Raw genomic sequence first — 60,306 nt, forward strand, 5'->3', positions numbered from 1 at the left:
CAGACAGAACACACACAGGGCCGAGACAGCAGCAGCCGCTACCACCCGTCGGTCGGTCGGTCCGTCGGACGGACGGACCAACGCAAGGAATAGAGGGCGCATGCGCCGCTGCTGCCGACGCCTAACAGAACGCTCCTGATCCCGCCGCTATTGTGGTTCCCTTCCTTCTCTTCCATCCTGCCGCCTCGGGCTTTGTCGACGTGTTAGGGCGCAAAGGAACGTGGCGCGCATCACCAGTCGGAGCTCGTCGGCGATCCACTGGGCACGGAACTTTAATAACGAATCCGGAAGATTCAGAAAGCGAGTTATGTGACGGCGGGGGCTCGACGGTGATCCGGCGGACCCGGGGCGCGGCGGGGGCGGCGAGCCCCGAGACCGTTCCCGACAACAAGCGTGGAACAGCAGCTGGCGACGACACACGGTGCGGTTCCGATTAGACGACAACCTCGAATCCATCCGTCCCCGCAGTGGCCCACTCGGCCGCCATTACGCTCGCCTGCTGTCTTGCCAGCTGGTAGATCCCATCCCGGTGAATACCGCAGCCCCAGCCGAGGGAAGAACTACAGGTGGTTGCCGCCTGTCCTCGTCGTAATTCTAGGACGCATTCGCTGGAGGCTCGCTTTCAATTCACTTTTCCGTTTCTGGAATGTCATTGTTCCGCAGCGCGCATGAGCGCTCGAGGGTGCGGCAGCGATTCTACGGGGTGGAATTTTTCCGTATGCTTAATTACTTGTCGGATGCCCCGCTCTCGACGCATAGGCTCCCTGCTCACTCATTCGCTTCCGGGACCACTCATGTGATGCCGGAGCCGGCGAACATCTCTCCGAACTTTTGACTTCGTCCAGCGCGGCGCGAGCCGTCTGCCAAAGGAAGCGATCTCGCAGGAATTCGCATGAAAGAGATGCGCGGAACTCGTGACCGTGAGTTTGAACGGGGGACTTACCTCTGGAATATCCTACGGAGGCTGGCTGGGAATTCCACGTGGACCCCACTCGGGAGAGTCCCAAGTCGCTTCGTCCCTCTCAATATTGAGTTGTTTCCTCCACATCGTAAAAATGATTGGTTCGAGCTCGCGATCGCGGATAGGCAGGAAAGATAGGAGGGAGTAGCATGCGATAATGATTATTATTCTGAGAATCATCGTCGGTTCATGAAATGTGGGGATCCGGGAAGAGTTTATATGAAAGAGAAGAAAGACGATTTTGGTCACACATCATGAGCGAGCCCCGCGGGAATCTCGTCCTGTTTGTAAATCGAAAAAGAGAATGGCTCTTGAGTGTTTTTATTATCATCATTGCGTTCATTCATATTCAAGTTTTCCCCTCGACATCGCCGCTCGCAGCGGCAATGATCCTCCCGATGGATGATGAATTTACAGTACGCCGTGCTCGTGATGTTCGAGCTCTTGACGATCGTCGTACACAGCAGCATGACGAGTTATCGCTGATTTATTCAAGTGCCGTTGTCGAAGTCGGCTGGATCTGAACTGGCTTCGGAATATGATGCTTCTTCTTATGAGCGGACAGCTTCCGTCGGCAGTGTGGCATTTGCGAAGACCAAAGTCCGTTGTCCATGCAAGTTAGCTTAGGGGCCTGCAATGCGAGACAAGATGGTCATTAAAGGCTCGTTAGAGTCTCGCTGTTTGCCACCGCCGGCCGCCTTCACCACCCTCAATGGCGGCGTCGGCGTACGCACCGTGCATCACTGCGTGCCTCACCGCTAACCGGCTCACGTTGGTATTCTAGAGGCGCATTCTCGCGTGCGCTCAACTCTGCCTAAAGTTTTCACCAACGAGTCGCTATGACGCCGCCTCGAATTGCGTTAATCATCGGTGGCAAAATGGCTGGTGCGGGTTTCCTTTTTTTGCGGTGAGCGCGCCCAAACAAAGCGAGTATGCTTCGACAAGGCTCCTGACGGAAACGCCTGACTTACCTTCAACACCCGATAGCCCTGATTACAGTGAACCTGCACATTTTCGCCGACGTCGTAGTGGAATTTTCGGGGTAACAGACGGCCGTGAGAGGGCTTTCCCGGGAACTCGCACGACGGCTTACATCGCGGCGGCCCGCGCGACCACGTACCGTTGTGGAGACACATTGTCTGCAATAGCGACTCCTCATCATGAGTACGAAGGAGCTTCCTCGAGGCCCTCAGACCCGTCATAGATCAGAGCCCCGCAATGAACTTCGGTCATTACTGAGTGCTGCTACGACTACCGCTACTGCGCATCCCCGTCTTTCCATTTTGCACAAGAACTACAGCTACACGAAAATCCTGGTCGTACGGAGTGACCAGAACTCAGCATCGAGATTCGGCCTGCCTCGGCTCTCGAGAGGCTTGCAAGAGGTGGGAGATTTCGATGCAGCATCGAAGGGGGAAGAAAAAATACTCGGAAGTACTCCGCAGGTCCCCAGCCGTACTTGTGTGAATCTCCCGAAAATGAGGTTTCTAGCTCCTCGGATCTCTTCAGCCGAGCCTCCATGAAAAGTAAGAGCTTCTTGCTGATAACGTCTGAGCCCCATAACGTTCCGCGCCCCCTACAATTCGAAGTTCGGGCATGGATGAATCGATTCTAACAGCGAGTACCAGCATCAGAAGCCTACTCGATCTAGCTCACAGGGAATATATCGGCCTATACACGGACCCAGCGGCCGCAGATCGCTTGTCGATCAGGCCGGGCGGCAGTCAGAAACTCAGCCCGATGATGACTACAACCGCAACTACACTCCAGAGGCCGTAATGGCGGGGGCGGTAAATACAGCAGCATCATCTGCAACAGCAAACTGAGAGGGGGCAACAAATAGGAGACTCTGACAACGAGCCCCCCTCCGACCGAACGACAGAAGGCAGGGCAGACAAACAGCCTACCAAAATCCCGGCCCGAGTTGGCCACGAAATTGCAGCAGGGGCGGTGGCATCACACAAAAAAGTTTGTTGAGAAATGTTCTCCCCTGTCATTTTCCAGTCTGTCACAAAGTTTGTGACAGACCCCATAGTGAAATAGACCCTTAATTGTTGTTTGGATGATGATTTCGTTTCGGGGGGAAAACGAGTCAATCCCATGCAAAAGCGATCCAAACTAGAGTTGTTATTGACTTCCCCGTCGGTCGCGCATGTTATCTTCTGCAAGCGCTGATGCATCTAGCTGATCTGAACCTCAGCTCATTCAGCTATTCCCGTGCTCAGAAAGCGAGAGCACCCAGCAGACGAACCGGGAGACACCCGGGAGCCTCCTTCAGATAATTTTGAACAGAACCCTGGGAGGGCTTCCTGAGCGTAGCGATTTCGGTGGTCTGACCGGGAGGGATAGATGGAACTAGCAAAGGAGCGGTTGATGTTTCTACGCTTTTCGGCTGTCAGCTTAGTCGGCTGCTCTATCTCGTTACCTGCGAATGTCCAATGAGAACGTGTCCGGCGTTACAAATGTAAGTTACGATCTCCCCTGCGGGCAGGAATTTACCCGAGTAGACCACCCGGCCGTTTGGAGGAGGCAATGGCGCTTCGCAACGAACCACTGGAAAAGAAGAACAACAGGTTTTGACCGGAGTACGTAGATGGGGTGCTCTGAGGAAAAACTCTCATCAGCGAGCCGCCTATTTGGAACGCATTGGGAGAGCTCGGCTCTCGCTCATTGTAGGTGAGTTCTCAGCCCTCCGTGGCGGGCTCGGGCCTGCCCCAACAGCAATGCCCATAGAGACCTCGCGTAGAACGAACAAAGCGTGAACTTCGCTGCGAGTCATTCGGGAAGCACCGAATTAGACTTTTAGACGCACGTATCATGTTTCACGGCATCCGGCGTATCGTAGTTTTCGTTCGTTGTTCCTGAAGCTATACAGTGGAGCGCTCTGCAACCAAGTACACACGCTCGCACTCCGCGAGCTCGATGCTTCACCGTCAGGAACAGAGGCGATGAAGGAGCATGCATCGCTCGACCTAAGTGTCCTGAATAGAAGCAGAAAACATATTTGGAGCGTTTCTGAGGAAGGCATAAATCTCTCGTTCTCCTTGTGCTCTCCTTCATTCCGCTCCCTCTTCCGCTGACGCGGCGGGTCCAATCCATAACGTATTCCTTGAAGGATGTTGCTGCTGGAACGTCGCATCGCATTCGAATGAGACTCAACGACCTCGTCGGCCTCTCGGACTGAGGACCGAACACCTACGGACGAGCAGGCAGACAAGCGAACGGGGCGTGTCTTTGTGGTGCCTTTATCCCTGTTTCTCCTCGTCGACGAAAAATATTTCCCGGCTCCTGAGACTGACCCGGGCTGGTATTCTCATACTACCGGGAGCTGCGTGGTTCCGCTGATATTGTTTGCACCTCCTCCACATAGTCCATCGACGATGAGTGATCCGGCCCGTAGACCCTCCCTTCGATTTGACCGGAGGTACTTTGAGAAGCTCTACCGTATTCCGGTCACGTTTCGAAATTCTGGCAGGAGCCGATAGGCGAGTGGAACAGTTACCGACAACACCGAACGAGTGATGATTTGCAATCAGGCGAGCTCTGCAGCACAGCTCGGGGACTCAAGCTTACCTTCACAGTTCGGTGGCATATCTGACCAGGTTTCATTACGGAGGCACGTGATTGACTCGGCTCCCACAATCCTTTGTCCTCCGGGGCAACTGAAGCTCACCCGGCTCCCGAAGGTCCGTTCCTGCGAGCTCATTTCTACATAATTCCTCGGCACAATCGGTGGACACAGAATTCCTAGAAAGCAATGACGCGAGTGTTTGAGATTTCATCGACCCTAGAAGTGACGAGTTTCCATCACAGCTCCCGAAACGATCATTCGCCGAGGATTTTGTCTCCGTGGATTGGTCTCGATCACGGACCTCGGCCCTGGAAGGTTGGAAGGTTTCGGAGAATTCGAAATTCTGGGAGATTAAACGGCATAGGCTTCGAGAGAAGGAAAGTACCTATCTCCAACCGAGCTCGAGTCTAATATTTTCGGATTTTCCCTCTACTTCATGTGGCTCGAGGGAGATTAGATTAGCAAGAGTCGCGATGAGAATATCCTCATCGCAGAGGGAGCTCATTCAACCGCGTGTTGGAAGAATGTACAGCTCCGCAGTGACATCGGGAGAAAGAGGACGGCGGCCCCGTCTCCGTCAGCGGCGCTCTTCGGAGCCGAAGGATGAGACAAAAGTGGGATAAATGAAGAGAAAAAGCGAGAGTAAGAAAAGGACTTTAATGGCCCTGCGCCACCCAGACGTCGACGGTGCCGCAGCCATTGACCCTGTCGCGGAGAATAGCGGGGCAATGCTCCATAGCTGAAGTCAAAGTCTCATATTCAAGTCGAGGGAAATTCGGCGCTGCGCCGTCTCATTGAAAAAATAAAGCTGTGCCGGTAACTCATGGAGTGACGCCGACCGTAGTACATACGCCTTAGGAAATGAGCTCGCGGTGCAAGAAACGAACTCTTGAAGGGGAACCGATATATCGGGATCGCAAGTTCCGTTAGGTCAAAGATCCGGTCCCCGGCAGAGTTTTCGCTCCAAGGAGAGAACGTTTATCTCACCGTGAGCCCGGAGACGGATCGTAGAAGGCGGCAGGTCATTCCGAGGACTGACTCCCGTTGTGGATCGAATGTGCGAGAGTCTGGAGTCATTCACTGCTTTACGCTGTACGGAGCTCGATCCCGTGAAGGGGTTGATATTCTACCCCAACTTGAATCAACATGGCTTTATCCCCTCATTCGGGATTAGCTCCCAAATGAGGGAGTCCTGCAAGTCTCTAATTGAATGTCTCGATTCTTACTATCCTGGTAGTCTCGTATTGGCCGTTCCTAGTTATCTGTCCGCAGCGACATTGAACACGCGTCTGTGAAGGTAAATCCAACAACACGTGACATGGTATTTATACGCGCCGTTAATTGATGAAACCGGAAAGCGGATCCCAGATAAATGCGGGACACTGATCGAGCAACCACTACCGCCGCTGCCTTTCCGCGAACACGTGCAGGATCACGGTGCGCTCAAAGGTAATAAAACCCGCACCAAACAATCACCGTAAAATCGGGAAACGAAGTTTGTTCCGGTGGCGCGGGGGCGACGCTATCCGTATCAGGTCATTAGTACCACCTAGACAGTGACAGACACCGGGGACTCCAATCGGACAGCAAGCAGATCAACTGGAGGAAAATTCAGAGCGTGACTTCGCAACACGTATCAAATGGATCGAGAACACTCACGGGCCTGAAACGTCCGGCTCTGTTGGAACATTCAAACTTCCTCCCGCCCAGTCGGGAATTGAGAATTCTATGACTATCCAAGAACTCGAGAAACCTCAGATGGATAATTTCCCGTCTCGCATCCATGCCCGCTGTATCTTCGAGAGCTGGTCGAGCTTGGCCGCTGGGATACAGGGGGCCGAGAGACCGGACGAGTTCGTAGCGGAGCCACGTGAGAGCTGAGAGGGCCCAGATTCCGTTGCCGTACATAAAAGCCAGCAGAGACGACTTTGAATATGGAAGCGTCGAGACGACAGATCAGTTACCACGAGCTGGATGCCCTCCGGGCGACGAGATGATTCATCGACACCGGTCAAGTGCGACGGGTTGGTGAGTTAGGTTGCCGGAAAGTTGGCGAGGAATAGGATTCGGTCATGTCGTCGAGCTGCTGTCGCGCAGGAGGCGGCGGTGTAGATTCCTGCGATCTCGGAACTGGAGCGAGAACTTTCTACGACGCCACCCAGCACCTGTTCAGGACTCATTAGTGGGATACCCACGCGAACTTTGTTTTTTGCACATTTTCCACATCGTAGAGGAGGTCGTTTAGAACTTTAGACATGCCTCCGACGTCATCGGATAGAACGGACCCGTTCAAACTTCCACGAAAGCAGAGGGCACCAGAATAGACGCTCGCGGCGCAGCAAAATTCGGTGAAACTCCGGGGATCTTCGCGAGCGCGGAAAACCTCTCCGGTGTTGGATCGATGAGCCTGATGTCGGGAACAGCATTCCGCTTCATCGACTCATCTTCTGATCAACAGCGGATCGGCAGCCTCTGAGTTGAATCTGACTTCTTTCGCGATGGAACATCATGAGCTATTCTGGTCTCTTCTCAGTTGTGAGACCTAGTCCCTCGGACAATTAATGAAGTGTGCCCACAGATGAAGCACGTGGGACCTGGTGCCGGACGATGACGCTCAACATGGAATCCTTCGAACAGTTATCGGGCGACTAACTAGAGCGTCAGCTGACGATCTCCGCTCTTGGCAAGATCCGGTTGAACCAGCGGCCGTCGGAGAGACGAGGAAATAGGAGTATAATGCGCTATCGCGATAGGCCTGCGAGCTGAGATGCTCAACGTTCGACTTCGCGGGTGAAGGGGAGCAAACACGAATAGAGCACGGGATGTGGAGGACATGTGGCTGAAGCGACAACAACAGCAAAGACAACAATGTTGATAATGTGATATACCTTTCGCTCAACACTGTGTATAGGACAAGATGGACAGTGAAGAGATTGTCAATGCCGACATGCCTATCCGGTGTTGAATGAAACACGGAGGGTCAACATCATCCGAAATGTAGATGCGTCAGTCCTCCCTCCTAAATCCTTGGGCGTTGGCGTCGGAATCGCTGAGAGCGATTCTATCATGAGAGTGAGAATGATAAGTCAGAAGTCGGAGTCCCAAAAATATATCCCGGAAAATACTGATCGCCCTCGCGGTCCGAAAGTCGTCGCAGTTAGGAATATCTGCTCGATGACACGGACACTGGAAAATCAACCAACACCCTCCTTCTCACTCTTCTGAGGTTCAAATATCCAGTCGGAGTCGAATCTGTCCGCTGTGTCCGGTATCCTTCGATAGGCCATCAACTCATGTGCTCAATGCTGTCTTTTACATCATCGGTGACACAGGGCGAGCGAGGAACAGTTGACCGAGAAGACCTTAGCGCGTCGTAGGGACTAGCCATGAGAGTGCGCTACTTACGTTTGCAGGAAGGAGCTCTGTCGGACCATTTACCCGAAGCGAGGCAGACTATTTCTTCCGATCCGACGACCATGTAGCCCTCCATACAGGCGAATTTGGCGCGAGAATGAAGTCGGTTCTGATATTCCGACGTCACTCTGTTGTCGTCGTGTTCACCTTCGATTTTCCCGCACGTTACCTCTGAAAAACGTATAGGCGAAGATGAAACCATCCGCAGCGGATATCTAGCGGGATCCACCGACTTTGGACTCAGAGGAAGCCGTACCGTCTCGGCTCTAATCTTCCATTCGATGAAAGGAGCTCGGAAGCTTTACGAGGGAATCGAGGCATTTTTCGCTTTTCTACCTAGTCCAAAAATCGGACCAGCCTCTGGTATGTATCGTCGGCGACGCAGCTTCTCCCCGCTGCCGATGACCAGAGATTATAGGCAGCGTTCCAATCCTCGTTCCCTCTCGCCAAAGTGCTCCCCCTACTTGAGATCGATTATCTCACTCCTTAATCCAAAACTGTCCGAATATTGATCCAATTTCGACTAAATATGACCCGAGACAGGCTGGGCAGTTGAAGCACGCGGAGCGGCGCGTCAGAAATCGAGCGGAACGACCGATTGACTTGGACTAATCCGCTACCATCAACACGATTGGAATTCAGCGGAGGCCTAAAGGTCATCAGTGTTCCTACCCGACATTGTGCGAGAGGTCAATCGAAGCGCCGGAAAATCATTCGGAAGAAGCAAGATTATGGTCGAATTCCTTGAGTCCCTAGTTCTCTAATCAGTCGTGAAGGAGAGGACCACGGAGTTTCTCTTCACCTCAGCGTTCACGACGAGATCACGCCTGGCGCGAGGTCTCCGCATTTTTCTACTCTGATGAAGCGTCCGGGTTTCATCCTCACATGGGAGCTCCAATAGGGCATTGAGACGGGTGCCCTCTATCAATGTTTCCCGTCTTCGAGCGAGCAAGCCCAGAAAAAATGAGGAAGTATAGCAGCCCCAGCCATCAATACGAAGAACGCAATAGCTCAGAAATCTATGATATCCCGATTCTCACTGTCGTCTCGCAGAGACCCAAGGAATATTCGTAATCTGTTGCTCTCCTTAAGGGAAAGATTTTGTTAAGCGTCGAGACCTCGAAAGAAAACAGTAATTGCTGACGCCGTTTAGACGTCTAGATCTGAAGCCTAATTTTTAGCGAGAAGATATTTCGGGAGCTCTCACGTGCTCCAATGATGTCGATATTGTGACTTTCACTGTCCTACTGTCGCCCTAATTTCAGCGAGCAACAAACACCTGAGCGCTCTAAATTCATCGCACCTTTGACCTTTACAGTGATGGAATTCTTCTTCTCCCGTGGAGTAGTGCAAGAGAATTCGCCAGAATCCTCGTCCCGAGCGCCGTACATCATGAGCTCATATCTGCAGAGGAAGGAGCGACTGTTATGAGCATATGGAGAGAAAATTCGGACTGAATGCAAGCCTAAGCAATTTAGGTACTCGCTCCTATCGGAGGATCCATCCTTCCGATGCGGATAGTCATGGAAGCCACAGCGCGGAGGGCATCGAATAGCCTAAGCAGTTTCGGTTGATATCGGCCGTGGAGCGAGATCTCGCGACCGACAGTTCCCTTAGCATAATGACCAAAGGGTTGAAGATCGGAAAAACGGCGTTCCCCGAGAAAATCGGAGGCGAATCGTTTCCACCACTTCTGCCACGACCGTCGTCGAGAACGGCGGCACCTAACGCTGCTCCCCATTCCTTTAACGTCTTTCTTCTCTCGTCTCTTCTGCAACGTTCCTCTCCATCGCTGTTCTCAAGGACCCCGGCAGAGGAGCAGCTGAGTACTTATCTAACAATGGATCAAAAGCATTCAGACGGAGGAACCAGCTAACCACATTGACGGGCCAACGAGGCGGCGGAAAGGGAGAGGAGAGACGCTGAAGGAGAGTTTTTTTTCTGGATGTTTGGAAAAAACGCCCTCACCGCAATCCTGTAGAGGTCACGTGAGCGAACGTTTTTCACCTGATTTCCTCGGAAAGCTTTGGGACAGGTTCAGTCGATCTCGCCCGGGATCTCGAGGACGGGACCTCTGTTGAGCACTGATCATTTGCCAACTCGGATGACGACGCAATACTTATTGCTGCAGTTTCGGTTTCGTCTGCGAGTCTCGCCGGTATTCGTGTTCGCCGGCAAGCGGAGCGTAGGGTCTCGAGATCGACATGAGTTATATGTGATTCCTGAGTCCTCGATAAGGCAGAAGACCATGGTCTGGGGAAATGTGCTCACAGAGAAACGCCAGGAGCGTCGTGCTAGCTCTCACGCAGAGCCCTCGATCTCCCTCATTCCCTTCGAAAGCCATTCTCGAAACTTTTCCGAATGGGCTCAGGCCATTTCTCCCCCGCTGATTTATGGACGACGTATCTCCTGAGGCTACAAGGTGACTGAAGGGCTGTAGAGCACGGGTGGGAATGCCGTCTCAGCGCTCCCGCGTTCGAACTCGTCTCCTGACTTAGTCGGTCCCGCATGTTTGGCCGAGACGAGCAAGAAGTCGTGAATCAGCTCCTCATCTCAGGCGGACTGAAACCCATCCGTTATACGACGGAATTACAGGGCACGTTCAGCGGGCTGATCTCATAGAGGACAGAGGGAGCCTCGAGAGGCGATGTCATAGTCGGGAACGATTTCTAATTTTCGAATAATCCTGCGTCTCCGGCGCGGACGAGAACCCCCTCCAGAATGTGCGAGAGTCGCTGGGAGTCGGGAGCCCTCATTGACCCCAAGGCCGCCTGCAGCCCCTCAGTTATTGAAATGCACCAGCTTCGTGATTAATGGGCTTTTCGTTGCGCGCCTGACAAAATGATCGTGAGAGTACGCCAGCTAGGAACGCACGAGCGAGTCGACCAGCCCGCGGAGACGGGGGTACGAACAGCCTCGAGGGGAGTCATATCAGCCGAGTCGGCCGCTGTCGGGCTCGAGAAGCTCTGCTCTTCTTCTCCGTCCCGAAGACTGGGTGAGAGAGAGGGAAATATGCTCCATACAAAGGAGCAGTAGGCTCGTTCGATTTTTTCGCGACTGCTCTGAAGACTCTCTTCGCCTAAGCTGTTCTCTCACTGAAACGGAACGAAGACGAACTAATTAACGATTGAAACTTCGCAGATTACAATCGAGACGCGCCGCGCACATGGACGGAATCAAAGAGAGGAAACTCTGGAGGAAAGCCCGACGGAGACGACGGAGTTCCTCGTAGGGGATCGCCGAGCTTGAGCTCATTTCGGGCGGGAACCCGGCTCCTGAGACGAGGACGGAGAATTCCTACTCGTCAAAAGCGCGGTATTTGTTCGCTCCTTCACAGGAGACGGGACAACCCGAGTCGGAGGAATTTATTCAGAACCTCTGGTGCACGTATTGTCCGGCCGGTTGTTTAGAAGTATCAGTTCATACACGAGACAGGGGCCGTCGACGCTGGCGGTGACTGTGGCTTTGCTTAAATCCTCCGCTGTCCTAGCGTTGAGCTCTTACCTCCACTCGTTATCTTTGAGCACCCATACGCGGCCGTAGTCGCGCTCTGCTGTCCAAGACCAGGAGGGGTTTCCAACGTGTCGCTCAAATAAGCAGTACAGATAAAGATTCGAGCCGGGCGAGATGACTAGCTCGCCAGTTTCCGAGATCCCGAATTCACCTTTCTCTACGAGAAAGTCCAAAGTCGGCGGGTACTCCAACTGCTCCTCTGAAAACGAATGGGAGAAGAGATTCGGATCGAACGTTAATACATATGCATTTGATTCTCATTCGACAGGGTGGAATTCGAAATTTCGTGAGTCGCATTCGCTTCGGAGATTGGGAATCTTGTCTCTCTCTTTCAGCCCGCGCCATTACCCTCCGCTGTTCTACAAGTTCTATGCATCGGATGGTCAGAGCCGATTGGATTTAGTTCAAGGGAAGGCTTGGGACTCGTTCGCTTCAAAACATTTCTCTTTCGGATTTCGATCGGGACCCTCCAGGGGAAAAACGACAGGAAGAGAACGGCAGAGGTTCACAGCCGCGTGCCCGATTCCGACGTGGGAGTTGCAGGCGTTCCGTTGAAAACACCGTAGGTAGCGCGGTTGGAAGTCTTGCCGCTTCTTCGAAAGCAAACATTGAGCGTTTGTCAAGACGTCATGAAGTGAAACGACCAAAAGTTTGCTCCCAGTGCACGCGTTATTATCAAGCTCCACCGAAATCAGAAAGAGCATATTGGAAGAGGAGAAGCGCCCATGGCACCAAGACGTTACGCGAGCCAGCTCGACGCCCGTATTCAGGAATTCCAGTTTGCTTCCCTCCCACGTCCTTTCCGCCCCGCCCGAATATTCAGAGCACACAACTTCGCTTTCGCAGATATTGGCGCGGGGATATGATTCGCGATCGACGGAGAGGCTCATTCCCGTCGAGGACGCAGCAAATTTATCCGAAAGCGACGCTATTCCGGAGGAGGAATATCAGGGTAGGTCGTAGGTATAGGGGTCTGCCCGTCAATCACGACTACCATCGAGAGCTCCTTCCCGAGCTTGTGAGCTGCTCTACATCGTCCTCACCGACAGGGGAACACAGGCAAGCCTCCGAAATCAGGGCACTTCCCCCGCCAGAATGAAATGTCGAGGTAAGTAGGAAAGGAGCAGAGGTTGGCAGCCTCGAAAGCACTCATCAGACTCCATGAATCGGCTGCATATGACTTCGGATCGTTCTTCGCGTGGGAAGCATGTGTGATGAGCCGTAGGATGAAGCCACGAATAGACGGAAATTCGAAGCCTCTGGGATATCGAGCGCAGATTTGTGCGAGATTCCGTGGTACCGAATCCTATATCGGGCTCATTCAGACGGGAATTTCCGAAGTTCTCTCCGGAAACCACGGGGAGGGGGCGTCCGGGGATGAAAATTCACGTCAGACCGATTCCGCAGATGTTTCAGCCGATTGCGACGCAGATTTGTGAGGACCGCGGCGATCAGGTCGATGAGGGCCCGGACGAGAAGAGACGTGGACTCTTCTCAAGCTGCCAGTCTCCTCAGATCTGAGGAATATCATTTCAACTCCACTTGAACTCGTTCCACGAGCTCCCAGTTCGGGACGATATATTCCCTAGGGACCGGTGACCACTTCATCCCGAGGTCATAGCACATTTACGGAGCGTCCATCCAGCGCTCGATCGCACGGCCGCCGGAGCGCCACTCGATCTCGGCTCAAGACGACCATTTCCGTTCGGTCCGCACGAGTTTCCGTCCTGGCGAGAGGTGTGAGCAACATGGCAGCGATTGCGCGTGTGGAGTCCGCGAGCATTCACGGATGCCTTTCAACGCCTGCGATTGGATCATCTGTCTTCCTGGGCCTCGAGCACGAGAGCGAAGCAACTCGACAGAGGCGGCTGCGGTCAAGGAGTCGAGGCCGATCTCGGCCGGTTTCCGGGCGGGAGGATATAACAGAGAGAGTGCGTCGACGATGGCGACTTCGGTCGCCCACCGGGGCAGCGTAGAACAAAGGCTTCTGGCTATCGTCGAGTCGGTAGCTGGAGGGCAGCGAGGTCTATTGTTTGATCCGACCATCGTGCTAAGGACAACGCGCCGTGGTCCTCAGTATAACGACCGTCCATGAGTCCTAGATGAGCAACTTTGCTGGTGAGCTCGTTCGAGGTTAAAAGCCTAACAATAACCGCTGCGGAAAGCTCCGGAGTGGCATGACCGTCGGTCGAACGAACGGTAGGTCGGCCGGCCCTGAGCGAGGCGGACGGCTTTGGGTGTCTACTCGAAGAAGAGCGGAGACGAGTAGGAGTATGGCGAGACTTCCAAAAGATGATCGCAGTTACGCGAGCAGCCGCGCGAGGATATGGACCCCCTCGCCCGACCGGGCGAGACGCGGTCAAGTTTCAACTCACATCCTCTTTATAAGTCTAGCCATCGATCTCTCGATATACTTACGAGTTGAGTTGGCGTTCGAAATTCCAGCTGTGGGAAGGCACTCAGGCATGTCCTCGGTCCACTCACCGTCGACGCATTTGGTGATCGTGACGCCTTCGAGTTTGAATTTCCGAATATCGCTACATCTGCAAAACAGGAGCGCATCGATCTTGAATCCACGGTGATGATCATGAGCAGGCAATCGGGATCGATGCTTTCATGGGGAACCGGAGCTGCATGGCATCAACGAATGCGAGTCGAGAGAAGGAGAAGACGGCGGCGAGTAGCGGAGCTTCGTTTAATATCATTGCCCTCATAAAAGCGATACGACGATGCCTCTCGAGAAAGTGAAAGTCTCCTAGAGACAGGGACAAGGAATCCGGGAGCTCGGAGCTTCCACTGGAGCTAAGCTGGAGAGAAATTCAGAAGCAAGCCTTCCCGGAGGATCTGAGACCTATCCCTCCTCTCTCCCCCATCTCCGAGTATTTTATGATTTCGAGTCGCTTCTCGGTTTTCTGTTGTTTTTATCGCTCCTGAATTTACATTCTGTCAGCTCCAAGCGAACGCTTTCGATTTCAAGCCTTCGGGGGCATGATCGCTTGAGACCCGTACAGCATATCTCGAAATCGCTGGACTGGCCGCCGCGATGGCCGTCTCACCCTGACAGCCGCAATATTTTCTCGGAGCCGGTGCTGGGCATGAGCTCCCATCGGGGGTTTCGTGAGGAGGCTCATGCGGTATTTCCGTGAAGAATGAGCTTATTTTTCCCGTATTCGAGCCGGTGCATCAATTTTTCCCGGTCTCGATCTGAACTCCGCCTTATCGATCCGTGGGTCTTGCGGCACACTAGGGAAACTAGGACTCACCGGAAATTCAAAATTGTCCCGTGTTCTACCTGGATGTAGTCGATTCCATTGTCGAATGAGAGTGGTCGCACTTCGTCGACGAATATCGTGAGGTTCTGTCGCGTCTCATCATACTTGAGTTCCTGTTCGTTGATGATGCACGAACGCAACATTGGAGCAGGTTGAGTATTGAAGGTGCCTTGAAGAGCATTGAATAAACTCCTGATTAGACCAAGAGCAACATTTTCGGTCCAGAGAGCTAGCTGCCCGACTCGCTCGTCTTCCGAAACTGCGAGAATATTAGGTTAGTGATTTCGTTGCTGCTACCGACTTTGCGCGGCCGTCACCGCTGCCGCCGCCTTCTCGACAACTGAAGGCGACGGCTGTGATGGCGGAGGTGATGCTCGTGGCGGTGATGATGCCTCGAAGCGATAGCTTTCACAAGAGAAGAAGTTTCGACGGCAACTGTATTTGGTTTCCGTTTGTTCGCCTTGCCTCCACTGTTATGTTTGCTTGCTCGCCTCTCCGACGAATTCTGAGCTTCTCACTTCGGAGGATGATGCAGCAGAAAAGATTCGGGAAATGAAAAAGTGACGTCATCGACTCCGAGAACGACTGGTGTTCAGATAAGTTCATGATGCTGCGTCTGAACTGGTTCGACCGTCGGGTTTGCACTCGAAATCCTTTGTCAACAAGATCCATATACTCGAGGGAGGTTTTGACCCGCGATAATGCAGTCAGGATGTGTGCGGTGGATTCAGTCACTGGTTGGTGTGGACCGAGACCCGTTACAAACGAACTCGCATACAATAGAGTTCCGGAGGCCGAGGCTTACATGTGGCGCAGGGCGGAAGATCTTCGCTTGCTTCTCCGGTCTACTTGCTCGGGTCCTGTGTGAACGAGTGATGCAAACATTATCACACGCACATCATACGGAAGCCGGGGAGCGGAAAGGCCGAGAATGGACGGACGGAAGACACCAGGAAGCTGCGAGAGAAGGAGCACGAGCTTCAGTGGGATGAAGGTCTCCTTTATCCTTTTGTTCTGAGCTTCCGACCCCTGATCGCCTTCTCCCTCGTGTTGCGAAGCCGCGGACATTGGGATCGGCGAAACCCGCAGTTGAGCCCTCGATTGTCTCCATTTCTCGACGTCAAGAATGTGAGCACAGCTCCGGCTCCCTTGACGACTCGGCGCAGCTCTCGAATCGCATGAGGCGCCAGCAGATCAGTCCGATCGATCTCGATCTACGGTCGAATCGATAGGGCGAGACGTGCGCCCAGTGCTGGTTTTTACCATGAATAGGTCGAACCTACAGATTGGGACCCTCCTTGGTTGAGTTGTCACGCGCCGTCTGCTCGCTCTTGTCACGAACTTTTGACGAACTTCAGCTTGCCCCTATCCGCGGTCGGCATGCTCGACGTTTTCGGAGCAAAAGATTGAGCAGGAGGGGATATTATACGATCCTATTAGCTGGTCGAGTTGTTTCGCAAGCCGACGCTCAGGAAGCCGTCTAGAGAAACTAGCCGCTCGTCAGAGCACATCGAAGTAATTCGGGAGCACCGCTGAGGACTCCCGCACCGGTGATCCCGTTTCCACGACGTTTTTCCCCTTCGTCCTGTCCTGTTGCTCCCGCGATAATCTTGGCCGATCATTCTCTACGGAGCCTTCTGTTCGCCGAATCGTTCGCTCTCACAGGACTCCCTAGAGGAGCCTACCGAGAGTATCGATTCCTTCCCCGGACATGGGTTCTGTCCCCGGACTCAAGCCAGGCGCGGCGAGAACTTCACATGCGAAGCTGCATATGTATGTCTAGAGTCGATCGAAGGTCTCCGGGAAATTTCTCTGGAGGGGGCTCTCGGTATTTTTTTTTTGTTTTATCGTTGCAGCGGTGAGAGCATAGCATGTATGGGACGGAGTTTTTGTACGGTAAAACGAAAACTGGAGCCAATCACAGCTTTGTCAGAGGCTGACCTCAGCGCCCACCAATCAGAGTGAAACCCTGAGCAAGAAGCGCTCCGATTCGGACCGTTCCCATGGATGCCGACTCATGAAGCCGTATCTCTATCCTGGGAATGGAAACTACGAAGGTGCCCGTTTTCCCTGGTTCGTAAAATGGCAGACCTCTAGCCTTGGCTTTACAAACCCCGGACGAACGGAAGTCAAGGGAAGATCGGCAGCCCCACAATGAGTGGAGGACGAACACACGTGCCGAGGGTGATTATAGCACTTTTTCCCCGCAGCGGCTATTGCAGTGCTCACAGTGGTGATGGCGTCATGATGCACTGCGACAGAAGGCCTAGGCAAGACCTCGTCGTATCTGGCGAGAGCATATGCGCATTCCATGAGTATTGCCTCGGAAGAATAGCCTTCCAACCGTGAGACACACGGCCGACTGACTGTGTCCTGACAGACCAGGCCCAGACAGACCGCAGGCCTCCATCAGGTGCGCAGGTGGTGAAACGTACTGTCAGAGAGGCGCGAAGAGGGTCGGTGAAAAGCTGTGGCACGCGTAGGGCTATTCTGACGGCAGCGAAGACGAACACGAACTGCCTCCGAGCGGTCGGTGTGCCCCCTCCTTCTGGACAGGTGAACCGACTCGAAGACGCATCGACGGTGGGTGGCGGCTGCCAAAGGAGAACGCGTGGACAGGCAGACAGACAGAAGCAAGAACAAGGTCCGTGATCCCCTGACAGTGTTAAGGCGAGTTTCTATTTTGTTGGGAGGTCATCAATTTCTGTTCGAGTATGTTTTGCCAAAGGGTCGACGACGTTGTCGTCGCCATAGTGATCATGGCTGCCGAGGCCGTGTTCTCTAGCTATTTCCCACTCTCTCTTAGCCCTCCCTCGGTAGGTTACCCCAATCAGTGCTGAGTACCCCATCATCCGCTCTCTCGAGTGCAAGACTGCTTTTGATTAAACCCCTTTCCGTCTCTCCCACCTTTCCTACGCAGGGTACGCTAGTGCTGTTCCGATTTAAGAACTTCTTGAGCGAATCCTTCAAAGTTCCGAAAGAGCCGTTCGAAAGAGGTCGGGGCTTGTCCACGAGTTCGGCCGAACAGTCACTCGGAGTTTCCAAATCCGACTTGAGCACATTCTCTTGATTGTGCCGGTCATTTTCATCCGCCAGTTCCCAGGTGGGGAAATCTCCCGACTCTTCTCTGGCGGACCCTGAACGCGGATGTCGAGTTTCTCCCAACTGCGAGGGCTTCCGTTTTCTCGAAAGGGTCGCTAATCTTCAAATGCTCGCCCAACGTGAATCCTTCAGGAATATATTTTCCGGAGCATTTGAGGAACGATTGGTCGGACGGCAGCTGAGAACCGAATTCTTCCCTCCCCACCCCTCTGTTCGTCTACGGTTATCCGCAATGTCAGCTTCCCTCGTTAGGGCGAGCGTTTGTGTTCGCGAGAGGCGACCAGTTCCCGCCTGTTGCGAATGCAAACTCCCGACCGCGTTCTCGGCCGTCACGAAACGGAACAAGCGAGTGTCGGATCTCGAAAACTTCCTTTTCGCAGCGGGAGCGTCGTCTCGACCGGCGAGCCGGCTAGAAACAGAGGGATGAGTGAAGAGAGGAGAAGCCGCCACCGCGGCAACTTTTCCACTCCAACGGACCGCTATTAACTTTGAATGAACGCGCGTAATAACGTCATCGGCGACTTCAGCGTCGTCGTTGCGGTTCGAGCGACTGAGCGAGCACCGCGATCCAAGAAATTGCCCGAGCTTTCCCTCCTCTCCGGAATCCTCTCCTTTGTCCCAAGGGTATGGCACTGTGAAGGCGCGCACTTCAGGCTGGGCAACACCGAGATTTTTTTCTTGAATGACTTTCTTCCTCTAATATAATACAATGAACTCAACTATCCCTCTCACGCGGATCCCGGTGTCGGGATTCATGGTGCAACATTCATGGCTGGGGGAATGGCTCTCATGATGTGGGGGAAACTACGACAGATCGACTGAGAAACGGTCTACCGAAGCTCCTTGCGAACGAGTTGTCGCTGCTCCCATCTGCGCTGAATACCTCGGACTCCGGGCGACCGGAGCCGAAACCAAGCAGCAAATCAGACCAAGCGCTCACATCGAACGCGATAATGCCCCCGGATGTTGCCGTTGTCGCGTACTCACTCCGTTCGCGTCTTATCGACGGAGCACGCATATGAGTAGGCAGTAAATCCGCAATGTCAACAAGTAAGCCTCGGACGCACGCAGTGCCTAGTCGGCCTAGGCAGGCACTCCTACCGTCGCTATTGCTCGAGCAGACCGGTCCTATCCACGAGCCGTTGACGCAGGAAATTTTGCAGACTCGCTGCTGACCGTCGTTGAGCAGACCGGCGAAAAGAATATCCTCGACATTACTGAAGGTGGCCTCATCGCCGGGATGAGTGCTATCGTTGAAGCGGATCTGTGGCGTTGGGCATGACGAGCCTGCGAAATAATAGCATGGGTATTAATAAATGCGGGAAGTGAGTTTGCGCGCTTCATAAACGCACATATGTCCAACTAAGTATGCGTGCTTCGATCAGCTGACAGAATCGCAGGGGAGTCTGGGATTCGAGGGACTGACTGAGCGAATTGCGGACGGTATGAATAAATTGTATTGAGATATCCGGTTCGCTCAGCGAGCGCCGGTCGTTCGGTTTGGATGTTCATGGAGCAGAAACGTGTTCTCTAGTCGATCCAGGTTCTGTCGAGCGACATGTCCGACGAGGAACTACGTGAATTCCACTAAGGTGTTGGATCGCACTCGAAGAACCACTGGTCTCGAGGGTGCAATCGCTGACTTGATTCCACCGGAATAAGCGGCTATCTTCAACTGCTGGCGATAGCATGAGCTGCTGGGAGACCGTTCCGCGGGATGTTCCGTAGCTGAGAGGTCCTCCAAGCTATCGCGCGGTCGCCGCATCTAAGGTCGCGATCGATTTCGGTCGATTGTGCTTGATTCAATGTCATTCCGCCCTCCTGAGCCTCGCAGATGCACAGCCAATGGATCGACTCGTCTCGATTCCCTCTTCTTGTGCCGATTGTGGCGGATGCATAAAGTGCAAAAATGGTTCATGATGCGGAAAGAGGAGGGTGCGACGCAGCCGCCTCAAAATAGAAGCTCCACAGGTGAATAGGCTCTTCCCATCACGCCCGAGAAGACAGCTCTGATATCGAGCCTGATATTCAGCCAGTCTGCTGCAGGCTTCAGGCATTTGGTTTTGTTCCTCTCCTTTGCCCCACCAAATCGCCGCGTCAGGCATGATTCGAGTCGTCTCCCTCTCTAAAATAAATCTCTAACGACTATCAAAATATCATCCCCGACCATTCCTTCCCTATGGCGGAACCGCAAATCGGTCGTTGCCGTCCGAGGATGAAATTGGATTGCATGGAGTTTCCGTAGCGAACTCTCGGATAGTGAGTAGCGACGCGAGCTGAGATCAGGTCTACAGAAAGAGAATCATCTCTCTTTCATAGCTGAACCGTCAGCTTCCATTACTCTAGACATACCTACAGACGTACAAGAGAAGGTCTGTGCAGTTTGTACGCAGAACCTATCCGCTTTCGGCCTTAGATCTGTTCGTAAGAGGATCTTTCCTGCTTCTTCATTTACCCGAAAATTGCTTCTCTTGCGGCCGAGGAGCGGCCGAGACGACAGAAGCGGAATGGGATGAAGAAAGGAGAACGTTTCAAATTGTCCTCCATGTCCATCCCTTCGTTCCGCTCCCAGAGCTCCATCGTTCGATTTCCGCAGAAGCCTCGCTCCGGTTGCTGATGTTGTCATCGATGACAACGGGCAATTTCGTACCGATGCGGCACAACAAAACGAAAGCGGAAGCTCGAGCGAAAGGATAAGTAGAATCGGAAGATTTCAATCGTGTCGCTACCCTGAGCAGCGATGACGTCCCCCCAAATGACATCCAGGCTCTACCACATCGTCTGGTTTCCGGCGTTCCACTCGACCTGAGAGCCGTTTGAAAGAGTTCTCTCCGTGAACGCACGCTGTGCATCGACACGACGCGAGATGATGAGGAAAGAGAAATCCAAGAAATAGAAGAGGGAAGAAAAAAATTGAGGGAGAAATACGGAGGGAGAAGTAAAATGGAAAAGGATTGGGGGAACAGTGCACTAAGGGGAGCACACCAAGAGCACGGGGAGCGAGACTTCGAACTCGCAAATATGGAAACTCTAGAGGAGAAGCACATCGCTCACATCTCGAATGACTAGCGAAGCAGGAGCCGGATGGTCCCTGCCGTGTCTCGCACGATCTGAATCGATGTCTGTGGGGACCTTTCAAGTTTGTAGAATGTCGACGGCTGCATTGAAAGATGATTCGAACAGTCGGCCGTCTGCTCTTCCCTCGTTGACGCCGAAGGAGGGGCTGAACAGCGACGACGAACACCATCCTCGGAGACGAGGACACAACAAACACGACTCTGACTGTTCCCGATGGAATTCACAGAATTCGACCCTTCGTGGCGAGGTCACGTGAACGTGCTCATTGCGTCACTCCGGCGACTGGAGGTCGACGCTAGGAATCGATTTTACGCCCGGGGGCACCATCGAGGGCAGGGTGGGACGATCGATCTCATTCCTCTACCGGTGGGGTAGACCGGCGGCAACGCTGCCACCACCTCGAGTGACCATTCATCTCGATTAGGAAGAAGACCTTCGATCCCTGCCGACGACGGCCTGCGCGCTCTTACGTATCGGGGCGAGGTCGAGGCTTTTACGCGTTCCCCTGCCCTCTGGCCGTCGTCGACGTAACCATAATGGGAAACTGTGGAACCGTAGTCGTTCATAAATAGCTCTGTTTCACCTCGTCGGAGTCGCATTGAGAACACGCGACTGAAGAGAAGACATCAGGAGGAATTTCGATTTAACGAGAGGGGTGGGGGAAAGGGTGCACAGGAAGAACCCGGAAGAATGTGAACGATTCAAGAGGGGAGGTTCCATGGGGAGTGCGCATAGATCTTTATAAAAACGTGAACGACTGCGTCAACGAAGGAGGGGGCGCACGCGAGTGTCGAAACTGTCAAAGGAAACGGCCGGGCAACCTACCGATGAGAGAATCGGTAAGGAGCATGCTTACGATGGGAAACAGGGAAGACAGCAACATTTGTATTGCTGGGGCTCTCACCTTCCATTCGGAGCCTCAGCCCGAGTGCATCTGCCGTTCACTTGGCGTATCGAGAAAAAAAGAGAGGGAAGTAGGATCTTACGTCTCGTCTCAATCCCGATATCTCCCCCCCGTCTTCTTTTCCTCATTCGAGCTTCGCGACAGCATCTCAGCTCGACGACAGCAAGCATCGAAGCATGGACAGCCTACCAACGTCCGTCCGACCGTCCGCGTCCTTCTTATCTCCGAATTCAGAAAATTCGCTGCCAGGGGAGTTTGACTCGATCTGAACAAATTAGAGCGTCTCCGCGATCTCGGCTGCTCGTCTCGAGATCGATCCCAGAGCTTAATTTCTCGATCTATCAGTTCAGCCATTGCAGGTCGAGACATGATGAGAGTCTCCACTAATGGAGTGCTCCGCCGAATAATTTCCCATTTTCAATCAAAGTTTTCTCCGTTTCCATAGGCGGTCCATGGTGCGGTGAGTCGAATTCCGACATACGACAAGTATTCGCTTGAGAAGACGCACCTGTCTCTTCGAGCGGTCAAACTCTGCACTCGACCGCACATTCAGTGGTTCACTCTCGAACGGCTTTGCGGACAGTTTCGCGAGGCCGTTTTTGGACGGTCCCGTCTACGATCGGTCGGTGTACACTGCTGCAGCAGCACCTGGGAAAAAAGTCGGCAACAAAACCAACGAGGCCACAGCTGCGAGATAGGACCGACCGACGACGTTGGCGCAGCCTGACTGACATCTTCCGCTTAGACGTTTCCTACAGGTCGGCCACGACGATGGAAGCGGTCCAATTTCAAAGAGCCGCGATCCCTACAAGCGAAAGAACATTTGTTCCCTCGGTATTGTTTCGCGCCGGAATTCGGCGAGAAACGACGACTCTAAAGCCGCGAACTGTTCGATCAGGAGGATCCACGGCGGATCGACGATTTGTATCGGAACCCGAAGTCTGCGAATCGCGCTCGCCCACGTCGTTTTCAACGCTAGAGGGAAGGCTCGAGCTCGTTTCCGGATCCTTCCGTCTCAAGTTTTGTCTTGACCCTCGCGTTCGGTATTGGCTGACGAACTTCTTTCCAGAGAAAATAAAATTTACCAAACGAGGATAATTAATTCAACTTCGTCAACGGGTCTGGCAGGTGGCTCGCGGCTGTTCTGTCCTTCCGGGATAGTTGACTTTGCGGTCGCCGGCACAACTTCCGTCGAGGCAAGAGGCTTCTGCTTCCCGTGGTCTTCCACATCGAGGTTATCGATGACGACCTACATACATAGATCCCCCATCCGATAAACAGTGCCACCAGGGGACTGCGGCGAGTCTGCCGCAGGCAACGGCAATCGCGGCTGATTCAAGACCATTGGATCGGATTGCTAGGAGGTTTTTGCATAGCGATATATGGCAAGCTCGGTGAGTGACCGGCTGAGCGAACGAACGGGCGAGCGAGCGAGCAACCGAGCCTCCGACGGACTGGCTGACCGAGCGACCGACCGACCGTCTGGCTGTCAGAGGGTGCGTGAGTGCAGCAGGAAGATATTGGTCAGCTATCTACCGAGCCATTCCGGTCCTGGGCTCCCGGCAGGCATAAAAACACTCGACAATAAAAAAGAACACACCTGACTGTCCACTGTTCCCCGGATTCTGATACACCGAACGCTATCAGCATTCGATCCGGCGCTGCAGAAGCCCCCGATAGAAGGCATACGGAAAAATCAGCTCGCGCCGAGACATTAAGGAGTCAGAATCTTCGAGCTGAAAGCGACCCGACAGGGAAGAACCCTCCCAGCGAGTTCCTCCGAGTTCCTCGAAGTTCCTCTCATCGTGGGAAGTTCTGCCGAGCTTGAAGCTCCTCTCACGGTGACGAGTTCCCGCGAGTCAGACCCGGCAATCAAGCGCGGAGCACGACGGGAAAACAAAAAACTCGACATCCCCGGAGGACATGTAGAATTTAAGAGACAGCTCCCCTCGGACGCTTTCTCGTAGGTACACTAGTTTCGAAATTTCTCTCGCAATGTGTTTCCTGTCCAAATAGATGAAGGTCGTCGTGTCTACACTACATCCGTCGCTTCGCGGAAGGGTACTCTCGCAGGGAAAAAGCGGTCTTTTGGCCTCCGAATCAAAGTACCTCGCTCTTCCCGACGGCAGGGATGGGAAGCCTCATTCCTAGTGGAGTCGATGAACCCTTCGCTCAAAGGGGAGCTGTCATGGGGCGTCCAAGCTATCTGGACGGGAAAAATTAGGGATATCAAGGGCGGAACTCTGATTATACGTTCGTTTGAGTCCTACATGCCGGGAGTTCTCCCAAGATCTCCGGTCCGTGAGGGGGGCGGGAAAGGAGGAGAAGGGGAGAGGGAAACTCCTACTGCGAGCGGTATATGTATATGTGGACGGCTTTTACATCGCCTACATTTTCTTCCCCCGGGCTGTGGTAAGACGGGAGCTGTCTTCGCTGTCGCCGGCTGCTAGCTGGTTCTCATGTTCGCTGCTTAGCGGCATGGTTGGTCTGTCCGTCCGCTCGTCTGTTTGTTCGTCCGTCCGTCCGTTTGTCTGCCGTTAGCTCGAATGCTCCGTCTCTTCGCTTTTCGTGTGTGGGCCCGCATGTAGTACTACATACGTCTGAGGATGAGAATGTCGCCCGGTGACGCTTGCATTTACATATATACGAGGTCGTACGATAGCCGTGTTCGTAATTTCGACGACTGCTGCTCGTCTTTTTTGTGGAGCTTAGTCAAGACAGCGATGAACACCAGACAAATTCCAATCGAGAATGCCGTATTTGACAAAACTCCCAGTATGCGAGAGCATCTGACGCTCGCTTCGATTCGCGCAGCGCGATTCGAGTAGCAGTGCACCGTGAAAGGAGCGCTTGAGCATGTCAGAAGCCTCAGCGGAGACGACATCCTCTTTTCTTCTTCTCTCCCCTAATGGGTTACGGTCGCTGGCAATCCATGACGGCGATCGAATCAAAACGTTGACCGGCCGTTTCTGTCGGCGGAGATCCTCTCTCGGCCTGCCTCCGCTAAGCTGATCGCCGGACGGCAGCGAACCGCCGCGCCGTTGTGACTCCTTTACTTTTTCCCTAACCGTCCCCCTCTCACTGTTAGGCAGCTGCTCCGAACTTTCTAGAGGCTTTTGGTTTCGCAACTCATAACGAATCGCCTTAGCGACTGTCTTCCTAAGCGACGGATTCCTCTGAATATCGATCCCGTCAACCGGGGGAAGCGCGAACTCTGTGTCTGGAACGCCCATGCTCGACTGCATGAGCACGTATTCGGTCAGAAACGACTCTGATTCGCCAGAAATGCACGAATCACGCCGATCGTCGGTGGACAAGTTTCAGAACTTCGGTCAATACGGCCGTGGGTATTTACGTGGTACGAGAGTTCGAGGTTGCTTCGATCGCGAAAAGCCGAGGTCCCGGGGATCTCATGGGCAACAAGCGACCCCGTCAGCCTTGGGACTCGCCCTCCCATTTTCCGTCTTCTTGAAGGCGAGGAGTTCGTCCTTCGTGCGATCTCCCCAGACTGCCGTGATCGATTCCCTACGGGCGCCAGGCAAGCCTCATGGCTTTGCATACGTCCGAGAGAGCACGTGTCACCGCAAAAATCTGAGAGTATCTCTACCCCGTCCCATGTGGAACACGATAATCGATCCCCGGCCAAGCACACAAACGTGTTTGCTCCTCTCCAGATGCGAGGACCTCCGAACTTATTGAATTTGAGATGTGCGGTCAATCCCCGGCCTCTTAAAACATTCTCGTCCCATGAGGGAGCGACGGGAGCTACCTCCTCATCTGACAGATTGCTCGCAGCGAGCTCTTCGGTGGGTAAGCCTGCTCCTTCGACGAACGCGGGGAGGGCTGCCTGGCTCTCAATGAGCAAGGACGACCCGACGGACTAACCGCGCCGACTAACGCAATTACACGGAGAGCCGCGGCGGGAAAACTCCCTGCGTTTTCGCCGTGAGGTAAATGTAGATTCCCAGGAAGCCAACAAGGTGTAACAAGCGCTGCTGCTCAGCACCTGGACTCGGGGAAGCTTATCCCCAACTTCGTGAGTAGGTACGTCTATTCGAGTAGATCCAAGACGAGCACCCAGCTCTTGTCGGGGAAATATCATTTTCTTTCCGTAGTTCCATGTTATTCCCTCTTGGTGTGAAATTTGAGCTCATTGGTCAGTCGCCCGATGCTTCAGGAATAAATCCGCGCACACCGTTCTCACTTGTGGACCCAGACGGAGACCATGCCTCGGTTTCCGGCACGGTACTCAGGGCTCCTGAAAAGATTCTCTAGACGACGCCTTGGGCTATCGGGGACAGAGCGACCGACACGACCAGTGAATCCAGACGACATTAGGCCACCCTCCGTGAATAGCTGGACTTTCAGCTCAAAACGCCTAATTGCGGGAGAGTGTGCACGCGGAAAGCCCGCGATGTATGTATGCGCATGGAGGGCAGCGGTCGGAGGCGTGGGCGGCAGATTGAAGGGGGATGGGGATGTTCTCTCCGGAATGGAAGCGTTTCGGGCCATTCATTTTTAGGCTAGGGGACGGAGGAGTAGATGGCCCGCTGAACACCATCAGGACAGACATTCGCAGGAAATCACACACGGTTCTCCTGGATTCCTGAGCTTTGTCGGAAGTCCAACGTTATATTTCTCTCCCTCCAAATGGATTCCCACATCTCGATTCACGTGTACCTGATTCCAAGATATATAACGTATTCAAAGGGGGACTAAGCTTGGGACTGCGAACCGGCTCCCCATGATCTTCTGACTTCCTATGAGTCTTACGTATGAGTCCTTCGGCGAGGATCCATGCCAGCAAGGTGAGCTCATCTAGGGAGCTCTAGCCCGTCCCCTTGAGATTATCCGAACCGTCCGATTCGGAAGACTCCTTCGATTTTACGTCTATCGAAATCCTCAACGTTTCCCTCGTAGCGAGACTCGTATACCCAGCAGGATACGATGCCCGAGGCTCATGTGCGCTTGTACGCCGTTCCCCGTCCTGATGGCTTCGAGAGATCTCTTGCCTTCAGGATTCCCGTGTCCATGGAGGCGGAGGGGGAATATCAGATGGATGTTCTGGGCATATCTGATCCCTGGAACCCTCGCCGTTCCCCGGTTCTAGTCATTCGTTGGCTGATGCTCATGCATGTATGAGGTTCTGCTTTTGGAAGGCTCATTTTGCCTGGAGTCCTGGAGTCGTCTAATAAGCAAGTCGATTTTCGCGCTGTGAGCTCATAATTACAGCTAGAATTTCCTGTGTGCCAATCGTTTACCGTGCCTTCAAAAGGGAGCGGCAATCTCAAAATCGGCAATTCAATTCTCTGTGAGGTTCCATTTCCCAAGATGAATCTTGTCCATGGATCTTTGCTTTTATGGTGGATATTCTCGCTCTTCGAAACACCGAGTATAAAACTTCCGACTTTTAGAGAAGCCTGGCAGCACTGGAAGCAGGTGTGTGATGCGCCTCCATTAGTATGCCGTTCTCAGTATAGCTCGCTGAAGACAGCTCGTTCAAATCTCTTTGAGTCCACCAGCAATATTAAAGAGAAAGGGTCATTGTGGGTCCCATCGGTATGTCCGAGCGTATCTGTCAAAAGGAGCTGCTGCTGACGGCTCCGGCCCTAAAGGTCTTCGCTCACTGAGTTGACGATGCAGACCGGAACAAAGGGGGAGCTGGCCTTCTGGCTTGAAAAGGTACGCCCTTAGAAAGTTTCATCGTCCCGTAATCCCGCTGTCAATGACGGACCGTCGGGTTCCTTCCGGGAGGCATATTCATCTTCATATACAGTTTATCACCATATTCCGTTTTTCCCCGCCTCTACTTTCCGGGTCTCCCCGACCATGCTCCACCGACCGTCCGCCCGTCTGTCGCCTCGTCGCTTCGCTACATCAGTAAGAATATGAACGTTCACACGGCCACGTGTGCCCGACCCTCAGGACAGCTGCCTACGGGGTTCCCCACGCGAGAAACTTTGAATTGTTTCAAATTAAATAAAGTGCATTCGAGCAGGTCGGCGGGCACGCGGATTCCACAGCTGGCCCTAAGCGAATGCCCTCGTCTGAACGGAGGGCGAGATGCGATGACGCGAAGCACATCCAGAGTCGGGTAGACGAGAATCGTCTCTCGTCCGCGAGTCGGATGCCCTCTATTCTGTGATAGCAAGTTCCTCCTCCCATTGACAATTACGCCGGATTGTCTCTCTCGAAATTCACTTATTACCGCTTTCTCGCCATGGCTATTCGACGCCAGAATCATCAGCGAGGTTCCGTTTCCTAACTGACAGGCGTCATGCAGGCTCTCTATATGTGCGGTGTCCGGTTGGCCGCAGAATGATGATATGCGTTCCCCAGTCGGAGCCGGAAAGCACATTCGGCTGTCGGACTATCTCTTCCGTTGTCAACTTAAGTCGTCGACGACGACGTCGCCGCACCGTTTAACGAGGGACTTGTCCAGAGCTGAGCGCAGGCCTGGAGGGTTTCGGATGGACAGACCGCGTAGCCGCTATCCGGAAGACACCGGTGTGCTCGGGGGTGAGACGTCGCTCGCACCATACTCGGCCGCCGAGCGAGAAACGGGTACGGAGCTATCTGAGTCAGCCTTGGCATGACAACGGCGAGCCAATGAACGAATGTCCGAGGCTCCCAATGAGAGTCACGTCTACACCTGGATGCCGGGAAACGACAACCGGTCCGCTTGAGCCCAATTCGCTGCAGGAAACACCGGGAACAGGAGGACGCGTCGGACGAAAGGGGGTGGGGAGTGACCGACCGTCGAGCGACGGAAATTGCCAATTGGCTCTCGGTCGATTAATCAGCCGGTCGTGTCACCGACTAAGTTCAAGGCTTCCAATTGTGGAAGCTCGGCAGCTTCCTCGTTCCCTCAGTCAGTGCGGCGGGCCGTCAATGGAAGCTCCCAACCGGATGATGCCGGGATCAGCTTCAGCAGGAGACGTACTCAACCCTTGTGCTGCCACGTGGAACTGCGAGTCCGGACGAAAATGACGCGAGCACTTCTAAGATGACATTTCTCTAGCCCGGCAGAAATGGACAAGACGAACGAAAGAAAAGCTTATTTACTTCCGCGGCTGCGAGCCGTTGTTCTCACGCGGCTGGCCGACTTAGGCTCAAGCGGTGGGCGATATTTCACTGGCGACGTCGCGTAAGTGCGTGGGAAGAAAGGAGGGGGGGGCGATCCCTTCCTGTCATGCGGCTAGGTTTCGGTGTCCAAAGCAAGTGTTAGGGGCGAGTAGATGGCGGGGATGGAGAGGGGAAGGGCGAAGGGGGGGGCTGAGAAAAGAGCGAGGACAGGATGGGAAGAAAAGACAAGCTCAAACCGAAACGGAGCTACAATGGACTCTTCACAACACAGAGTTCTCACGGAAACGGTCGTCTCCGACAGTCCTCACTCGTCGGATGGCTGTGCGCGTATGAAGTCAGCTGGTTCCTCCATGCGGTTCGCTTTCTCTTCGTTCATTCGACTGCGAAAGCGACAGTGAATTCAATGGGGAACGCAATGCTCGCGTGAAACCGAAAAGCCTCGTTACATGGAGGACACGTTTCCGGAGCCGCTCGACACGCTTTTAGGCACGTTCATATTCTATTTAGCTCCGGCTTCTGCGGTCTCTGCTCTCGTTATTCTGCGTATGAAGTCGGAGCGGAATGCTTGTTGGCGAGGGAAACTTGTCGTTGAGGTCCTGATCGTGGCCTGAGCCGTATTCCGGGCAGTATTCCCCCCGTCGCGACTCGCGACTTAGTCTGTTAGCACTGTAAGTCTGGGAGCGGTGAGCTTTGCTCTGGAAAGCCGGGTGTATCGGCCTCCGAACGAGAGCTATGCGAGAGCAAGGCCGTCGCTGGGACAGACGGAGCTTCTTAAGACTTCCAACTTAATTATCAAGCCGTAATCCACCTACTGCGACCAGAGGATTACGACTCTGCGGCCACAGCCCGCGAACGACTGTTTCGCCACCGGCTATTCGCGGTCTCTCATCGGGACAGAATAGAAAATAACATCAGCAAACATCGCATAATCCCATTGCAAGTAGCGGGGATTGTCTCAGTCGGCGATCCGATCCACCGGACATCCAGGTGAGAGAGAGACCCAATTCGGCTATGTTCTCATTCCTCTCATATGGACCTCATATATTGCGAATCACTCATTCCTCATTGGGAGATCTTGGGCCTCAGCCTAGCCCCCGCGCGGGGGAGGGATCGCGCGACGACCCTGTGTCCTGACGAGAGGTCTCCCTGCGGCGAGGTGGAATGATTCTGGATTTCGGAGCGCCTTCCCGACGCCAAACAGCTGTTATCGGATCCATGAGGGTCAGCTCCTGTCGACGAAATTCGATGGACATTCGATTTCCGACGGAACTAATCAACGAGTGATTTCACGGCGTTTTTCTCGCATGAACGACGCTTCCGAGAAGAACCAATCACCGTTGTCGAACTCATCAGAGCCGCGTGGACCCTCGGAATCCGAAAAACTCCTAAAAGCCCTTTCGTTGTCAAACGAATCCCCGTCTATCACAGGCCTCTCGGTCGGTGAACTCACACAGAACTCACTCGAACGGGATAAAAGAGTTGGGAAAGGGGCTCTCCCAACAGCCCACATGCTGTTGAACAAGGTCCTGCGTTCTCAGCGGGAAGTTGGTCGAAAGTTTGGGCATAGTTTTTTCTTAGAATCCTTCTAAGGATCTCAAGGACGAGGAACTCTCCCCGGAAGAATCCACGGACCAGAGACGCGAGAGCGGCCACCGTTCCAGGAATCAGGGATCAAGCCGAGATCTGAAAGTCCTGTCACAGAATCCGTCCCGGACGCTCGAATTTTGAGAGGGAAAATGAATATCGCTCCATTACAATATGAATGGGAATCAAGCGGTCTCCCCGACCATATGAAGAGCGGTGTCATGAGGACGATATCCCGAATCTTTCCCCGGACTGCAGAAGCCGCACCCGGCCCGGTCTTGTCCAAGGCTTCGGAATCGACTCAACGGGGACCGCTCCTGACCTGGTCATGGCGTGGTGGTGAACTGAGCAACTCTGAATCGACAACGAATGCTTTCAGAGAAGCCCGAAAGTCCAGAGATCCGCGTTCCTGTCCAACAAGTTTCGGGTAAGCCGATGATTCGGTTGCTATTTACAGACAAGTCCTGCCACGGTGCTTCGGCTGTGAGCTCTTGTCTGATTTAAATGTTCGTTTTCAACCGCCGGCGCAGCGGACTCAGTCAGAGCGAGTTACGCGTGCAGAAAGCCAAGAGCGAATGAACTATCGAATGACAACGTGAAAGGAACGAGCACAGCCCTGACCCGATGCAACTCTTGCGCTCTGCATTGCATATTCATTACGCGACGAACGAGCTAATCCCGGCCTTTGGTCTTTTTCGCCGGTGCGGGAGCTCTGGCCGCTGGCCAAACTCCCAACGAACGTTCAAATAATAAACTCTCACGGGGAGCAGTGGGAGTTTGCCCCAATTTCGCTTACGCACATCCCGCTGGGGAAAATTCGCGGACCCCGAGAACTTACCTCCCCCCCCGAGTCATGCCGAATTTAGAGCTGCTTCTCTCGCGTATGAATATTTTGACGACTTAGCTCCTTGAATATCAAATCGGGCGCTCCAGTTCAATCTTGATACGAGGGTCCTTGACGAAATACGAATCGATCCATCTCGATTCCCAAAAGAATCTAACTAAGTCAAAACAACATCTTCGCTCCGCATAACGGGTCGAGAGTTGCGAAACTTTCCCCGGGGCATGATAGGGAACCCACGGAGACGAGGTACTCGATACATAGACTGACAGCCAGCCAGCCATCGCCCCCGTCCGGGCGAGCGTGCGTGTGTGCGTCCGTTCAGGCGTTCGTCCAAGCTTCTGAGCGTTCCACAGAACAGAACTTCATGTCCAACAAGAGGTAAAATCCGAATTCTCGCGGTTCCGTGCGCCGAGAAAGGAATGAATAGCTCGAACGGAACGCAGGAATGCGCACGTGCTCCGACAGTGAATCCGTATGGCGGTACGACGGTCGGGCGACAAAAGGTCCAATCAGAAGGGACTGGAAAAGCTGCTCTCGCGACGAAAATATCGGAATCACGTGCGATGTCAGCTGTGAGCTTCTCCTCGGAAATATCATCAGGCTCAAAGCGATGTTCTCCACGCAAGGTCCGAGCGAGGATCAATCGCTTCTCTCTGAGACATCCGGAGCGTCCTTGATGGCGACATCTGTTTGTAAGATAATGTTTTTCGATTATGCTCCACTTGGTCATCGGTTTCCGTCGTAGAAGGAGCTCAGTCACGATGATTAGTCGAGCTCTGATTTTTCAATTGGTCGAAATCGTGGACACACATATGATGCAAACGAGATGCAGGATTCTCTCGCTGAGTTTCGCTTTCCGCTTCGGGGAAATCCGATGATCCCTGGCGGCTTCGCCGCATGGTTTCGTGGCGGGAACTCTCCGAAGCCGAAAACGAGCAGTTGAAAACAGTGAGAAATCGTTCTCCTGGAGTCGAGGTTCACGGCGTTCATACCCGCTTAGTTATACGCGGGTTTGTTCGTTACACGCGGTCGGACGGTGGAGTTTTGCCGACTGATTACCGCTTCCGTGGCCACTCTAAGGGACAGTCGGACGCGATCGCAATGATTTATTAGTCCACTTCCTAACTGACGTTAGACAAGTATAGTTGGAGCTTGTTCCGCCGGCGGCATGGCCAGCCTCGCCGTCGACGCAACGTCGGTCGGTCGGACGGATGGATGTACGACTGGAGGCATGGACGGAGAGTCGGACAACAGTCAAAGCTGCGTCAGTGCTATCTGGGAGACGCAGCGTCGAGCGGCACAAAAGAGACCTCGGCAAGCGCTGCGTCGTCCTCTGTGACCGCGGAGATAAATCCCAGAGGTACAGCAGAGCGGCGTGGCATTCGCAGCTGTGGCGAAATGGAAAAGGCATTTGACAATGGAAACGGCGGCGGAATGAAAAAAGAAATCAGGCATGGGACCAGCGGAACGGGCCGCTGAGACGGAGGCTGCCGAAGGCCGAGGCTGCTCCGTCGGTTGCTGATGCCAACTGCAGAGGAATCGCTAGGTCGTTGTGTCTCGGATCTCATTCCGATTCCTTGATGAATGTTTCGATTAAATAAGAAATCAATGAGTGGCGAATGCTTTCAACGTAATTGCGATCTCTCGCGTGTCGGAGCGCTTGCCCCCGGCGACACGAATTACTTTCTCTCGTCGTCCCGTCCGCTGCCGGCCAGTCCCGGCGGCTGCCAACTCGCTGAACATAATCATCTTGTGCCGTTCCTTGAGGCTTTTTGGATCATCTAATCCATTCCGGAAATCATTAACGCCGGCAGACGGTCATTTGTCCGGCCCTCCGCGACGGGGATAGACGGGTCAGACCGGTGGGAAGACTTGGCTCGCCGGTCATTCGGTTGGTGGGTTGCTTGCCGCCGCATCCGGGCTGGCCGGTGGGGGTCGCTGGAGCAGTGGTGGCTGAGCGAGCGGGTGGGAGGAGGATGGGTGGTTGGATCGTCGGTGGCCGTAGGTTGTGCACGTGAGCGATGGTGAACGTTTGCCACCACCCCGAAACGCGTAAATCTCCGCTTCTTTTGTTGTCTCGGGCCAGACCTCCGAAGTGCGTTCGTTTCACTCAGATGTCGCCTGTTCAAGTGATTCTGAGTCGAGCGGGAACACCGCGAACGCGACACCACACCGACGGAGGGGGCGAACAGGACGCGGGTCTTGTCGAGCGACATCGGAATCGCGTTGTTCGATCGAGTCCCCCATGTTCATTTTTATTATGCACAATATTGCTCGCGTGGCCTGTCTGCTCCGATAGATCTCCCTCTGCCGATAAGCGCAAAAAATTATCGATCGACCACTGCGTGGATCGGCGAAGATCCTTTCGGTGTCCCTTCGTAGATGTGCGTATCGCTCCCCTCGAATGGGAGTCTCGAATGTCAGAGGGACGAAAACGAAGCGAGACCTCCGTCTCACCATCGCAATGCGCCACTCAATCTCGTACGCACGCTATCTAATTACGATATTAGCCGAAGATAGAGTTGAGTTCACGAAAGTCCATTCCTGGGAACTTCCCGTCAGAAGCATCAGGAACTGTCGACGCTGACCTCGAACGTATATAAGCGTGACGGCTGCATTCCTCACTTTGTCGATCGGGACTTCCTCGGATCGAATCGAAATTATTCCCAGCTCGACGTCATTACCGTGAGGCTCTCGTGTGCGTTGCCGCCATGGGCCTCTCGCTTACTTGACTTGGGTTCGACAGAACCAGAGCTCACTTACGAGGCCAACACCCCAAGCGACCGCATTGGAGACATCAAGAGCTGCCGTATACTCCCCGATGGTTTGTATCCTCATCCGCACAAGCCGCCGCCAACGTCGACGCCTTGTGGCGTCGGCAGCAGCAGCAGCAAGTCGAAAACGATGCGCCAACCTGGGTCTGTTGAGAACAGTTTGCCCAGACACTGCAGTCAGTCAGTCAGTCGGGCCTGCTCGCAGGCGGGCAAAGTGGCGGGTGGGCGAGCGAGCGTTCAAGCGCACCTATTGGAGGATATTTACCCGCCGGGCTAGTTGGGCTAATGTCGCGTATAAGTACATGGTCCTCAGTCTCTGCTTAGGTACCGCCGCCGCGGCGACCATCGCTGCTGCTCGACGTAGAGCAGAAGAGGGAAGAAGACGAGAACCAAATACTCCGTAGGTTCTATTGCAACCTGCTCCTACTACTGCCGGGTGAATCAAGATTCCCGTTCGCTTCCGGGCGCTCGTCGGGAAAACAAGCCAGCCGTCCAGTCTCCCGAACGGTCAGTCAGCCAGCCAGTCAGTTAGCCGCGTATCCCCGTCCCTAACCAGCCATTAGTTACTTGAACATTGAAAGAAATCGTGGCGGACCGTTGCGCCGACTCGCGGACAGCTCGTGGAAATGGAACAAAAACGTTTTATTGGCGACCGTTCATTCGTAGCCGGAAACTTAATAATTGAAGCCGAGCAAACGAGGCCCCCCAAACAGGCCCTGGCCGCAGGCACGCACGGACCAACGTTCACTCGTCTGTCTGCCCACCCGCCCATTCACTCACTCACCCACCCACCCACCAACTCTCACATCTCCCCCACGTCGGCTTCGGGTGGGAGAGCGACCGGTTTGTCGCCGACTATTAAAACACAGTTGTCGTCGCCCGCCTCTGTTCACGGCGCGAACTGTTCAGTTTGTTGCGTTTGTTCGTGGGGTTCCGTTGCAGAACCCGATTTTATCGTTTTTCTCCCCCTAGGAAATCCCCGCCATTCCGGGACAGAGTCTCTGAGCGTCCTACAAGGCGCGTTTATCATGCAGGGAGTGGTATTCAATCTTGTTTCTCGGTTTGCATAAACCATGGATTTGAGACCACTTGCCAGCAGGATTTGCTTGCACGGAAAAACGTTCGTCCGGAGAACAAACGAGGCTCCCTCCCCCTGTTGTTCGAATGCGACAACTTTCCACCCGTCGAAACATCGAGAAGAATCTGGGGATGTTTACGAGACCCGTTTCTGGCCGCGTTCAGTATCGGAAAACGATAGGGAAAAAAATCGGTGGGAACGTTCCGGAAGCGGAGCAATTCACGGCTGAACACTCAGAGAAGGGAGAATCAACAGATTCCAGACCGAGAAGAATTTCAGAAATTCCTCATCGTGGAAACGTCTGGGTGCAAGATTCGCTTGCGGCACCGAACTGGCAGGAAGTCTCCCCAAGTGAGTACAGTCGATGAGTTCCAGCAGGAGCCCTCCTGAATCAGCAACCTGGGCATCGAAGGGAAAGTGAGGAGTAGAGCTCACGTCACCGTCCACTGACGCTTCCGTCGAGCAGGTGAAGGGGACGCGGAGAAGGGGCAGGCGCGAAGTAAATGGAGCTCCCCATGACGAAGAGGGAGAAGCGCTCCAACGAGCAGGCAGAGAACGTCGCTCATGGACAAAGCTTGCCGTCCGTCCTCATCTCACGCGACGGAAAAAACGGCTGAGCAAATCCTTTCCCATCTCTGTAGTGTTTCATCTAAGAATGCATTCCGTCCTCATTCCTCCGACTGGTCGCGTTTTCCCCCTTTTGCCGCCGCCGCCGGCCGGAGGCCTCCACAGTGGATTACCAAGAACGCAGGTGTCTTCTGGGACAAGAAAAGCCCAATGTGCAAGGACGGGACAACTTCGGAATGTGGAGACCGGATGGCCTTCCGTAAGCTGCCTGCACTGCAATTTCGTTCTCAGGAAAGGATGAACAGACCGATAAACGAACGGACGAACGAACGAACGAATGGTCATCCCTTCCCCTGGAGCTTGGTCGTCGCAAGCTGCGGCCAGCAGAAGTTTTTTTACAACGACTGCTTGGGGTGTAAAGGATCCGTTCATTCCGAACAGCATTGATCCTTGAGGTTTTCCCTCTTCCTCCACGTCCCTTCTTTCCCTACGGCCAAATTAAGTTTTCCTCGAGGCCGCAGCTGTGGCAGGGGACCAGTCAAAGAATTCGACAACGGCCTGCCCGTCTGCTCAGACACTGAGCGAACTCTCGCCCGCTCGCCCAGCCGGGTCGTAGAAGAGAAATTTCTACGATTGTTTCCAAGCGGGAGAGAACTAACGCCGGAAGCACAAAGAGTTTCACAGTCCATTCGCTCACATTTCGCGAAAAGTCTGCTCTAAACGACGTGATAAATTCCCCCGAGGCTTTCCGAATCAATGACGTGGCTTTTTGGCAGCGCGCTGTCACTTGTATCGAACGTGCATCCGCATCCTGTAGTCATGGAACATGAGCGACTCTCGAGAAAATACGGAGGAGCTCGGCGGAGCGGAAGCTCTGTGAATGCCCTGCCACCTCGATTTGTGCAAGGTACAAGGATAATTATTCACGTGTCGTGCAATTCAAGTCTCGCTTCCTTTTCCTTTTGTTCTCATCTCCTTTTGTTTTTGCAAATGCAGAGCGACACTGTGGGTTTCACATTTTCGAGGGGAGGGGAAGGGGTGGCATAGGTATGCCATTTCTCCCCATGACAAATAAGATAAATTCATTTAGACTGAGGGTCTAATCACGGACAATATTTTCAAGGTCACCACATGTACAATTCAACGAGCATTTATCGCTGTTATCCTTTTGAACCTGTGGGGCGATATTCGCTCGTAGAGTCCCCAGCGTATTGGGAAGCCCCCCCCCCCCAATGAAATCGAGAATCCGCTAGGTTCTCAGTGCACGTCAGGTTGATGAAGCAGAAACCGGTCAAAATATGGCTGCGGTATGGCATCCCAAGGCGTCATCCTTCCGATTTCCGGCGCATAGATATAAGCCCTCTGGCGCCGCGCGGTTAGACTTAGCTCCAAAGCAGCTCGAATCGCGATGATCCATAGCCGGGAACATCAGGAATTCCCGAAGGTGATCGAGCAGAACCAGGCGAGGCCTTCCAATAACTTCTCTTCTAATTTTTGGAGTCATCCGGTCAATTATTTAAAGCCGATCTTTCGTCCATGGGATCATTGAGTGGCGATTTTTGTAGTCGGAGCAATCAGTGACCGGTCTTCCATGGAAGCTTCTATGGAGCAGAGAGGCAGACAATATCGGTCATGTCAACTGCTCCTTGAAGCATCTCGCGTATTCCCATCGACGGAAAATGGCGGTCGATTTCCAGCTGCTTGCACTACCACCGTTTCCCGGGTTCCCTGATGCAGAGCTTGAGTCGATCTTCCAGAGAAAGCGGGACTACATTCGTTGATCTCCAGGTTGGTATATGTGTAGGTAATTTGTAGATTCCCGAAGAAACGGCGGCTCAACACTGCGCACCATCTCTACCTCCTGATCCAGGCAAATAGCTGAGTTTGCTTCGAATGGAATCAATTTGAAAACCTAGGTGCGAGCTACGAGGCAAGGCGATGGCCCCAAATGACGAGTTCTTCGAGATCCGAATCCTCATCGAGCCAACTTTGGCGAAATATTTGTTTGAAGCCCCGGATCCCTAACTTCGATACTTAATCGGAATCCATCACGCTCCTCGAAAGGCTGACGATGGCAATGAGTGACAAGTGCGAGTGAAATAAATCGCTTCATGCGTCTCGGGCTTCAACTAGGCGGGACGTATTTTCGTGGTCACGATAACGATGCCTCGAGCGTAGGCTTCGCCGAGTTCGAACTCGTCCTTCTCTCAGAACCGAGCACACCGAGCGGAAACCAGGTGACTTCAGGCCACCATTTCTGACTCAAACCTACCAGGGGATATTCCAAGCACTACCTTGTAGGGGCAAGCCCGAATCGAATTTCTGACGGCGACTCGAGGAATGCCTCAGAAGTCGTTGGTTCTATGCAGGCAGCCCCGCAGCTTCCGGGAGAAATTGGTTTCGCATTCAGAGCAGTCCATTAAGTGATCAATTTTTTAGCGGTCGACTCACTGCGCCGACCGGCAGCAGGAACCCAAGTAACTCTCTTCATCGGTTTTGCAACTCGAAGCTTGGACGACTGACTCGGCCGGTTGAAAGTGAGTTCCATTCGTTCGTTCATCTTCAACAGGCGAAGAGCTGCACCGCGAGTGATGATCTGTCTCCGACAGACACTCAATTTGCATGAGACGGCCACACACAGTACACTTGTGCGAGCCCCCTCTGCGATTCATTCTTCTTTCACCTTGCTTTGTCCCGAACCGCAACGACGCGCGTTTGCTCCGAACGTTATCTTCGGGCAAGCTGTTGTCGAGACGCAAGCGCAGATCGTCGTTTTGCAGAGTAGATCCTGCATCACCTTTTCAGCGACTTGCAGTTGACATTTGAGTGAGCGACGAGAGTCGGGTTGCAAATCTCCTCCCTCGGTGCGTCGTTCCCGCCAGCCCGTTAACAATCCCGGGAATCCAGAGCAGAACTCCTCTGGAAAGCGTGACGAGCCAGGAGGGAATCGGATGGAACAACAACACCGCAAAGCTGTCGTTCAACTTGTCCGCCGAGGAATAAGCGGAACACTCTCGGAAACAATCTGGAGTAACCATACAGCTTGTCCGCGTTGTCTCGTCGTGTTTTTCCTCGTACCCTTGGAACAACGATTTTTGTTCCGGAGCAACGCCGGAAGAGACTTGCCGAACGAACGGGGGAAAAACCGCTACAATGCCTTTCGGCTCTCAGGACGTCTGGAAGCTCTCCTTATCAGCGCGCTCGTAGCGGGTGAGCTTTTGTTTCGTATTTATCTTTGACGTTTATTTACGAGGGGATCTCTGAACATGCCGGAAGCTTGCTAAGTGAAGACAGGTCTGATAGAAAAACAGGGGCTGGGGAGCGCGAAAATCGCAGCGACGAGCTTTCGACGTTCAATCGTAGTCGACAACCGGAAGGAAAGCCTTCAACAGTGGTAAACAACGTCAAGCGTCATTGATGCTCTGCGCTTTCGTCGTAGCGCTTCGCTCCAGCCTGTTTCGTGGAGATAAGTCTCCGAGGGGCTGCTTGTAGTCATCCGATAACTTCCGGGAATGTACGCGCTCATTGACCTCATCTGGAGCGAGCTGGGCGTTCGCTCATGAGCAGTGATTTTCGATTCACCCTTGCATGTGTTTCTCGGATATCAGCTCCGCGACAACATTCGAGTTCCATGGACGGTCGTCGTTCCGCGTGGTGAGTTTCCCGGCACTCCGTATCGAAAAACGGAATAACTCCGTGAGGTGGAAGAGAGCGGGCGCCCAGGGCGGCACTTGTCTCAGGGCTTTCAGAGGCGGCATTTTGAAGTTTCGCTATCGGTGAGAATGGCCACTTTTCGAGAAGGATCCGGTCGAAAAACTCGATTCATCAGAAAATTGCAGAGTTGATGCCTTGACAAAGCGCTTGACACCGCGGGGAATAATTTCTCTATGAGTTCCGCCACCTGAAAGTATAGTTCGGTACTCACAGTAAGCCGGGTGTAGAACGCACAACGTTGCGAAGAGAAATATCAGTTGGGCCCACATACCGCATCCTCAGTGGCTTCACCGCTCTCTGTTCAGGAGTTTTCACGTGCGCTCTGGCTCCTCCAACATCCACGCTAGGAGGCGCCACTGAAATCCCTCTCCATTCTGAGTGAGGGATTCCACGCTGATTCAACCCCGACACTTATCTCGTACTCCGATGTGGACGAGCGAAATTAAAGTTCGATACATTCTTCAAGGCTATCGGACGACTCCCGCTGAAAATCTTGCAAGTTGTCTTCCGCGTTCTCCTACGGGATGCTTGATCGATGTAAATTCGCTACTCCCGGGAATTCGCTTCGACCGATGTTCTTCGTTTAAAAATCGATGCAAATTTCCTCCGCACTCATTCGAACTAGATGAGGGGATCCATCATTGCCGGTTAGACGAGCGTCACGAGCGCTCCGACGGCGGAGGTATACCCTTCGGAATAGACAGCGATTCACTCGAAGGGTCCGCGCGCGGGTTTCGTTCCCGCTCAAAATGCTCGAGCGAGGGCACACGATTTCGTCGAAATTTAAGACTACCCGGTAATGCTCACAGTGATGAACTGCGCAGTCGTCGGAACCCCAAGGTACGAGTTCAGAGGGCCGCGAGCTGAGTTCGCGCCGTTCATTTATTTCCCCATGCATCTACATAGTGACTCTTACCTGAATCGTTTTCCTCATCTGCGCGGAGCGATCGCCGACGGAGGAGCCTAGATCTTGCCTCTAGAGCAGCGGTTCCCAACCTTTTTGGCTCCGCGGCTCCCTAGCGAACCCAGAATTCCCCCGCGGCTCCCAGGATCCCGGTGCCCACGCGGCTCCCGCGGCTCCCAGGATACCCAGTGCCCACGCGGCTCCCGCGGCTCCTACCTGCTCTCCCTTCTTTTTCCCCTAAAATGACCATTCGCAGCTCAATTCCGGCACTCATAACTTGCATGTACATATATTGTTCACAAATATTCCGCCTCCCTCCCGTCAATTCCCCGTTAAAAAGACTGAGTGGGAATCTCCGGAGACAAGCAGCTCCTGGCTGGAAAAGGTAGCCTCGCGGGCATACCAGAGCTCTCTAACAAATGAGTCCAATCTCTCTCGACGGAAGAGAAGAGTTGAGCTTCTCGAAGCTCACGGGAAAAAGCTTAGTGGTGGATGAAGTGTTCTCTGCGGGAGAGACACAAGGAAACAAAAGGTGCTCCGTGCAGTGGTGTGAAAGCGAGTGAGATTTTATTTTAGCTTCGTTCACTCCTCGATAGAGTTGAACGGAATGGCGGGAACACAACCGTCGATCCTTCCCTTGGAATTGACAAACCCTGACGGCCCGGACCAACACCAGAAATTCGTCCGCGGGTCCCCCAGAAAAGCCTCGCGGCTCCTAGGGGAGCCGCGGCTACCAGGTTCGGCGGCTCCCCTAGGAGCCGCGGCTCCCAGGTTGGGAACCGCTGCTCTAGAGGAATACAGCCCAACATCCTCGATTCCCTTCCTCCAGCTCGGTCCCTCCTTGATAGGAGATGTCCGAAAGCTACTGCGGTTGGTCTGCCCGCCTATCCAGGAACTGTTTCACAGTGAATGATGCATGATATTCGGAATACGAGGCTCGAATACATCAGATTGGTCCATCGATGGCGTCGGCGACTGAACAGTCAGCGAGAGCTCGCAGCTAAACCTCCCGACGCCGACACTCCTCTCTGAATTAGCCGCAGCTGGAATCGGATCGTTCGAGCATGGCCAAGAGGTGTCACCTGTGCCTCCATGGTCATCATGTACATGCCTCGTCCTGGAAATCCTGTTTGGAGGCACTTACCGGATCATAAACTTCTCAGGAGAGACTTATGGCTCTGCACCTCGAAAGTTCCTCGAAGGTACCAGCATTTCGTCTCATAATCAGAACTGTCCCCGTCCGTCGGAATGAAAGTTCCGGTGTCCGTCTGGCTCGAAGGTACCTCCTTCCGGGACTTTAGGGCTGAAGTTTCATTTCTTCACTCATCCTCGAACGGAACCCTTCGGCCGTGGCTTCCGCCAGGAATAGGCTACGAAATATTGCGTAACAGGCGTTGTACAGCCTGTTCAATGGTTGTCTGATACGAATAAGACAATCTGAATTTCCACAACCAGGAGTCGAAACGATCTTTATTGGCATTTCTCGGCGGCCGTACTATACGAAGCCTCCAGAGCAGCTAGGTTCCAAGCCCGTCCCAAATCGCCAACAAAACGGTCGACCATCGATTCGGTGTGGAAAGGCGTCGGGGCCAAACGAAGTCGCTCCTCACCACGAGCGACCGTCGGGTAATTAATTGCTTGAACGTAGTGTCCTAATCTCATGAGTTCGTTGCTGATTCGCGTGCATTTCTCAGGGTCTCCAACATGGACGGGAATTATATGCGACTCAGAATCGAGCGCAGGAAGTCCGGCTGTTCTCAACCTCGAGCGGCAGTATCGAACAATTTGCTGATGGCGGGCCCGGAGCGCCCGACCTTCGTCCGAAGCCAGCACTGCGATGGAAGCTCTCGCGCCACACAAAACCGTTGGAGGGAGCGAAGTTGTAAATATAAATCCAGCCCCATAAGACCGAATAAAATCGACGAAGTTCGCCGTCGACGCGACGTAACCCCCGATGTTCCCGAAGGCTTTACCCAACGTCCCAGAAACTACGTCCATCTTGTGCAGTATGCTCCTTTGCTCACCGATGCCGGCGCCGTACTGACCGTACAAGCCCACGGCATGAACTTCGTCAACGAATGTAATCGCTCCGAAGTCGTGAGCGACGTCGCAGATTTGTTCCATTGGCGATATATCACCCGTCATCGAATGTACACTTTCAAACGCAACAATTTTGGGCGTGGATTTGGGAACCTGCTGGAGTAGCTCACGCAAATGCTCGACGTCGTTATGGCGAAATATGTGCTTGGGCGCACCACAGTTTCTGATGCCATGAATCATGGACGCGTGATTGCCGGCATCGGAGAATATATGAACATCTGGTATGAGTTTCCCCAGCGTGAACAAGGTGGTATCGTTTGCGACGAAGCACGACGTGAACAGCAGCGCGGCCTCTTTCCGATGGAGCTTGGCCAAGTCCGATTCGAGGTTTTCGTGCATCAGGGAGTTTCCAGAGATGTTCCGGGTCCCTCCGGCGCCGGCTCCATGTTTCTCGAGGGCTCTCCTGACAGCCTCTGTGACTTTCGGGTGGCGTGACATTCCTAGATAATCGTTCGAGCACCAAACAGTAATGGATTTGCTGGGTTCAGCGGGGCTGTGTTCCGTCGCCGTAGGGAAAGCAGCGGCGAGTCGATTGACTCTCTTGAACACTCGGTACGAGTGATCCATCTTCTTCCTTGCGATCATCGATTTGAAGTGGGTTTCATAGCCGAAATCCGGCTTTCTACATTTCGACGGAGGCTCCGCGAACTCGATGCTTTCGGCCGAGAGGGACTTGATTGCGGATCTGTTCTCGGCCAGAAACGGGCAACGGCTGCAGCGACTGTCCACGTCAACGGGACAAGATGACGGCGATTCCAAGTTGACTTGTTGGCTGCATGAAATCGGGGTGACACTTGCCATGTTCCGGGCCAAGAAAGGACATTGTCGTTGATACATATTCACCAGATTCGTTGCATAGTTTCTAACGAATGCGGACGAGAGGCGACTCACGAAGGGACACGACATGATTGTTTTCGTCTGCAGCTCCTGGAATATCGCACGGATCAAGAGAAAAAAAAAATCGTTAGAATAGCGCGGATCCTCAGATTCTATCAGACGGGAGGAACTTCCCCACAAAGATTCGGAGTGGAAACATGAGAGCCCATGAGTCTACCGGAAGTCGCGAAATCCGATCGTGCAGACTGTCTCGCACCATATGGCTCGACGGAACCGCAGAAAAAAGATACACGTCAACCAGCGACGGAAGGCCTACCTTGCTGGCGGCTATCAGAGAAATGACGTTTGGCTGCGTTCGCACAAGTGGACGGGAAGATGGCAAGGGCGAATTTATATCAAAGGCAAAACCTGCTTCGGCTTCCGAACAGAGTGACAGACTGACTGACTGACTGAATGACTGGCTGTCTGGCTTGCTGGCGGACTGACGACCGGCAGAGAATGGCTTCGGAACAACAGAAAAGCGAAAACTTTTTTTTCCTTTACTTTCTCATTAGTTATCTCTTATCTCTGAGAGAGGAGTATGAAACCAGATTTCACTGGAACACCCTGCGGTTTTGAAGGTGATTGTTCGGCCCCCATCGAGGAATGCCACGAGAACGTTCCGGATAGACCGACGGTCTTCGCTGGACCGACCGCTACATGGAAGGGCAAAGAAATCCCAGGACGGCCTCGCTTCTTCTGCTCGGGAAATCTCCATTACAAACTAGACTGAAATACGTGAAACCTGGCCGGGAGCTTTCTCATTTCCGTAGTATTGTTCAAAGTTCGACGCAGGACTTCCCCCAAGGACTCGTATCGATGAAAATGTCTGTATCCCATCTCACCGTCATGAAAGAGACGAGGACAGATCGAGATTTTCTGCATAAGACAGTGTCTATTTCATCCATTGATCAGTAGTTGTCGGAAAATCATAGTCTGTGGTGTAATCGAACGTAAAGAAATGCATCCGATGAACGAGGTAGGTGAATGCGCTGTCGGTGACCTTCGTTGGATCAAAGGCCGCGCCGGAACTTGAAGAAAGAGACGATTCGGTGAAATTTCGGAGATATGATCTCTGACCGACTCGGAGGTTCCTCCCCCTAATTCGTGAGCATACAGGCGGAGCTGTCAATCCAAATTTAGAGTGTGAGTTGGTCTCATGACTTGAATATCCTGTCGATTTGAGCGTTCGTTAGAACAATACTCGGACCCAAACGCTCGATTCTACCGAGATTTGAATGGATGGGTAGCACGATATCATCCAGGATATCATCCAACTCATATTGGGATGGGAAGAGCCTCATCGAGAAGAACCTTATGGAGCGACGATAGGAAGGTATCCCGATCCTCCAGGAATCCTGATGGGAATATTCCTCGCATCGGTCTTAGTTCATCCATTGTTCCCTCTCAGAGAGATTCCCGATACGGTGAGAAGAGAACACTCAGCGACGATTCAATCGGGAGATGTTGCCAACGCTTTGACCTCGCATCGACGTCTCACAGGTCAAGGCTCTTGTAATGTGTATCACTGCTTCACTCGTTTCAGTTCACGAATCGTAACGCCGCTCATTGGTCGCGAAAGGAAGAGAATTCCTCGCTTCATCAAGGTTCGATGAGCCCGTTATTTATTTGTTTTTCTCCACGAGTTTCCCCAATTCGAGTTTCCATTCTCTCGCCTTCTTCTAGGATCATGAAACTCAACATTGAGTTCCCTCGAACAATTTACCCACGGGAAGCCAAGTGATCATGAGTCTTTAATTTATAGGATTGGGGTTTCGTAGGATAACGCATGATTCCTCGGACACACCAAGTATCGAGCATATGTAGAACTATCAACCAGGCATGTATGACGGGTGTCAGCGAACAGATCGAAAACCCCGTTTCTCGAAGCCGAGATGAACCTCCAATGAGCCACGTCCCAGCTGAGAGCAGTCGAAGTCAGCAGTGTCAGCAGCGGTAGCCACAACAAAATGCGCGAAAGATTCTCTGCAGGAGAATCGGTGAAATCGAACACCTTCGCTCCTCGCCTCCTCGGCGCGCGCACTGAGTCAGGAATGGCTCCTGAATTCCGTGATCTCATCGGAAAACTCACCGTCTTTGAAGATTTATTCGGCGGAGTGAAAGGAAGGAAAAGAAGCACTAGAATGTCCCATAACTTTCTCTCGATAATTTGAGGTGTTGTGGTCGCCGGGCAAGGACGCATAGAGGGAGCCACCAGCAGAAGTTCGTCTGCTCCGAATCGGGATGCGGTATTGACAGTATTGATTACGCGATACGCGATGGAGGAGATAGAAGATGCTGTGAATGTATTGTATACATGCTGCGTGAATGGCCGGGTAAGCCCGCGATAGAGGGAATTGCCTGGGTAGGCATGTTTTCGAGAAAGGCGGCGACGTCACGACTCGCCACTCGGGAATCCGAGTGGAACGTCTGCGAGAATTAGTCTGCGTCTCAGATTGTGTGATGCGATCTGTACTATTATGTAAAGTCATCGAGACATCACCCGTGCCTCGGCGAATGAGAGGGCGCTTCGAACTTATCTTGAGGGAATGAACAAATCACTGCAAGTTATGAGTTCACACAGGAGTCCTGCGAGGGATTCAGTCGAGTTGTCTGGCCCTCTGGACACTCTGAGTTCCACAGAGCTCCCGAATCCAAGCCTTGGCGGAATCCTCCGCCGGAGAAACTCTCCAGGGACATTCCCTCACCCTTTGACGTCGACGTGGACGACGTTATACATGTGAAGTCCTACGAAGAGAGGAGGCAAATGCTGACACGGTGCGTCGAAGGCTTGCCTGATCAACGAATGTCGAAGAATCGATGCCTGGGTCACTGAATGCATACGCACATTCGGGACATCGGCGAAGGCCCAACGAAAGTATTCAGCGAACCTCTCGCACCTCGAGGCCCTCGAGGTCCAGATCCGTCAATTTATGTGAATTAATGTCAATTTATGTGATTGCGAGTCCCGCGACGGCGACCGGAAATCCTTCGTTAATAAGCGCTTCGATCTCTGATCACGCGTATCCAAGGCAAAAGTATCGCTTTTATGATGAGAGGGGAAGGCACATTTTAGAGATTGTTCATGCCCGAGACAATGAAATCCGGCTGTTTGGTCAGGCCCGGAAAATACCATCGCCGAGGGAGACTGAGCTTCAGTCTTCATCTCAAGCGCCGATGAATCACTATGTAAACAACGGGCACCATTCTTAGTACCCATCGTACAAACTATGTCCGCATGCTGAAATCGATGAATGTTCCGATACTCGAGGGCGAGCCGTCGATTTCCACAGCCCGTCTTACAATGATCAGGTTGATGGCAAGACGATGCTGGAGAGACTTGTCGCCAATGCACCTGAGCTCTCTCCCTGATTGACACGGAAGGAACCGTCGCGGACGCCCCTTTACTGCTATTCCCACAAACAACAGTTGCTCAAGCGAACTCACAGCGCCGAAGCCGAGTGGATTATCCCTGGAGCCATCCATTCTCAGAATCAAGGCCAGATCCACGAATCTCCCTACTGCGGGAATCGATTTTTTTGCGATGGAATCCGAAGGCGATCTCTTTGATCGTTTTGATCACGTCTCGATTGATGCAGCGCTGACGGTGCTTGTGCATCAAATGCACACGGAAGCAGCGTTTCCTCCCGCACTCTGCCGCGGGAACCTGAGCGATCTTACTGCATTGATTTTTCCACGTCGATTACTTAGAGGGATTCGGACCCTTTTACGTGTACCGCCCGATTCCGGTAAGGTTTAGGTCGCCTCATGGTCATGTTTGCCCGTTTCTTCCCCCATCGTAGCCTCACGGGATCGGGCATCTCCGAATCGGGCACCAGGGAATCGGGCAGCCGGGAAGGTACCATTTAGATGCCGTGGAGTGTGGTCGGGCCAACTTCAGTCTTTCCGTTCGCTGCTTTTCCGGGTCAAAAATTTCCCCGTCGATTGATGACCTTCAATCGAGACCCTGGAGCTGGTCGAGCTGATGTTTTCTTAGGGACTTCCTGCGGACTCGATGGGAGATTCTGGTGATTCATTGCTTCGGAAATATCTTGAGCCTATTGAGGGAGGCGTTGTGTGCCCCTGCTGAGAAAGGCGTGTAGTGAGCCCCATTCCCAGCTCATCGAGGAGCATGTTTCCGTGATAATCATCAAGGATCGAATCTCACGAGGAGTCGCATTCATTCGGTTGTTAGTCGTCGGCCGAAGCTTCACCTTTGAAAGTCACTTGGTCACGTTGAGAATTACTTCGGCTCCTAGGACAAGACATATCGCCCATCCACGAGGTCTAAAATGGCACCTATCATAACCATGCGTGTTCCCCATACAGTTCCACGGTCTCCCACAGTTTTCACGTACCGTGAATATTCCAGTACACGCCCCTCTCCAAGAAGGACCCGCGGCGGGATTCTCGTGGCCCGTCTCGGACAGGGGCCCCTCAAGGGTAATCAAATCAGATTTCCGAGACGCTCTGCTTTAGAACAAACCTCGGGTCTCATAAGTCACGAGAAGTCCAGCTTTCTGAAGTCTCTTCTTCCCAATCACCGTCGTTGTACAGCCGCGCATAGGATCATGAGAAGCTCTCCTGTGATGAGTGATGAACGCCCCTATTCAATAGAAGCCCATCTCCAATAGAAGCATCCCTGCGAACGGGTTTGAGATAATAGAAGTCCGGGCTTGTATTGGAATACTAGCGTACCCTGCCGCGCTTCGCTGCGGCCCAAAGCATTTTACCGTGAATTCCCCGAGAGCAGCCCTCTTCCATAGTAGAAGCCTTCCAATAGGAGCCACCCTGTCAGAGCTTCTGAGAAAACGAAAGCTCCCCTCCAGAAGAAGCTCCCGGATTTCAAAATCGGCTAAGAGGCGAAGCTGCTGGCCCGACGTCGGAACATCGGCGCCCAAGTATCTTCGCCTGAAGGAGTCCTTCCGGGACGGTCGCTAACGTGCATTGATTGCCAAGTTCTATATTGAGAACACACATTCCCCCAGACTTCCATAATCACTGATCAGTTTTTCCGACGCGAAATTTTCCTCAAAATATTGTGAGCCACTCTCCAATAGAAGCCCCAACCGGTAGCATTTGAAGATATGGAAGACCCGGTCACTATTAGGAGATTTACAGTATTATGGTCTCCGTCGATCTCCGATGCTCGTTTCCTTCTCGGACATGTGCCATAATCCATGATATCTGCGGTGCTTTCGATAGCTCGTTTTCTGCTATTTTGTCCGAAGTTCACGCATTATCTGAATCGGACATCGAAAAATCAGTTTTACCCACCTGCGCATCATATGCCTCGAGGATTCATCTCCAAACATGAACATATATGATGCTCGTATAAATCCGATCTTGATTCCCGGACTCTCGAGCCTGCACGGGCACGATAACCGCGAGAGCGATAAGACTCCCTTTTCGACGGTAAGAATTTGGCCCCCGTTCCCGACTCTCTGACTCTCAAGCCTAACGGGCACCACACACACACCTTTGGTCTCACCATCCGGTTTGTGCCGAAAGCATTGTTCTGAAGTCCGAACTTCGGACATCATCAGAATTCCATACCGAAACATAACACATCGCACTCATCCACCTTCACATCAGGTATCCCGATGATTTATTTCCAACCATGAACAGAAGATGCTCGTATAAATCTTCAACTGATCATTCAAAGATAAACGGAGTCTTTTGTCTCACTATCCGGTGCGCACACAACAAACGAATTCGATGATTCACCGACACAATAGTCATCCGTGCGATATGAGCATGGATTCTCGATGATCAGGCCGCATGCCTGCAATGATTGACCTTGTGCCTTATTGACACGAACGGGAAGCACGGCAAATCGCAGCCGTTAGAACCCGAACTTTGTCGGTCGGTATGATCGGGAATCCCGCCCTCAAATTTCCCACACAGAATCATCACGATTTCTAACCTGCGCCGCATGCTCCCCAGGATTCATTTTCGATTCACAACTCACGACAGGATGAACATATGATGCTCATATCACCGACATCGACAACAGAGAGTTGACAATATGAAAAAAAGGTGCTTGGGATCAAAATCGAACGCAACGCAGAGCGATTCGATTGTCCGTGAGCCCTTCGCCCTCATCGCGGATCACTCAGTCTCTGTATGCCAGGCTTAAAGTCTGCTGCTCCGCAGTCTGAGCTGAGCGGGTTTCAAGTTTCAAGAGACAAAACGCGGTGCATCCTTGGCCTCAATTCTCAATGCTCAATATCTTCGATGGAAACCGAAGAAAGAGCACGCACGGACGGCACCCGTTCTCGATTCCCTGACTCTCAAGCCTGGACGGGCACGATGACCGCGAGAGCGATAAGACTCCCGTTCTGACCGTATGGAGTTGGCCCCCGATGTCCCCGATCTTGATTCCGACCCTTGAGACTTCACGGGGACGAGGAAACGAAGAGGGCGATCGAACTCCCGTTACGACCCGTTCGGTCGTGTAAGGTTGCTCGCTACCCCTCACCGAGCGGATTGTACCGCTTGAAAAACGCAAAAAAAGACGACGATGTTGAGCCGACTGAGGCAAGAGGCAAACTTGGGGGGTTTGGGGAATCAGAAATAGGGTTTTGACCGCATACAAACCATCCCGCAATGGGTATGGTTAATGTTGTCAAGTTTGATGAAAATCCGTTCAGCAGTTTTGGCGAGCATAGGTAACATAGAAACCCTGCGGAGATTTTTATATATAGAGATTTTCGGTACATACATATGTAGCAGCCAATGCCAACTCAAAACTCATGAGTTGGGAAAGCAAAACGATGGAACACCGAGAGGAACTTGCTTGAAGAGCGAAAAGTCACCTAATGATTCAGCGAAATCACGGTCGGGAATTATTCGAATACCGATTCCGAATTTTTACGAGCTTGTGCACGATGAGATAAAGGAGTATCACAGAAAAAAGTCCGAGCAGGTTCGGCTGCAAGCCAATCCAGGGGTTCACGTGGGACACGCGTCTGCGGTTGTGACGGAATAGACGGAATGATATAAATCGTTTATTTAATCTTATCTTCTACAGCAGTGTTTCCGTATGACTTGGATGACTTTATAATTATTCTGTGGAGAGACGATCATTTTCAGATCAATGATAGTGTCTAACTATCAAGAATTTTTTTTTTTGAGGCACGGATTTCATCTCGCTTGCTGATCGGTCAGAGATCTCGAGAGAAGGAAAACATTCGACCCACCGCGGTCGAACGTACCAGCAGACGAACAGCTAGAAACATATGTTCATGTTCAATGCTCGAATCGTCTGCCGGCTGACGAAGAATAGGAGGCTGTTATTATCATTGGAGGCAGCATGTCTAATACCCAGCAGCTCAATGTCGGTCTGGTGCATTTGGATCTGAGCAATGCATCCCGGTCAATGAAGTCTCTTTTTTTTTTTAATTTGGCGCCTGTGGATTCCGGGACGTCACATCCGCGGCACTTTTCATCACACCGTTTACTCAAGTGAGCCTAAAGACGTGGCCCACGTCAAACACACGAGCGACCATACAATGGCAGCTGGATTTCTTCGAGGAGGGTCGAGGACGGAGCGCCTTTAAAGTGAGAGCAGTCGACACAGCGTAGACTTGGCGCAAATCTGTTTTCACCGTATCAATTCCGGGTGGAGCTGAACGCGCATCGCGACTCAGTCAGTCCATGCTCGAACCATATTCACTCACAGTTTTCCCGTTGAGCTCCTATTCCTCGAGTTCACTTTCCCTGAAATCGCTGCGTCCGCGGTCAGGGTCCGGGCCGCATGCGCTGGGAACGACTTCTACGTGAGCATATCAGTCAGGCTCATGACTAATGGAGATGTGATAGGCTGATTTATGTAGCTCCATAGGATGGAGACTAAGGAATCAGCGCAAAACCCCAGGAATATGCCCGGGTCCTTCAAAAACGAGGAAGCATGTACATACATACGACATAGTTCTAGTGATACACCAGTCCATCATGCGCATCGGGAGACGGGAAAGCGAGGAAACGGGAAAGCGGGGAAACGGGAAAGCGGGGAAACGGCCCCACGTCAGATGACAATCAATGAACTCGATTTGTATGCTATTCTTCTCTACGATCTTCTCGATGGAGTTTATAACAGACGCGACTATAAGCTCTTCAGTCACGGTTATTTCGTATGGCGGATTGGGGTTTGCTTGACGCACTTCATTTGTCTGCAGGATGTGGGTGGGACTCTTGCGATTTTGACTCTGGTGTAACTTGAGGATCACCGCTAGACAACTAACCAAGCAGCTGACGAAGCCCTTCCGCCTCGAGACTCCTCCGAGGTGATCCATTATCAGGAGCACCGTCCGAACGACTCGAGACCAAACGCTCCCTGCACGTGCAATGCAATCGATGAGTATGAGTCTAGAGTCTAGATCTAAAGCGACGAGTCTTATGATTTATGATCATGATCCCGGATGGAGCTCTACCATGGAAACCTTGAGATAGACTACGGTAGGTCCGCCACTTCGATCGATAGGTTTCCATTCCTCGCAGACGAAAGTGATTCCAGAAGACGGAGGCGGGCTCAGCGTATGTGAAATGTGTGTCTCCTCCAGCTTGATACGGTCATCATCTTGCGAACCAATCTCTGCGGAGGAGAAGCTTCGATTTTGCTCCTTCATTATTTCATCTCTTTTCGTTTGTGTTGAAAGCATTTCTGTGCGAGAAAAAGACGATGACGGGTCGATAGCTCTTGTGGAGAACGGACTCGCCCGGAGCTCAGTCCTGGACTGATTGTTCTCCGTCCGTGTAGGTAGAGCTGTCGCTAGAGGCCGTCGACAGAGTGCGCGATGTAAACACAGCAAAAGCAGAAGACAGTCAGTCGGAAATACGTAGCGAGACAATAAAGGACGAATGCTTTGTGAAATCGTAAAGTGAAGAAACTTGTGTTTGATAACCGGTCGCCAACATGGCGCAGTCGACAAGCAGCACCAAGACTCGGCCCGAACCCATGAAAGTAATCCCAGGAGAAGAAAATCACGATCGGTGGGTTAATTCCAAAGAATGCTGGCAAGATTACAGTCTTCTCGAAGAAATATACCACAAAAGCCCCGCTCACCAAGTCGCAAGCTTTCCTGTCGCCTTCGGCGAGGCAAATCGCGAACTCATCAGAAATCTGGGTCTAGGAAATGTGATCGCGGGCGACGCTACAGAAGCGACTCAGGGCGCGCCTTGCAAGTCATTGCAATCGATTATAGACGCGCTCAACCAGAGGTTCGCGAAGCACGAAAATGTGATACATCGTCGATACATCTTCCAGAAAACAGTGCAGGCCCCCGGTGAGACAGTAGCGGACTTCTTCGATCGTTTGATGCGGCTGGTCAAGAGCTGCAACTTTGGAGCCGTGGAGGCATGCTCGGTGCGAGACCAGCTCGTGCTTGGCACAACGCTCTCGGAGGCACGAGAATCGATATTCAAAGAGACAACCAGCTTAAACTTGTCCGACGTTCTGAAACGACTCAAAATGTTCAAGGACAATAAGAAAGCAATGGAGGACATCGAGAACAGAAATCCGGAAGCCAACGTGGATCAGGAAAATGAAGTTATGCTCATCCACAGGAACACGAGAAATCGGCTTCAGAGTGGCCGCCGAGGACACCAATCAACGGCTTCGAATCGGCAGCGTCAGGGAGATGGTAATTCCAGATATCGTCGGCATTGCAAATACTGTGGGGGAAACCATCAACCGCGGCGTTGTCCAGCGTTCGGACATAAGTGTTCCAAATGTGGAATCTTCAACCACTTTGAGCAAGCATGCAGACGAGGCGAGGAAACCCGGCAGCTCACAGAAGAGACAGATATACAGAGTGAGAACGAAGATATCTTCGAAGACACATTCATGACAGAGGATAATCGAGCAAACAAGGCAAAGAAAAAATACTTCGTCACCTTTGGACTACAAGACGGCGGTCGCCTACGAATCCAAGTAGATACAGGCTCGACGTGCAATTGCATGAGCCTGCAAACAATTCAAGAGCGATAGGACAGAAGATGAAACTGAGTTCCAACGGAAATATCAACGTCCGAATGTACGACAACTCATGGGCGAAGGCAATCGGCTCCGTGGAACTCGAATGTACGTTTGGAGACCGATCGTATAGGCTTCCATTCATAGTCTTCCGGGATAATTACGAAACCGTCCTCTCGGGCGACTGGTCGGAACGTATGGGAATCATAAAGTTCAGCGACAACATCGAGCGAACGCACAGAATCGAGGAAGTCGATAAAGAGGTACAGCAAGCTCATCCAGGAATTCTCGGATATCTTCGAAGGGCTCGGCAGCTTCGAGCAGCCTGTGAAACTCGAGCTGTGTCCGGAAATCTGTCCGCGTCAACAGCCACCAAGGAAGACACCGATCGCTATAAGAGAAGCACTCATCAACAAGATTCGCCAGCTGGAGCGTGCCAGAATCATCGAGCAGGTCCGAGCGCCCACACCTTGGATTTCGAACCTAGTCGCGGTTCCGAAACAAGACGGCACCATCAGAATCACACTCGACCCGTCGTTTCTGAACCGAGCGATAAAGCGTCCCCGATTCCCGATGCCAACGCTCGAGGATCAGCTCCCACTGCTAAGCAAAGCGAAAATCTTCAGCACGGTGGACGCAAAAGATGGCTTTTACCAGATGAAACTGGACCCGCTATCAAGACCGCTCACGACATTTTGGACTCCAATCGGACGTTACCAATACATCCGAGTGCCTCAGGGTATTAGCTCGGCGCCCGAAGAGTACCAACGACGGCAGATCCAAGCATACGAGAACCTGAAAGGAGTCCTCGTTGTGGCAGACGACGCCATCATATATGGAAGCGGAGATACCGAGGAAGAAGCAAGAATCGATCACGACGGAGACCTGAGAGCGTTGTTTGAACGGATAAGAGAGAAAGGACTCAGGCTGAATCGAAAGGAACTCCAGATTGCTAGGAAATCGGTTAAATATTTGGGGCATATACTGTCGGCCTCAGGTGTCAGCGTTGACCCGGACAAGGTAGCGGCCATCGTGGATATGAGACCACCGAAGGATGTAAAGGAAACCGCGAGGTTTCTGGGAATTGCTAACTACTTACTGCCATTCGTCCCACATTTCGCGGATCTCACTCTGCCTCTTCGAGACGTCATGAAGCAAGGACAGACTTTCGTGTGGTCGGAAACGCAACAAAAGGCATTCGAGAAAATCAAGACCATGCTCTCAGAAGCCCCAACGCTGAGATTCTTCGATACCAGCAAGGATGTCACCATCCACACGGACGCATCCGACATTGGAGTCGGCGCCGTATTGTTACAAGAAGAGCGACCCGTCGCCTACCACTCACACGCTCTATCGCCGACCGAACGCGGATATGCTACAATCGAAAAAGAATGCTTAGCGATTGTCTCGGCTTGCTCGAAGTTTGATCATTTAATCTACGGGAAACGGAACGTGGTCATTTTGTCCGATCACAAGCCGTTGAGTACAATCTTCAGCAAGCCATTAGAGAACTGTCCCCGAAGACTCCAGCGCATGCGGCTTGCTCTTCAAAGATATGACATCATCGTAAAGTACATCTCGGGGGCGAAAAACGTCGTCGCCGACACGCTGAGCAGGGCACCCATTCAGTCAGTTCTCAAACTCTCAGAAGAGTCGAATCTCAGACAGGATCTAGAGAAAACAAGAAACCGGGATGGGTGTCGAGTATCCGACGCGCTATTGGATAGAATACGAGAGCATACGACAGAAGACCCGGCCGTCTGCCAAATTATGGAAAAATCTAACGAAACAACGCCTGGCCAGACTGTCCGGCCACAAAGATCTTCCGGCCCTTCCAGAAAGAGCTCCTTGTTGATGCCGGACTCATATTCCACGGACAGGCATGCTACATTCCACCGAAGTTGCGAAAGGAAATGCTCTCAAGGTGTCACCGCTCACACCTCGCGCGGGAATCAATGCTGCGACGAGCCAGAACAGCGATTTTCTGGCCCGGTTTGACGAACGATATTAAAAACATGGTCGACTCCTGTGAGGCCTGCCAGCGATTCAGCACCCGACAACCACAGGAGCCGCTGATATCCGGCGAGGTCCCTCGAGCACCATTCGAGATAGTCCACCAAGACCTCCTGGACTTCGAGGGACAGCTGTACCTCGTCACGGTTGACGGGTTTAGCGACGTCTTTGACTTAACGAAACTGGGAGCAAACAGTTCGGTTGCAAAAATAATCGAGATTTCCAAGCGAATTTTCGCTCAGCTGCGAACAGATAGTGACCCGAGATACCTATCCTCAGAGTTCCAAAATTTCTGCAAGGACTGGGAGATCCGCCATTCGACGAGCGCTCCATACCATCACTCGGCTAATGGTAAAGCCGAATCAGCGGTCAAAGCGGCGAAGCGTTTGCTCAGGAAGGTCGCTGTACAAGAAGAAGATCTGCAACTAGCCTTACTCGAATGGCGAAATACGCCTCAAAGTGACGGGCTCGCGCCGATAGAAAAGCTTTTGTGCAAACGTACGCGATCCTTACTACCTAGCCGTCCGGTCGACCTGCAACAGCGAGTGCCAAAAAACGTAACGAATTTGATCGCGCGGCGTCGCATCGCCCAAAGCAACACACGACAACACGCTCGCTCTTTGCCTAATTTGCGGATAGGCGACAAGGTTCGCGTCGAACCATCCAACTTCAAGAGGTCTGGCTTACGGGCGAATTTCCCGGCGGCTGGGCAAAAGACGCTACCAGGTATTCACCGAGCTAGGACGACACATCGAACGCAATCGGCGATTCTTGAAGAAAGTTCCGAAAAACCCCACCGAGAAAGGGCCACAGCATCCTACCAGCGAAAGTGCGCCGGTAGGTCCAGTCTGGCAAGGCGTATTGGGTCCGACTATCTGGAGCTTCTCGCCATCGAAGCCTTCTAATGATCGTGAGAAAGACAACCCGACAAAATCCAGAAAACGCAAGAATGAAGATCACGAAGTCACGACCTCAAAAAATTCCAGGAGCTGCGAAGCGAATCAGACTCGCAGCGGCCGAAAAGTGAAAGCACCCGACAGATTCAGCTCCTGAGGAAATGGTGATAGAGAAACGATAACGAGATAGAAATAATACTGTGTAAATAGCAGGCGATAATTTAAAGCCTCTGGCGTCGAGTCCGGGCGGGAGCCGTGCCAAAGTGCCGTCATGCGATGTCATTCTGGTTTGGTTTATTGGTCGACATTGTAGGGGGCATGTAGGTAGAGCTGTCGCTAGAGGGCGTCGACAGAGTGCGCGATGTAAACACAGCAAAAGCAGAAGACAGTCAGTCGGAAATACGTAGCGAGACAATAAAGGACGAATGCTTTGTGAAATCGTAAAGTGAAGAAACTTGTGTTTGATAACCGCTCGCCAACAGTCCGCCTCCTAGAATCCCTTATGGAACATTCATCCGTCGAAGAGTCTGAATTATTTTTGACCCGTCGCCATGCTACTCCCTCAACGCCGTCTTTGCTTCGAAACGAGGGGCCGCGTGAATACAGAATTTGGGACGAGCAAAACAGGGGAATTGTGGGAAGGATTCTGTTTCGGAGCTCGGCGGGCAAGGTCAGTATGTCCAGAACGTGGAGTTGCTGGATCTCATGCCGATCCATACGCCGACCGGCTAGTCGGAATATCAGCGAAGGCAGCGAGTTTTCCGCGGCGAACTCCGGGGTCAGGTAAGCTTTGCGAGTACGAGACTTCTTTTTGAAGACGTTTGACCATCAAAGTCTCCTTCGGTAGAGGCTTTGTTCCTCAGAAAATTTACTCACAAATTTTTCCCCAATTCGACACCCCCAATACGAACCCTAGAACGTAATCTTACGCTAATCCCTCACAACTTTCTGCACAGAGTAGGTTATGGCAGAAATTATCATCCCGAGCAGATCTTCGAGCGCGGGAGGACGTCTCGCAGATGGGCTACCGGAACGTGACATTGACGCGGATTAGGTGACAGATATGACGTCATTGCTCATTTCCCTCGAAGGAGCTTTCGCACCTCGGGAATATTCTCTTCGCCAAGATAGTCTCAGTGAATTCGCTTCGTCGAAGTTATGCATGTCGAATTCCCACATTTTCGGTTCCGCTTCCGATATTGTGCCCGAGGCGGACTTTTCGTGAATGAAGCCCCGTGTGAGACTCCTCGCCATTCCTGTTCCGCCAATATATCATTTTTGAAGCATCATCTCCACCAACTCGAGGCGTCACCGACGAATCGGAAATCAGATGCAGTGGATCATGCAGTTGTTGTACCTGTTTTACCCATGCTCAGGTTATTGCCATCGACTATACATCCGAGACGGATTCATCTGGCCTGTCGACGTCCTGTTTTCTGCCCAGGGTGTCCTCCAGCATTTTCCTTCGACGGCAAGCACCTTCCGCTTTCGATTCCGGTCGATTCTGGAAGAAAGCATGTCCTTGCTGGGGCAGAGGCGCTTCCTAGCGGCGAGCTTGCATGATGAAGCCGATACGGACGGAGAGGGAAGTACACGAGGAAGTAAATCAGAGCTCCTATCTCAGCTCGGCTGACAATCTTGTGAGATCGATCCGCAATATGGTCGGCGGTCCTAAGTTGGAAACAAACATGTTTCAAGTAGGCAGAGCTCGCCTCTGTCGTCCAAAATTCCTCTAGTACTTGGAGAGATGGGAGCTATCGATTACTCCGGCAGATCCATTCGAGTCTCTTCCCAAGTGCTCATGGCGGAGCTTCGTCTGGAATCATAAAAGTCAGCCTGGATTCATGCATTCGGATTTCTTTGCACCTGCAAGGCGCTCGGATACTTTCGGGGAAAGCGTTCCTTCTACAGTCATTTGGAGCATGGGAGTGCTCAGAGGAGTTTCGTGGCGGACGACATTAGTTGGCCTGTCTCGCAGTGGTCATGATCTTACACGGAAGCGGGAATCGCAAGGATGCGCCTTGAAGTTAGTTGAGATCCCAATCTCTTTCCCCTCACTTCGACCCGATTTACGAGATAAGCGGAACTGAAGAGTCCATCTTGTCGTTACTCATGAGACATGACCTCCGTCGGAGAAATCGGTGAGAAGAACAGTCTAGTACAAGTTGACCTCATCGGTGGTCATCGGACACGTTGGTTCAAAAATTCTGCATACATTGCCCAAATGAGAGACTGTTGAGGCCTGATCGAGGGCGACAGCCAAGCGAACGATATCCATGCTCGAGGTGGGCTGAAAGCGGCTTTCCTCTGTCTGAATCGCACCATACGAGAACCTACAAGGAAAATTGTTTGGCGTAAACCATCCTGGTGATGGGAGCGAAAACTTGGGCGGATTTTATCGCATTCCTAGCCGTGGTTTAGCCGTGCATAACGCACAAAGCGACACACATACATTCGCGTTTATATGTAGAAGAAGATGTTCTCCGGAAAATCGACACCCTTCAAGGCTACAGCGAGATTCATCAGTAGAGAGACAGAGACCAATGATGACGGCAACCCCCGATAGCCTTCTTAGGAGCCACCGAGAATCCACCTTCTCATGGTGATCGGTCCAGCCGATAAGAAATCCTGAGAATTCGTTTTTCCCTTGATGAAATTTTTGATTCTTGGTGAGAGGACCTCAAATAATTTTTTTATGGTGGAAGGACCCATCACATGAGAACGACGACCCTCATATGACCCTCCTGAAGCTCCCGAGAACCCACCCCTAAATTTTCGCGGCGATCGGTTCAGGCGTTTGCGAATTCCCGATTTTCTAATTTTTTTCCGAGTTTTCGTATTTTTGTGGGTGGAGCACTCAAATAATTTTTTTAAGGTGGAAGGACTCAACGCATCGGAGAACTGACCCCCCGATAACCACCGCTGGATCCCCCAGAACACGCTCCTAAATTTTACGACGATCGGTTCAGCCGTTTTTGAGTCTATAGGTGACACCAGAGAGACAAATAAACAGACATACGTTTATATATATTGCACTAGCGCTCCCGGTCGCCGCTTCGCGGCGACTCGGTATCCCCGCTTTCCCGTTTCCCCGCTTTCCCGTTTCCCCGCTTTCCCGTTTCCCCGCTTTCCCGTTCCCTGATGCGCATGATGGACTGGTGTATCACTAGAACTATGTCGTATGTATGTACATGCTTCCTCGTTTTTGAAGGACCCGGGCACATTCTTCCTTGTGGGAAACTAGGCATTCATTATTCTCTTGGGATACGTATAGTACTCTCATCCCTCGCTGCGGAATTCCAATTCCGCTTGAGAATCGAGAAGGATCCAGTGAAAAGGAGCGAATATTCGCCTCGCTACACTCGGATCGAGAGAGGATTGGCGCGAATCCAGATCACCTGTTAGTTTGAGCCATTTTCTCTCTTTGCCCTCTTCGATGCGATCCGAGAACTAGAGCAGACATATCCGCACGGCGATGCGGCTAGCGCGAACCACACGAACAGACATTCGTGATCATTCTCCCAGCATGTCCTTCGGAGGTTCGGCGTCGAACTATCCCTCGCACCGAATATTTCGGTGCCGAATCATACCTCGCGCCGAGTAATCCGATCTAATCTATATATCGATTCTAATCTATGTACATATATGGGGAATCTGGATCAATAAACACCATACCATACCATACCGAGGCGAGTGGTCCGGCGCCGAATCGTCAAGTTCTAGTCATATATAGCGCGAGTCATATAATAAATTAGATCAGATGCCGGGAATCAGGCTCCCCCAGCGGTTTACTAATCTAGGGATGGTCTTTCGTCGCGGCCGGCGGCGAGAGCCGTGATTTTCCGCAGCATAGAGAGTCAAAGGGAGCTGAAGAGTGCCGTGAATTTCGGGCAAAAATGCCGCGACGAAATGCCGCGACGAAAGTCCAGCCCGAAAAAGCGAAATTGATGAGTGATGAGTCATCACTAGGGCACGGATTTTCATGAACTTTCATATATCCGCATATCACGCATATTTACGCATGGAATGCATTATATGCATATATATGCATATAATATATATATGAAATATAATGCTTA

General features: G+C 52.6%; 2 protein-coding genes across 2 annotated transcripts; both read right to left on the reverse strand.

Annotated features, from left to right (window-relative positions):
- Nucleotides 1-1,272: 1,272 nt before the first annotated feature.
- LOC100901593 (locomotion-related protein Hikaru genki) lies at nt 1,273-39,760 on the reverse strand. The gene is made up of 11 exons (XM_003744151.2): nt 39,674-39,760; nt 18,935-19,120; nt 14,723-14,900; nt 13,878-14,002; nt 11,451-11,658; nt 9,250-9,350; nt 7,938-8,117; nt 4,514-4,708; nt 3,387-3,514; nt 1,933-2,100; nt 1,273-1,592 (listed from the first exon to the last, which is right to left on the reverse strand). Exons 1-11 carry the CDS (start codon nt 39,729-39,731, stop codon nt 1,449-1,451), a joined length of 1,671 nt encoding a protein of 556 aa, XP_003744199.1. The 5' UTR covers nt 39,732-39,760; the 3' UTR covers nt 1,273-1,448.
- A 2,076-nt stretch (nt 39,761-41,836) lies between these two features.
- On the reverse strand, nt 41,837-45,518 carry Alas (5-aminolevulinate synthase). Its single transcript, XM_003744152.1, has 2 exons — nt 45,435-45,518; nt 41,837-43,393 (listed from the first exon to the last, which is right to left on the reverse strand). The coding sequence occupies exon 2, from the start codon at nt 43,370-43,372 to the stop codon at nt 41,837-41,839; it is 1,536 nt and encodes a 511-aa protein (XP_003744200.1). The 5' UTR covers nt 43,373-43,393; nt 45,435-45,518.
- Between the last annotated feature and the right edge of the window lie 14,788 nt (nt 45,519-60,306).

The sequence above is a fragment of the Galendromus occidentalis genome, unplaced genomic scaffold, assembly GCF_000255335.2.
Source record: "Galendromus occidentalis unplaced genomic scaffold, Mocc_1.1 scf7180000077460, whole genome shotgun sequence".
NCBI lineage: Eukaryota > Metazoa > Arthropoda > Arachnida > Mesostigmata > Phytoseiidae > Galendromus > Galendromus occidentalis.

Bases quoted from the DNA above. Each gene is read 5' to 3' on its own strand.
- Alas (XM_003744152.1), bottom strand. From the start codon at position 43,372: ATGTCGTGTCCCTTCGTGAGTCGCCTCTCGTCCGCATTCGTTAGAAAC.
- LOC100901593 (XM_003744151.2), bottom strand. From the start codon at position 39,731: ATGTGGGCCCAACTGATATTTCTCTTCGCAACGTTGTGCGTTCTACAC. The intron at 14,003-14,722 runs GTGAGTCCTAGT...CCTGTTTTGCAG, and splicing joins GGGACAATTTTGAATTTCCG to ATGTAGCGATATTCGGAAAT. The intron at 11,659-13,877 runs GTAAGTATATCG...ATTCGTTTTCAG, and splicing joins TTCGAACGCCAACTCAACTC to AGGAGCAGTTGGAGTACCCG.